The 70,814-nt window shown below is 47.8% G+C and overlaps 2 protein-coding genes and 1 pseudogene across 5 annotated transcripts; 2 read left to right on the top strand and 1 right to left on the bottom strand.

The window, feature by feature from the left end:
* Positions 1-22,149: 22,149 nt before the first annotated feature.
* On the top strand, positions 22,150-27,959 carry LOC308236175 (cytochrome P450 2A13-like; the record flags this gene model as incomplete). 2 transcript variants are annotated; one of them, XM_080645551.1, is made up of 9 exons in its annotated part: positions 22,150-22,329; positions 22,813-22,975; positions 23,781-23,930; positions 24,082-24,242; positions 24,702-24,878; positions 25,855-25,996; positions 26,436-26,623; positions 27,094-27,235; positions 27,778-27,959. In XM_080645551.1, the coding sequence occupies 9 exons, from the start codon at positions 22,150-22,152 to the stop codon at positions 27,957-27,959; spliced, it is 1,485 nt and encodes a 494-aa protein (XP_080501677.1). The 2 variants fall into 2 exon arrangements, with proteins under 2 accessions (XP_080501677.1, XP_080501678.1); XM_080645552.1 differs by lacking the exon at positions 22,813-22,975 and having other exon boundaries at positions 22,150-22,351.
* A 10,061-nt stretch (positions 27,960-38,020) lies between these two features.
* On the bottom strand, positions 38,021-38,364 carry LOC308236178 (cytochrome c oxidase subunit 7A2-like, mitochondrial; annotated as a pseudogene). The gene has a single exon. The product of its transcript is annotated as a cytochrome c oxidase subunit 7A2-like, mitochondrial (transcript).
* A 14,160-nt stretch (positions 38,365-52,524) lies between these two features.
* LOC308236173 (cytochrome P450 2A13) lies at positions 52,525-59,271 on the top strand. Of its 2 annotated transcripts, XR_013959245.1 has the most exons (10): positions 52,526-52,771; positions 53,255-53,417; positions 54,249-54,398; positions 54,549-54,709; positions 55,168-55,344; positions 56,325-56,466; positions 56,567-56,665; positions 56,901-57,088; positions 57,553-57,694; positions 58,237-58,945. XR_013959245.1 is itself a non-coding variant. In XM_080645547.1 (9 exons), exons 1-9 carry the CDS (start codon positions 52,592-52,594, stop codon positions 58,416-58,418), a joined length of 1,485 nt encoding a protein of 494 aa, XP_080501673.1. In that variant the 5' UTR covers positions 52,525-52,591; the 3' UTR covers positions 58,419-59,271. The 2 variants fall into 2 exon arrangements, 1 of the variants encoding a protein (XP_080501673.1); XM_080645547.1 differs by lacking the exon at positions 56,567-56,665 and having other exon boundaries at positions 52,525-52,771; positions 58,237-59,271.
* Positions 59,272-70,814: the final 11,543 nt, after the last annotated feature.

The following is a 70,814-nucleotide window of genomic DNA, read 5'->3' as shown; positions in this document are numbered from 1 at the left end:
GGTGAGATCCTTCTTCCAGGTCACAGACTTCTGTATCCTCAAAAGGTGGAGGGGCTAGGGATCTTTGTGGAGTCTCTTTTATTGGAGCATTAATCCCGTTCATGAGGGCTCCACCTTCATGATCTAATAACCCAGAGGCCCCACCTACTAACCTTTGGGGGCTAGAATTCATATGAATTTTGGGGGGACACATTCAGACCATAGCACCCCTCACATCAGTTAGGCTTCAATTCAGTAATACCTCTCCAGACAAATTTATCTAATCTACCAGCCCCCTCTTCCACTCTTACCCAACCTAATTTTTTCTTCATAGTAATTATTAATATCTGAAATTCTTTTTTTTATTTTTTAAAAAATACATTTTATTGATTTTTTACAGAGAGAAAGGGAGAGGGATAGAGAGTTAGAAACATCAATCAGCTGCCTCCTGCACACCTCCTACTGGGAATGTGCCCGCAACCAAGGTACATGCCCTTGACCAGAATCGAACCTGGGACCTTTCAGTCCACAGGCTGATGCTCTAGCCACTGAGCCAAACCTGTTAGGGCTGAAATTCTTATATTTGTTTATGTTTTTACACTCTGTTTGGTAAGTGTGGAAGTTTTTGTCAGTTTTGCTCACAACTATATCTCCAGTGCCTAGAACAGTGCCTGACACAATGTAGAGAATCAATAAATTCTCACTGAATAACTGGCTGGATGAGTGAATTGAATATGGTCAGAGACTGGTCTGCTTATACGTCTGGAGTCTCATATACGGTATACCCCCATGTTCATTGCAGCACTGCTTACAATACCAAGATATGGAAGCAACCTAACTGTCCATCAATAGATGACTAACTAACAAAGATGTGCTCCATATACCAGTATACAATGGAATATTACTCAGCCATAAAAAGGAATGAAAATTTGTCATTTACGACAAGATGGATAAACCTAGAGGGTATTGTGCTAAGTGAAAAGAGTCAGAGAAAGATAAATACCATGTATATTGAATCTAAAAAATAAAACGAATATAGAAAACAGAAACAAACTCATAGATACAGAGGATATTTTGAGGGTTGCCAGATGGGAGGGGATTTGGGGGGATGGGTGAAACAGGGTATGGGATTAAGCAGTACAAATTGGCAGGTATAAAAATAGTCACGGGGCTGTAAAGTACAGCACAGAGAATTATAGTCAATAATATTATAACAACAATGTATAGTGCCAGATGGGTACTAGACTTACTGAGGTGATCACTCACAAGTTATATAAATGTTTAATCATTATTTTTTTAAAAAAATATATTTTATTGATATTTTACAGAGAGGAAGGGAGAGGGATAGAGAGTTAGAAACATCGATGAGAGAGAAACATCGATCAGCTGCCTCCTGCACACCTCCCACTGGGGATGTGCCTGCAACCAAGGTACGTGCCCTTGACCGGAATCGAACCTGGGACCTTTCAGTCCACAGGCTGACGCTCTATCCACTGAGCCAAACCGGTTTCAGCTTAATCATTATATTGTACACCTGAAACTAATATAATATTGTATGTCAATTGTAATTTAAAAATAAAAAATATTTAAAAATAAACATAAAGAAGTCTGGAGTCTTATGGGGACTGGAATTTTAAGGACTTTCAAATGTCCTTGACCAGATTAAAAAGAAAACACACTGTTTAATTCCATTTACATGACGTTCAAGAACAAAGTGAATCTAAGGTGATTAAAGGTCAAATAGTAGTTACTTTGTGGGGGTTGACTGGGAAGGGCTATAAGGAAACTTTCTGGGGGTTGAAAATGTTTTATATCTTCATCTGGGTAATTGTTACAGGGGTGCATAGAGATGTAAAAATTCCTCAAGCTTTACAAGTCAAAGATACATTTTATTTCATGTGTGTTGTACTTTAATTTAAAGAGTGTAAAGTTCAGCTTTTGTCTGACTGGAGTCTGGCTTGCTGCAGTGAGACCCAAGGAAAAGCAATTGAAAAGAGGGACACTGGAAAAATTTACAACATACAAAAAATGCTTACACTGAAGGCTTGGTGTTTGTGGCAGATTTTAGAGGATTTCAGAAATCCTTATTATTGCCCATTATAGTTTCTTTTGCTGTAGGAGCCCAGGGCAAGATTATGGTAAAAGTGGAGATTCTGAAAAATTTCACACACATATTCACATGTGGAAAGGTGAAGTCTTGGCACGGGGGTGTCTTTGCCTTGCCCACCTGTCTCTGCGTGACCGCTCCCTAAGGCTGAAAACGAGATTAGAGGTGACCTAGTACAAGCTAGGGGTTCTAAGAGGGTTACAGAAGTCCCTCTTGCATCCTGTCTGTAGGCCATCGCCCATGAAGGGACTTCAGGGGAAAGCTATGAATGAGGAGTATAGTGAAGGATGGTCCATGGACACCACACAGAGGAGTTGTGGTTTGGGGTAATTAATGAAGGAGATGGTAAGGGGTTTTGGAAGTCCTTTTCGTTCTCTGATTAAAAGCTTTCATGCAATGGAAAGATACAGAGGAGGATGAGACATGGAAGATATTTGAAAAGTCTTTTCAAAAATTACACATTTGGAGCCTTGACTGGTGTTGCAGATAGCACAGAGAGAATTTGTTTACTCTTTGCTCAGCTTCCCTTGATGATAACAACTGGCGTAACCATGGTACAATGATCGAAACCAAGAACTTGACATTGGTACAACGTTATTAACAAACTGCAAACTTCATCCACATTTCACCAGTTCTTCTCTAGTGTCCTTTTCTATTCTAGGATGCCAGCCAGTCTCCCATATTGTATTTAGTTTTTGTTCTTTCTAAAGCTCCTCCAATTTGGGACAATGCATCCATTTTTCATGAATTTGACACACAAAAACATTTATTATTTTTCAATTACAGTTGACACTCAATATTATATCAGTTTCAGGTGTATAACATAGTGATTAGACATTCATGTAATTTAGAAAGAATCACCCTAATAAGTCTAGTACCCACCTGGCACCTACATAGTTGTTACAATATTATTGACTAGTGACCTTGACACTTTTTAAAAATATATATATTTTTAAAAAGTGTCGAGAGAGAGAGAGAGAGAGAGAGAGAGAGAGAGAGAGAGAGAAACATCAATGATTAGAGAGAATCGTTGATCAGCTGCCTCCTGCATGCTCCCTACTGGGGATTGAGCCCACAATCCAGGCATGTGCCCTCAACCAGAATCAAACCTGGGACCCCTCAGTCCGCAGGCCGACGCTCTATCCACTGAGCCAAATAGGCTAGGGCAGTGGTCAGCAAACCGCGGCTCGCGAGCCACATGCGGCTCTTTGGCCCCTTGAGTGTGGCTCTTCCACAAAATACCACGTGCGGGCGCGCATGTACAGTGCGATTGAAACTTCGTGGCCCATGCACAGAAGTCAGTTTTCGGCCTCGGCGAGTCTATTTTGAAGAAGTGGCTTTCAAAAGCAAGTTCAATCGTTGTACTGTTGATATTTGGCTCTGTTGACTAATGAGTTTGCTGACCTTGACACGTTTAAAAAGTACGGTCGGCTAATTAGTAGGCTATGATGTTTTCTCATGACTATATTGAGATCATGTAGTTTTGGCAAGAATTGCACAGGAATGCTGTGCCCTTTCCCAGTGCGTCCTGTCAAGGGCACATGATGTTACATGTTATTATTGACAGTGTCAACTTGGATTACTTGCGTAAGGTTTCTGGAGGAATCTATTCCAGATCACAAAATTCCGTTTTCCCTCACATTTCTGCCCACCAATGCGAGCAGCCATCCGTGGGCCTTGCCCACAGTGTTACTGTGCTGTCCTCAGAGTGATTTCCCATTTCCCTCATTCCCCCCACACTGATTAACTGCAATTCTTCCACAGCGTGGAATTGCCTCTTTCCCCCTGTCCCTTTATTTGTCCAATTATTTATTTACATTACTATGGTCTACTGGGTATTCATTTTACTCCACGGTTATAATCCAATACTTTATTTCTTTTTCAAGTTGTCTCAGCTTTGATCATTGGGCGCTCCTTCAGGTTGGCTTCTGTTTCTTGTTGACGTGCCCCAACTTTTTTTTTTTTAATTTTTTAAAAAATATATTTCTTTATTGATTTCAGAGAGGAAGGGAGAGGGATAGAGAGATAGAAACATCAATGATGAGAGAGAATAATCGATCGGCTGCCTCCTGCACGCCCCCTATTGGGGATCGAGCCCACAACCCGGGCATGTGCCCTTGGCCAGAATCGAACCTGGGAACTTTCAGTCCGCCGGCCGACGCTCTATCCACTGAGCCAAACCGGCTAGGGCGTGCCCCAACTTCTTTGACCACATCCTTACTTTCTGGCACCACGGGTGTGGTGATTATACAAGGGGAATTATATCAGGGCATGGGCCATGTGGGGTCATTTTTGGGATTCTGTTTACCACAAATGCTACAGGAAGTTAAAGTTATTTTTCCTTTTCTTATGCTTTCCCGCTCTAATCAAGCACTTCTCCAAAGAGTCCTGGCTCCTCTAAGCCAGTGGCAGATGAGGGAGAGGGGCACGGGTGGAGTGAAATGAACCCCAGTCCTACCAAGGGCCAGTCCAGCTCTGAGAGTGGCTTGCTATCCCACAAAAGGTTTATTTAAAAAATATTTTTATTGATTTCAAAGAGGAAGGGAGAGGGAGAGAGAGATAGAAACAACAATGCTGAGAGAGAATCACTGATCGGCTGCCTCCTGCACACTCCTCACTGGGGATTGCGCCCCAGGCATGTGCCCTGACTGGGAATCGAACTGTGACCTCCTGGTTCATAGGTCAACACTCAACCACCCGCCACACCAGCTGGGCACGAAAGGTTTAGAATCATTGCATTCTAGAACCCGAGAATCCCAAACCCACCCCATTAAGACTATAACCTGGATTTCTGCAGAACTGAGAGAGAAGAAATTACCCCACGTCCACCAAATCCTTTCCTGAGTCTACTTTCTATCTGGCTGCATGCTGGGATCCATAGCGGTCCTCCTCCTCCGTCCTGGACGTAAGGAGCTCCCTGCAGCAAAGGACACTCACCTTCCGTTCCCTTCTCCCTTCTCCCGGGGGACTCAGAGTGCTGGCTCTGACATGCAAAGGGTTGCGGGCATTGGGGATGTGGCTTCCTTACACAGTCACAGGCCTGGAGAGCTGACCTGGGGCTGGAAGGGAGACAGGGGAGCTGATGAAGTGAAGACAGTGAGACATAAGGAGCTGGGGATTTGAGTGGCGCAGGAGGAGAGGAACCTCCTCTTACAGGCCTATCCATGTGGGTGAAAACACCAGTAAGCAGTTTTCCTAGATTCAGCATAGTGGCTGCATTGGAGAAGAATGAGCGAAGGAGAAACTGGGAGGGGGGTACACTTGGAAGAAAGTCGCAGGGGAATCAAACCGTTTCAGATATTCCACCTCAGTGGCACAGGTGACAGACAGTCAGAGGTATTACTGAAGGACCTCAAGGAAAGGCAGCTTGTATAGGAGAACGTACCCGAGGCCCAGGTACAGGTATAGGAGCATCAGAGCACTGCCTGGGAGGGAGGGGCAGCAATGAGGGAGGCACAGCTCCCTTCCTGATGTCTTCCTTATGTGCAGTCCCACTGAGGACCAGAGCTTCCCACCTGGGACTGCACATAAGGAAGACATCAGGAAGGGAGTCATCACACGAGTGGAACAGTCAAACACGCAAGCTCCTGGAGGTGGAAGATTCCAGAGGCGGGAGTGAAAGACAGAGAAGGGGGCCTGGTGAACCACAAACGAGACAACAGCCAGGGTCAGGAGGACTGTCCAAGTCCGTGGCTAGTGTTTGCTGGACCTGATAGTGGCTGTCCATTTATTTTATTTTTTAAAAAATATATTTTATTGATTTTACAGAGAGGAAGGGAGGGGAATAGAGAGTTAGAAACATTGATGAGACAAACATCGATCAGCTGCCTGCTGTACAACCCCTACTGGGGATGTGCCAGCGGCCAAGGTACATGCCCTTGACCAGAATCGAACCCTGGGACCCTTCAGTCTGTGGTCCAGCTCTATCCACTGAGCAAAACTGGTTAGGGCATGGCTGTCCATTATAGAACGGGCATCGGCTCAGTCCCAGTCCCCCTCCCAGCCCAAATCACTTGCTGGGGACCTGTCAGGCCCCCAGGGGCACTTAAGTATGGGGGGAGGTGGGACTTGGGTATCAAAGGGCTGTGACTGCCAGTCTGAGGAGCGCAGATTTTGTTTCCTAGGTCCCTGAACAAGGTTGTTGAGCAATGGGTCTCAATGCACACAGTGGTTAACTCTCGGTTGGCGAGTAAAGGCGAGCTGAAGAAGCTCGTGGCTGAGAGCTGAGGCAGACACCTTCAGGTTGTCTGTGGACAGAGGAGACGAGTTTACTGGGAAATAAGTGAGAGGTGCAATAGAGGAGGGACGGCCACTCTGTCTGAACTGGGTTCTGTGATCAAGATGCTGTCACTCTCCACCAGAATCACTGCATAATTGCATACCTCCTCCATGGAGCCAGATGAATCTTTCTTAATATGACCATGCTTTTAATGCATTCGTTAATGAAGTCAATGAATGTCAATCGAGGGCCAACTAACTATAGGCACCGGAATACAGCAAAGAATGAAACAGAAAAATATTTCCTGCTCACATGGAGCTGACATTCTGGTGTGAGAATTTTTCTAGGGGCGATGCTAGAAGTGGAATTGCTGGGTCACAGGAATGTGCAGCTTCAACTCAACAGGTATTGCCAAATTGCTTGGCAACGTAGTTGAACTAATTTATGTTCCCACCAACAATGCACAAAGATTTCTCTGTTGTCCTCCAATACTTGATCCTATCAATTATAAAATTTTGCTAATCTGATGAGTGTGAAATTATATCTTATTTTTATTTACTTTTCTCCAAATGGCTACTGAGTTGAACATTTCCTGTGTATAGCAGCCATTTAATCTCCTCCTCTGCGAACTGCCTCTTAATATCTTTTCTTTCCTGTTGGTTTATTATTAAGTCTAATCTTTTGTTGGAAGGGCTCAGTCCCTTTTAAGGACTTACCTGATTGGTCAGTCCCTCCTAGGAAGACTTCACTTGGGATTAACTCAAAATTAATTGATTTGGGTCTCCAATTACATCTGCAAAATCCCTTTTGTCATGTCACACAGTCATGGGAGTATATCTTACTACATTCACATGTCCCACCCCCACTGAGGAGAAGGGGATTTTACAAGGCCATGGGTCCTGTGGGGTCATCTTTAGAATTCTGCTTATCACAAATATTATAGGAACTTAAAGTTATTTTTCCTTTTCAAAGAAGAAGTTTTTGTTTTCATAGTCTACCTACTGTGTTTGCTGTTTTGTGTTACATTCATTTGTACTATTATGTTTATTATTTCTTTAACTTTACCTTTTTTGGTTAATCCTCACGAGGATATTTTTCCATTGATTTTTAGAGAGAATGGAAGGGAGGAGGAGGAGAGAGTGAGAGAAACACCTGTTAGGACTATGCGGCAATACAATCCTTACAACATTTGTAAGCTTCCCGCCATAGGAGGACAAAGACCCGGAAAACTTGCTGGACACCAGGAATGAGACCATACAAGGAATTAAAGCTGTCCTAACAACACCTGATCGCACTTTCGCATTCCATCCGCCTTCCAAGCTCACCAACTCAATCCCCAGACCCACTGAGGACCAGAGCTTCCCACCTGGGACTGCACATAAGGATGAAACGCCAGCTCCTGGGTGCTGCCATCATCGACCCAGCTGGCCCAGTGCTGTGCGGCCCTTCCCTTTGGATATCTCACCCCCATCCCCTGTCCTTAAATAAATTTAATTTTCGTTAATCCACTGTCCAAGATGGCTATTTAGTCTGCCCGCACACGACCCATGTTAACCTTTCAAAACTGATGTGAGAGAGACACAAGGATTGGTTGCCTCTGGACTGAGCCTGCAACCTAGGTACATGCTCTTGGCCGGGAATTGAACCCAAGACCCTTAGGTCCGTGGACTGGTGCTCTAAGCACTGAACCACCAGTCAGGGCTACTTTTATCTTTTAATGACTAACTCTGTTTTTTGTTTTTTTTTACATAAACACTTTATTAGTGGTGGAACATCTTCCTGATGGGCCGTGTGGTCCACCCAGACAGCCAGGATCCAGGCACACATTCAGTGCAACCTCTGAGCTCCTCGCTCTGACTCCAATGGAGTGAACATGTTGCCCTCACACACGGGGCCTTTCACGTTTCAGATGATAGAACAATCGGTCCTGCCCAGCAGCTGGGTGACCCTGGATAGCTTGAAAGGCTGCACACAACTCATGTCCATGATGGCAGCAACTGTCCGGTGGAAAGGGCTCACTCTGTTTTGTTATTTTTGATTCTCCTATATTAGATGCTAGGCTCATTAATTTTCAGTTTCCTTAAAAAAATTTTTTTTTAGAGAGAGGAAGTGAGAAAGAGAAACATCAATTAGTTGCCTCCCACACATGCCCCGACTGGGGATCTAACCTGCAACCTGGGTAGGCACCTTAACCAAGAATAAAACAATGCTGTGATCAACTGAGCCACCCAACCAGGACATTTTTCAGTTTTCTTATTTTCACATTTAGGCATTTCACTCTATAGTCTGCTTTACCTGCATCCTCTAAATACTCAGCTTTAAACTTTTTTGTTAGCTTTCATTTTTCTACTAGAGCCCGGTGCACAAAATTCGTGCACTCAGGGGCTCCCTCAGCCTGGCCTGCACCCTCTCGCAGTTCAGGAGCCCTCAGGGGATGTCTGAATGATGGCTTAGGTCAGCTCCCTGTGGCAGTTGGACATCCTTAGCGCTGCTGTGGAGGTGGGAGAGGGTCCTGCCACCACTGCTGTGCTCACCAGCTATGAGCTCGATTTCTGGCACACTGACCACCAGGGGGCAGCTCCTGCATTGAGCGTCTGCCCCCCTGGTGGTCAGTGCACATCATAGCGACCTGTCGTTCCACTGTTTGGTCGATTTGCATATTAGCCTTTTATTATATAGGATTACAGTTGATATTTGATATTATTTATATTACTTTCAGGTGTATACATCCTCTATTGTACTGTTGATCCCCTGTAAATTATTCTTTATTTCAGTTAGTGTATGCTTCATTTCTGACTTATACTTTTATGTGTTGATGTTCTCACTAATTTTCTTTTCTTTTTTTAAAAAAATAAATCTTTATTGTTCAGATTATTACAATTGTTCCTCTTTTTTCCCCCCATAGCTCCCCTCCACCCGGTTCCCACCCCACCCTCTGCCCTTACTCCCCGGCACTGTCCTCATCCATAGGTGTACGATTTTTGTCCAGTCTCTTCCCGCACCCCCCACACCCTTTCCCCTCGAAAATTGTCAGTCCACTCCCTTACTATGCCCCTGATTCTATTATATTCACCAGTTTATCCTGTTTATCAGATTTTTTATTCACTTGATTTTTAGATTCACTTGTTGATAGATTTGTATTTGTTGTTCATAATTTTTATCTTTACCTTTTTCTTCTTCTTCCTCTTCTTAAAGAATATCTTTCAGCATTTCATATGATACTGGTTTGGTGGTGATGAACTCCTTTAGCTTTTTCTTATCTGTGAAGCTCTTTATCTGACCTTCAATTCTGAATGATAGCTTTGCTGGGTAGAGTAATCTTGGTTGTAGGTTCTTGCTATTCATCACTTTGAATATTTCTTGCCACTTCCTTCTGGCCTGCATAGTTTCTGTTGAGAAACCAGCTGACAGTTGTATGGGTGCCCTCTTGTAGGTAACTAACTGTTTTTCTCTTGCTGCTTTTAATATTCTCTCTTTGTCTTTTGCTCTTGGCATTTTACTTATGATGTGTCTTGGTGTGGTCCTCTTTGGATTCCTTTTGTTTGGGGTTCTGTGTGCTTCCTGGACTTGTAAGTTTATTTCTTTCATCAGGTGGGGGAAGTTTTCGGTCATTATTTCTTCAAATAGGTTTTCAATATCTTTCTCTCTCTCTTCTTCTGGTACCCCCATAATTCGGATGTTGGTATGCTTGAAGTTGTCCCAGAGGCTCCTTACACTATCTTCATATTTTTGGATTCTTTTTTCTTTTTGCTTTTCCAGTTGAGTGTTTTTTGCTTCTTTGTATTTCAAATCTTTGACTTGATTCTTGTGATCTTCTAGTCTGCTGTTGGATCTCTGTATATTATTCTTTATTTCAGTCAGTGTATGCTTAATTTCTAGTTGGTCCTTTTTCATGTCCTTGAGGGTTTCACTAAATTTATCGGTGGTTTCTAGAAGATTCTTGAGTAACCTTATAACCGTGGTTTTGAACTGTATATCCAGTAGTTTGCTTTCCTCCATTTCTTTCATTTGTGACCTGTTTCTTTGTCTCCGCATTTGGCTGCTTCCCTGTGTTGATAGAGTGGGTTTGTGTGCTAGGTGTCCTATAGGGCTCAGTGGCTCAGCCTCCCCTGTTACTTGAGGAGGACACTCTTGGTGCACCCCTTTGTGGGCTGTGTGCACAGTGTTGTTGTAGTTAAGCCTTGATTGTTGTTGGTATCCTGGGAGGAATTGACCTCAAGGCCAATTGGCTGTGAGGATCAGTTGTGTCTATGCTGGGAGAACTTCTGTGCTGGAGACACCCTATGGGGCAGGGCTTGTTTCACTGGGGCTTTAGTGCTCACTGAGTCTGCCCCCTGAGTGTGTCTCTTATGGATCTGAAGAGTTGTAGTCTGGATGGTCTCTCTCTGACCACTGGTTACATTGGCTCTTGGATCTCCCAGGAGAGAGGCCACCCAGCAGGAGCTACAGAGAGATCTGCAGATTCCTTCTCTTTTTTTGGGTTTTGGAGGTGCCCAGATGAGGCCCAGTTGTGAAGCAATGCAAGCTACTGTCTAGCCTTGGGCCTTCTTTTGGAAGTTCTGGGGCTCTTTGACCCAGCTGCAGTACATTACGTTTCAGATTGCAAAGGGCCAAGCCATTCACATGCAAAAGCCTCTGGGCGCAAATTGGGTGGGGTGGGTCTCAGGGAATCACCAGGGTGGAGCAAACAAACAGCAATGGCTGACTGTCAGCCCTGCCTGGAAGAGGTTCAGTGTCTCTGTGTCCCACAGCACCATGCAAGCACCTCTGAGAGAAAGCTGCCCTTGAGTTCCGCCCGATGCCAGACAGTCCAGTTTCTCCCTTTATGAGTCTAGGTCCCCAGAGTCCCGTCCGGAACTGGAGTTCAGAGCAGTAGGGAGCTTGTGTCTCCTTCCCAATTGAAAAAGACATCAGCGTGCCAAAACCGGTTTGGCTCAGTGGATAGAGCGTCAGCCTGCGGACTGAAAGGTCCCAGGTTCGATTCCGGTCAAGGGCATGTAACTTGGTTGCGGGCACATCCCCAGTAGGAGGTGTGCAAGAGGCAACTGATCGATGTTTCTCTCATCGATGTTTCTGACTATCTATCCCTCTCCCTTCCTCTCTGTAAAAAATCAATAAAATATATTTAAAAAAAAGAAAAAAAAAAAAAGACATCAGCATGCTAAGTTGCCAGCCCTTTTCCCGTGTGCTCCGTACCTCTGCACTTCACTTCTGCACCTCCGCTCCTCCTCTGAGTCTCAGTGTGCTTTTCTCTTCCCTTCTAGTTGTAGAATTTCCACTCAGTCAGCCTTCCCATGGTTCTGGATGATACCCGTTTTGTCTTTCAATTGTAGTTTTGAAGTGGTTGTGTGAGGCAGCAAGTTTAGGTGTTTACCTATGCGGCCATCTTGGTTTCTCAAGCCCGTGTCTTTTAAAAAAAATATATTTTTTTGATCTCAGAGAGGAAGGTTGAGGGAGAGAGATATAAGCATTGATGATGAGAATCATTTATTGGCTGCCTCCTGCACGTCCCTATGGGCAACCTGGGCATGTGCCCTGACTGGGAATTGAACCTCGACCTTCTGGTACACAGGTTGACATTCAACCATTGAGCCACACTGGCCAGGCAGGAAGCCCGTGTCGTGACATCAAGCATTAATCAATTAAGTAACTGGGAGAGTTACTTAGTTTCTCTCAGTTTACTCATCTGTATATTGAGGATAATAGCAGCATCTAACTCTTAGGGTTATTGTAAGGATTCAGTCAATTGAAAAATTAAAGGTGCTTAAACAGGACTTGTAGCCATTGGCAGTTTCCAAGCTTTGAAGCATCTGGTCACACTTTAGTTTTTACGGCAGACTTGCAAAGGAGGGAGCCGTGGCCATCATCACACCCACGATTACACAGGGACTGGTAACAAAGCCTGGGGAAGAACCCTGTGCCCTTGCCTTCCCTCACCCCTGCCTCTCCTAAACCCAGAGATGCCTGATCTCAGCTCAGAGCTGAGCTGCCCTTAGTTGTTAGTTGGGGAGTGGCCCTTCCAACGACTGGAGTCGGGTGAACAACACAGGTTTGGACAAGTGAGATCTGGGAATCGTCTTGGTGGATGAAAGGTGATTCGTCCCGTGGACTCTGGCACTGTTTGCAGCCACACCCATGTTCTCTGTTAGCTTTGGGATTATAGAAATTAATTTCACCCCCTCCTCTCTGTCATCTGTCTGTGTGCGTGGCAGTGAACCAACCTCAAATCTGGAGGAGCCAAGCTGGCCCCAGCTAGCCTCTTCCTCACAGGCTGTGAGTAAGAATGATTTGTGATGACTGGTGAAAAGAAACCTCAGCTTCGTACAATAGCGTTGTAGCCACAGAGAAGCTGTGATGTCATCTGTAAAGATAAATGCAGAAGAATCTCGGATTCTAAATTTTGGGGTGTCCCTGATTCTAAGATTTGGGGAGTCTGAGATTCTCAGATTATTATTCTAGTAATAAAATTTGTTTCTAAGTCTCATGGATGTCTCTTTATGAAGAATTACAAAATGATGCTGTGCATTGTTAAGGGATAAAGTGAACCTGATGTCTGCCACTTTTTTTGAAATACATAAAAAAAACAGATGCCCTAGCTGGTTTGGCTCAGTGGATAGAGCGTCGACCTGCAGACAGAAGGGTCCCAGGTTTGATTCCAGTCAAGGGCACATACCTGGTTGCAGGCTTATCCGCGGCTTAGGCCCTGGTTGGGGCTTGTGCAGGAGGCAACCAATCGATGTGTTTCTCTCACATTCATGTTTCTCTCTGTCTTTTCCTCTCTCTTCCACTCTCCCTAAAAATCAATGGGAAAATATCCTTGGGTGAGGATTAAAAAAAAACCACCCCAAACAAACAAACAAACAAAAACAGATTAGTTGATCGGTGGATGGAGGCATAGATTTGCGATAAAGCAAGTAGAATAACACTAATTGTAGAATCTAGGTGGTGTTTTATTGTACAGTTCTTTAAAGTATTCTGTATATTTCCAAACTGTCATACTAAAATGTTAAGAAAATATTATGCTATTGGCTTCTGTCTCTTAGTGAAGACAGTGGCTTCATTTGGGAGAGTTCATCAGTTGAGATTTTCAAATGTTGGTAGAGTCAGCACTCAAGACTGGTGGGAGAGTGTAACAGAGCTTGACAAAGGCTTTCCCGACAAAGATCCGGGATTAAGACTTTTGTTGCAGCCCAGCTGGTGTGGCTCAGTGGTTGAGTGTCGACCCAGGAACCAAGAGATTGCAGTACGATTCCCAGTCAGGGCACAGGCCCAGGTTGCAGGCTCAATTCCCAGGAGGGGGTGTGCAGGTAGCAGCCAATCCATAATGTTTCTCTCTCATTGATGTTTCTATCTCTTTCTCTCTAAAAATCAATAAAAACGTATTAAAAAAAAAGACTTTTGCTACAAGTGGTGGAAATCTAACTCAAACTAGTTTAAGCGAGAATGAGAATATATTTTTAGGAGCTTTGGGGCAGGTCAAGAGGCAGCTATGCTGGATTCAGGCTTTAAATAATATCTTTAGGATTTTGTTTTTCTCAATCTCTTTGCTCTTGTCTCTCAGTTTTATTGTCTAGCAGGCTTTATTCATGTGGGGGTAGGAGAGTTATTGGAAGTCTGAGGCTTATCTTGTCTGTAGGAGAATATATCAGTCATTCCTTGGTATCAGTCACAAGGAAAAGGGAAGGGGGAGAGGGGGAACCAGAGACCATTTGGGGTAGTGGAGTCAAGCAGACTCACATTCAAATGCTTCCTCTGCCACTTATTAGCTGTGTACCTTGAGCAGGTCACTTCCCCTCTCTGAGCCTCATTTCCACATCTGTAAAGTGGGTGTGTTGATAATACCTCACTCCATGAGGACTAACTTACATTATGCATATAGTGTTATATTGTAAATCAGAAGATGCCTTAATCAATAAGCCAAATTTATTTGGAGTCCTGTTCGCTAGCACTAGTGGGCCCAGAGGAAAATCTTGCTTCTCAAATTCTGGGACCAATATGGTGGAAGTCTTCCTTATTTATATGTTTTTCAGCTCTTTGTTTTCCAAATTTGGAATGAGACTTCCGGACCTTCTGAGAAAAAGTCCTGTGTGTTGGGACAGGCCATGAGACCATATCTCAAGGCCTGGCCTGGTGCCAGCACTGACAACTCTGTCTGGGGCATAGTTTATGACCTCTCTGGAATGGGGAGAGTAGTCTTATCTATACTAATAAAAGAGAAAGATGCAAATGACCGTCCCTCCATGATGCTCACAAGCCACACCCATCAGCCAATCAGGAGTGAATATGCAAATCAACCCAACAAAGATGGAGGGTCAATTTGCATATGCAGGTGTCAAGTGCTCCGGAAGGCAATGGTGGAAGTGGCCTGGGAACATCGCAGGCATTGGGTTGCTGAGACCCAGGCCGGGCCTCTGGCCACAGATCCACAGCTTCGTGGAGACCAACTCTACCAGGCCGCCTGGAGGCCAAGTGGCTGGGCCACAGGGTGCCCGTTCAAGATGTGACACAGAGAGGAGGTGTGGGAGGAAATCCAGAGAATGGGATGTGGGGATTCAAGACTCACTTCCTTTGGGCCTTGTCCTTCTTGGTCTTGGTCCTTTTCTTCTGGGCCTGGAGCTCAAGCACTGCAGGAGAGAGGGTGGATGAAGGCTGAATGTGGAAGAAAGGAGGTGACTCAGGTGAGGGTGGAGTCCTAGCAGAAGCGCAATGCCTGACTGCGGGGCTGCCTGAGGTGCGGCTCCAGAGCGAGTGCCTCAGCTTTGGCGAAGTGGCCGGCCAGGAGGCGGGCATTCCAAGGGGCACAGAGCAGTGCCTCACTGTCCCTCTATGAGGACACCCCACACAGGTGCTGCCTTCGCCAGCAGGCTCTGGGTGACATCTGCAAATGCTACTGCAGCCTCTAACAATCAGGGCAAAGAACTGACCCCTGTGCCCCTCTGGGCTTGCTAGGAGTGTGCTGTCACCAATGCCATAGATCAAAGGCAAAAACCTGGTGAGGCAGGGTGCACTGGAGGGGGCTCGGGCCGGGCCAGGGGACCTGCGAGCAGGGATCTGCCTCGCCTGTAGAGAGAGAGGTTCTGCAGTGGCCCAAGACTGGGTGGGCCCAGCCAGGGATCAAGGGGCATGGAAGGATGCCCGGGCAGAGGGGCAAAGACCCGCAGCCCTGAGGCGGGGGTTGAGGGGTGGCGCCACCTCAATGGAGGGGTGCCGCACTGGAGGGTACCTGGCTGACTGACTTGATTCAGAGAAGCTCCCAGTGCTAACCCACTATCCTTTGCACTTCAGAGGCGGCGAGCGACTCCTGCTCCCGTCTTGGTCCAAGAGCAAGCCCCCGCCCGCCCTGCCCCATGGCAGAGCATGCCTTTGCAGTGAGTGCGAAGCCTACCACCTGCTCCGGAGAAGGGGGGGCAGTAAGGAATGGGGGTGTGAGACCTGGGAGAGGAAAGAATGTGGAGCATCCGCGATGAAGAGGTGCTTGAGAAAGAGGCTCAGAAGCCTGATGGGAAGGTTTGTTCTGTTTGTCCGGTGGCCGCCCCTTAGGAAGGGCAGAGAGCATGGCTCTGAGGGTTCCCTGTGCACTGAGTCAAGTTCCAAAGCCAACTGGAACTGGCCTCAGTTTCCTGGTCTGTAAAATGGATTAAGCGTGTCCCAGTGCCTTCCCTGGGCTTTGATGGCCAATTGAGATACTATATAAGGAAAATGAGGGAAGACGTGAGAAAGGAAAGGAAAGGCGAACAACACAAAAGAAAGACTGGAAGGAACCTGTAAACCCATTGTCACTTAAATAGGGAATATAGTCAACAGTGTTGTAATGATGCCAGGTGGATACTGGAAATATCGGGGAACACTTTGTAAAGTATATGATTGCCTAACCACTATTCTGTAACTAATATAAAACCTGGAACCAATACAAAATAATATTGAATGTAAAGAAATGAAAATAGGAGTGAAATTTTTATAAATTTCAAAGTTTAAATACAGGCTGAAAAGGAAGGGGGAGAATAAAAATAGTGATTTTCATTTTGCCACTTTATTGTCTTTTCAGTACATGAAAAAGACAATTGTCTTTATATGGTGCTTTTATATTTTTCTAAGTCATTATCTCATTTGAATTTCAGGGCAACTTAAAGACAAGATAATTATTCCCTCCACTATTCAAAGAAAGGAAATCTTGGTGTCTGGCCCCAATGATTCAATCGTCAAGCCCTTATTGTAAAGCAGGGTTAGTAAAATTTTCTGTGAAGGGTTATATCTATACTAATAAAAGCCTTGGGGGTGATCAGGCCAGCAGGGGAGGGTAGTTGGGGCAATCAGGTCCGCAGAGGAGCAGTTAGGTGTCAAACAGGCCAACAAGGGAGCAGTTAGGGAGCAATTAGGCAGGCAGGTGAGCGGTTAGGAGCCAGTGGTCCAGGATTCTGAGAAGGATGTCCGAATGCCAGTTTAGGCCCGATCCCTAAACCTGCAGTCAGACATCCACCTATGGGTTCCAGATTGGAGAGGGTGTAGACCAGGCTGAGGGACACACCCCTTCTGTGCACGAATTTCATGCACCAGGACACTAGTTTTCCCCTATTATTTAAGCAAGAAAATGTTTACAGAAGCCAGAATAGCAGGGTTAAATTTTAAACAGCAGGTTTTACCCAAGATGGAGGTCACTGTGCTTCAATAGAACACCTAGCCCAGCTCTCATCTCACTGTAAACCAGGCTTTCTTGGCCTTGATGCTACGACACTTTGGGCCAGATTGTTCTTTGCTGTGGGGACTGTCCTATGCATTGTAGGGTGCTCAGCAGCATCCTTGGCCTCTGCCCACTGGATGCCAATGGTAGCTCATCTCCAAGTTGGGACAACAAAAGTGGTCAGACAAGGTCCCTGGGCACAGACCTGAAGGGACTGAGGGATCAAGGAGCCAGGGGGATCTGGGCAGGAGTGTCCCCGCAGAGTGCCTCATGGGGACACATTTGATGTGTTCAAACACAGAGGGAGGTCAGCGCAGGAGATGGTCTTTGCAGGCGCAGGGAGGACCTTCCGTTTTATTACTGCGAGGCGGTGCCTCTGGAAGGTGTGGGCAGAGGATGAGGTGGTCTCATACAACACCCCCCACCACCAGGTTGTCTGTGGAGTCTCATATTTATTCCTGAAAAGCGGGCTCCACTGTTCCTGGACTCAGGACTACAGTCAGCCCAGGCCCTGCACCCAAGGGTCCGAGGGGAGGGTCAGCTGAAGTCCCTGTGGGTGCCCGGCAGGAACCACAGGTGCCAAGCAAAGCCTGGTCACCCTCGCAATGAGATGCTGCTGCATGTGGTGACGGACGCTCTCACCACTGCTGGCGGGACAGTCCCCGCAGAGTGGGATCCACGATTGCAATCCCAGCTGTGTGCCGCCAGGAACCCCTGCACATGGAGTGCCGGGAGGCACGCACAGGCGCAGCCCTGCAGTTCACATCAGCAAAAACGGGGCCACCCACGTGTCTGCAGAGAGAAGAAGCCGGGCTCATTCCTCCAATGGCACACAACGCAGAAAACAAATCCGCTTCTGTGCTGTGGGCTTGGGGAGTCCCAAGCCCCAATGTGAGTAGGAGACGCGGGTCACATTGGTATGCCATAGAGTCGAAAGGAAAGCAAGGGAGGTGTTAACAGAACATTCAATAAGGCGCCATAGAATCTCTCTCTCTTTTTTTTTTTAAGTGAAAAGAGTTGATTCCTTTTGCTTCTAGACAGAATCCAAACTCCCCAACAAGTTGCATGAGGCTCCATATGGCCTGACTCCTGCTGAGGGCTCCAGTTTCATGGGTGAACACAGCCCCCGATCTCTACACGCTAGGAGCACTCAACCCTACTCTTTGGGGCTCTTACCTCTATACAAGCTTATTCCTCTGCCTGCAATTCTCCCTCACAACACTCCCTATCCCTCCATGAAAAGTCCTTCTTAGCCCTATGGGGGCTTACCCTGAACCTGCAAAGTGCCAGGTGCCATTTCTGGGCTCCTACAGCTCCCTAAGATCCCTGTTCTGGCTATGACCCCTCTGCCTGGGTCCCCTACCCAGGCCCTGGAGCCTGCTGGGATCCACCTCAGAGCCCACGTGGTGCCACCCTTATGCCCTCTGGAGGCCAGCCTCAATGGCCACTTGGGTCTACTCTCAGAGTCCTCTTGACACCAGCGGTGCTCTACTGCTGCTCTCCTGGTTTCAAGTTCAGTGTCAACTTATTTTCAATCCTAGTGTCTACCTGGAAACAAGCTCAGTGCCAACGTGATGGCCCTCTGTCTCAGGGCTACCTGATGCCAATAGCAGCACCTGCCAATGCCAATGCCAATCTCAGCACCCACCTGCTGCTAAACTTGGTCTCCACTTGGCCCCCAGGGTGGGCGAGGCCAGTCAATGGAGAAAGCAGGAGAGAGGATTCAAAGCCCAGCTTCATCACTTTTTACCTGTGACCTCTGGCAAGTGGCTTTATGGAGTCTTGGTTTTAACTGCAAAGTAAGAACGATAATGACCCAGCCCATTCTTATAAAGATTCCATAAGACCTGCATACAGACCCAATCTCCACAATTAGTGCTCACCAAGGGGAGACTGTCCTTATTATTAAGAAAGAATGCCAGTGAGGAAAGGACAGCAGAGTCACTCATGCTTTCTCTACTCCCCCCTCAGCATCTCAGGGCCCACCTCTGTTCCCAGCACTGAAGCTTGCCCAAATCTCTCCTGTTATGGTTCTCTCTGCCCTCAAATATAACCTTTCCACTGGTGGCAACCCAATCCCAGAAAGAGGGAATAAAAGTAGGGAGCAGGAGAGACATATGTGCCCTCTTCCCACTCTCTGTTCTCTGCCCTCATCTTACCCTCTATAAAATGGGAAGGATAAATAAATAATAATTATAATAATAATAACAATAGAAATGATACAACCAACTTGGTGGGTTTCCCTAAGGATCTGGGCAGGGAGTCACTGTGGCTCTCTGTAAATTATAACCCTTCAGACAGTTGGGATTTTTTTGTACCGTATTGCAGTGGTCATTAATATTTCCCAAGTCCTGGCCCATCCCTCTGCCAACTGAGACCACGAGTTACTCTTCTCCAGTTTTGTGGTTGTCTCTCCCTTTCCCAACTAGAGAAGGGCAGTTCTGTGGCATGCCATCTTGACTCCACTTTGAGGTTCCAATGAGGATTCTGGGCATCAAGAAGCATCAGAATTGAGAGAAACCAAGATGGCGGCATAGGTAAACACCTAAACTGCTCCCTTGCACAACAATTTCAAAACTACAACTAAAAGACAAAATGGACATCATCCAGAACCACAGGAAGGCTGGCGGAGTGGAAATTCTACAATTAGAAGGAAAGAGAAAAGCACACTGAGACTCACAGGAGCTGCGGAAGGCAGAGGTATGGAGGCGCACGCGCAGAGAGGGCTGGCAACTGAGTACGTGGCTGGTTTTCTCAATCCGGAAGGAGACACAAGCTCCCGAATGCTCTGAACTCCAGTTCCGGGAGAGACTCTGGGGACCCAGACTCATATGGGGACAAACTGGACTGTTTGGCAGCGAGAGAAACTCTAGCACCCTTCTCTCAGAAGTGCGTGCTGCAATTACCGCGGGACACTGAGACCCAGTGGCCTCTTAGAGCAGGGCTGAAGGGAAGCCATTGCTGTTTGTTCCACCCTGAGATCCCGCCCCACAAAGCCATTGCTGTTTGCTCCGCCCTGAGACTCCACCCCATCCAAGCTGAGCACAGAGGCTTTTGCAAGTCTTTTCTCATAAGGGTGTCTCCAGCACAGAAGTTCTCCCATCATATACACAACTGATCCTCACAGACAATTGGCCTGGAGGTCAATTCCTCCCAGTGATACCAACAACAATCAAGGCGTAACTACAACAACACTGTGCACACATCCCACAAAGGGGTGCACCAAGAGTGTCCACCTCAGGTAACTGGTGAAGCTGAGCCACTGGGCCCTATAGGACACCTAGCACACAAAGCCACTCTATCAACTCAGGGAAGCAACAAAAATGCGGAGACAAAGAAACAGGTCACAAATGAAAGAAATGGAGGAAAGCAAACTACTGGATATACAGTTCAAAACCACGGTTATAAGGTTACTCAAGAATCTTCTAGAAACCACCGATAAATTTAGTAAGACCCTCAAGGACATGAAAAAGGACCAACTAGAAATTAAGCATACACTGACTGAAATAAAAAATATTATACAGAGATCCAACAGCAGGCTAGAGGATCGCAAGAATCAAGTCAAAGATTTGAAATATGAAGAAGCAAAAACACCCAACTGGAAAAGAAAAAAGCAAAAATAATCCAAAAATATGAAGATAGTGTAAGGAGCCTCTGAGACAACTTCAAGCGTACCAACATCTGAATTATGGGGGTGCCAGAAGAAGAGAGAGAGGAAGATACTGAAAACCTATTTGAAGAAATAACCTATTTGACAGAAAACTTCCCCCACCTGATGAAAGAAATAGACTTACAAGTCCAGGAAGTGCACAGAACCCCAAACAAAAGGAATCCAAAGAGGACCACACCAAGACACATCATAAGTAAAATGCCAAGAGCAAAAGACAAAATATTAAAAGCAGCAAGAGAAAAACAGTTAGTTACCTACAAGGGAGCACCCATATGATTGTCAGCTGATTTCTCAACAGAAACTATGCAGGCCAGATGGGAGTGGCAAGGAATATTCAAAGTGATAAATAGCAAGAACCTACAACCAAGATTACTCTACCCAGGAAAGCTCTCATTTAGAATTGAAGGTCAGACAAAGAGCTTCACAGATAAGAAAAGCTAAAGGAGTTCATCACTGCCAAACCATTATTTTTTGAAATGCTGAAAGGTATTCTTTAAGAAGAGGAAGAAGTAGAAAAAGGTAAAGATAAAAATTATGAACAACAAATACATATCTATCAACAAGTGAATCTAAAAATCAAGTGAATAAAAAATCTGATGAACAAGATAAATTGGTGAGTATAATAGGAGCAGGGGTATAGAAAGGGAGTGGACTGACAATTCTCAGGGGGAAAGAGGTGTGGGGGGTGTGGGAAGAGACTGGACAAAAATCGTACACCTATGGATGAGGACAGTGCCGGGGAGTAAGGGCAGAGGGTGGGGTGGGAACCGGGTGGAGGGGAGCTATGGGGGGAAAAAAGAGGAACAATTGTAATAATCTGAACAATAAAGATTAATTTAAAAAATAAAAATAAATAAATTAAAAAAAGAAGAAGAAGAAGAAGAAGAATCAGCATCGGGGTCAGGAGCTGGGTCAGGAGCGGACTCCATGATCCAGCTGGACTCCTCATATATTTCTTCCCCTAGGAAGCCCACATCCACTGCTGGGGTGCTTCTCACCTCAAGACCTTCAAATCCATCCTCTGGAATCTCCAATCCTGAGACTGTTAAACCTACATCCCTCCTCAGCAAAAGATTCCCAAATCCACAGCCACGTATTCTGTCTCTCCTAAGACCCCAAACTCCACAACTTGGGTGTTCTTTCTCACTCTGAGGCCCCAAATCCCAAGCTCCGGGGCTCACACATGCAAATATTCCAGAATCTTCAGCTCTGAAATTTGTCTACTGTGCCCCCCCGACCTCTCCCTTGCCAAGTCCACAGTCCTGGGCTGGCCCCTCAGGAGAAGCCACAAATTGAGACTTGTTAATCTGCCCTAGAGTCCCTCCCTCCTCCATTGCTGGCTGCATCCCAAGCTAGGAGGGAACATGGCGGGGGGTGTAACTGGGAAGTGAAATGAGACAGTTATATAATCAGGACCAAAGGCCGCCCTTCTCTCCCAGGTAGTATAAAGACAAGCCATCCCAGCCATCACCATATGACTCTCACTCAGAGCCATCATGTTGGCCTCGGGGCTGCTTCTGGTGGCTTTGCTGTCCTGCCTGACAATAATGGTCTTGATGTCTGTCTGGCGGCAAAGGAAGCTCTTGGGAAAGCTGCCTCCTGGTCCCCGAGCACTGCCCTTCATCGGGAACTACTTGCAGCTGAACACAGAGCAGATGTACAACTCCCTCATGAAGGTGTCACGAGGCAGGGAAATGGGTGTTAGGGTGGGATTGGGGGCCTGCCCAGTCTGGCTGAGACTCTGTGGCAGGGGATTGGCAAGGTTGGACTGAAATCTTAGAACGGAGGAGGCTGTTTTTTAAAATATATGTTTTTATTGATTCCAGAGAGAGAGGAAGGGAGAGGGAGAAAGAGAGAGAAACATCATTGGAGTCCAAAACCTGGGCATGTGCCCTGACCTGGAATCAGGGAATCAAGCTGGTGACCCCTGGGTGCACAGGACGACGCTCAAGCAACCGAGCCACACCAGCCAGGGCGAGAAGGGGGAGTTCTGAAGGTTTAGTACTGGGGTTCTAGCCAGGAAAGACCAGGTCTTGGGATGTCCAGTTCCTTGAGTGTCAGAACTTGGGCAAAATGTATCTCAGTCTGTGAGGCCTGGGGACCCAGTCAGTTCAGAGTTGGGGCCGCTCCCTCTCACCACTCCCATGCCTCTCCATCAGATCAGCGAGCGCTATGGTCCAGTGTTCACCGTCCACCTGGGCACTCGGAGGATCGTGGTGCTGTGTGGCTATGAGGCTGTAAAGGAGGCTCTGGTGGACCAGGCTGAGGAGTTCAGTGGGCGAGGCGAGCAGGCCACCTTTGACTGGCTCTTCAAAGGCTATGGTGAGGGGGACTCTGGGTGGGGGGATGTGGTCCAGCAGACTCGATGGCCTGTTTCCCAGCATTCTTCTCCCAACTTACCTACCCACTCAAGGCTGTGGCAGAGCCCTTCCTCTGGTCCACTCTGTCCCCGTTCCTGTGTATCCCTGTGTCCTCTCTAACTGTCTTAGTGTTTCTGCGTCTCCCTGCTTCTCTCTGCCCTACCTCCCAGCTCTCTCTCACTAGGTATCTCTTCTTTCTCTGCATCTCTTAGAAGCTCTTGGGGTTTCTGCGTTGGAATCCTGGTCCTCTGTCTCCATGTGTCCTTTTGTCTTTTTCTCCTTCTCAGCTTCTGTGCCTCCCCGTGTTTCTCTCTCCCTCCCCTTGCCTCTCTTTTTCCTTTGTCTTAGAATCTCACATTATTTCTGCTTCAAAATCCCCATGCCTCTGCCACCTGGTAAAAAAGAGCCTCTTCTCTCTTCCAGACCCTCTCTGTTTCCCTGTATATATTTTTCTCTCTTCTCCAGCTCAGTCTTAGAATCCTTCTCAATTTTTACTCCCACCTCCCAGATCTCCACATATCTCACTTCCCCTCCTTCCCTCCTGCCTCTTTCTCTTCATGTGAGTGTCTCTGCATCTCTCTTTCTCCGTACATCCGTGTTGGCCCTTTCCTTCTGATTTTCTTCCAACTTGGTCTCTTTCTCTTTCTGAATTTCTCTGACTGAGTCTTCTCTCTCTCTCTCCCCCCACCCCCGCGCGGCCCCCTCGCCCCACTCCCTCTGACCCCGCCCCTCTCTGGCCACTCCCCACTCCTACATTCCCTCCCTAGGAGTGGCGCTCAGCAATGGGGAGCGCGCCAAGCAACTCCGGCGCTTCTCCATCAGCACGCTGCGGGACTTCGGCGTGGGCAAGCGGGGCATCGAGGAGCGCATCCAGGAGGAGGCGGGCTTCCTCCTCGAGGCCTTTCGGGGCACGCGCGGTGAGCCCGGGACCCCCCAGAGCAGGGGAGGAAAACGCGCGTCTGGCCTGGGAGGGGAACTAGGTTGGGGGAAGGCGTCACTGTAATTCTCAGACTGGCATCGGACCGCCAAGTTGACTCTCCCCCAAATCCCTTCTCTCCCCCCTCCCAGGTGCCTTCATCGATCCCACCTTCTTCCTGAGCCGAACTGTCTCCAATGTCATCAGCTCCGTTGTCTTCGGGGACCGCTTTGACTATGAGGACAAAGAGTTCCTTTCACTGCTGCGCATGATGCAGGGAAGCTTCCAGTTCACAGCCACATCTACCGGGCAGGTAACTGACCCCAACCTGGCTCTGCTGTGGCCCTTGCACAACCAGCCACCGTCTCTGTACACGGACACAGGTGCCCCAGCCCCCTCCTCCTCGGGACCTGGGTCCCCTCAAAACCAGCCTTCTCCCTTGGACAACTGAACAGGTGAACAGGAACTCAGGACAGGTGCCCAATACCCAGTCTCCAATACCTGGATATCTCAACTGGTATTCCCCTTCCAACAAAGAAAGGGAAGGAAGGAAATCTGGGTATGTGTCTCAATCCACCTCATCTACATCCTTGGACAGGAGCCCTCACACTGATCTCGCATGAAAACTTAGACATCAGTTTCCATCCAGCCCCATCTCAATACCTAAACACCCGGACAGGGGCCTTACCAGTGCCGTCCTTGCCCGAGACAGGCCCCACTCCCTTCAGGTGACGCCCACCGACAGCTGTCTTTCCCTTTCCTTCCCCCTCAGCTCTATGAGATGTTCGCCTCAGTGATGAAACACCTGCCGGGGCCACAGCAACAGGCCTTTAAGGAGCTCCAGGGACTGGAGGACTTTATAGCCAAGAAGGTGGAGCAGAACCAACGTACACTGGATCCCAACTCCCCGCGGGACTTTATCGACTCCTTCCTCATCCGCATGCAGGAGGTACCTGCCAGCAGCCAGTGCAAAGAAGACCAAAGCCTAGCAGAAGAAAATCAGGCAGGGGGCGGGGGGTGGGGGGGAGAACAGAGGGTCTTTCAGATGACTCCCCCCATCATAATCCTCAGGACCCCAATCATAATGCACTGTTCTCTCCACTGAGCCTTCACCCATGGGCAGGACTTGTGTGTGCAAATCATCATAATAAGCACATCTATGCTACCTCCGTGCACCAGGCACTATTTTAAGAACTTCGTGGCATTCACCTGTTTAACACTCACACCAGCTCTTGGAGAGGGTTCTGCTATGACTCCAATGTTACAAATGAGGACACTGAGGCCAGAGAGTGTAAGTGCCATGCCCGAGGCCCCGTAGTGCGGAAGCGGTGGAACCTAGCTCCACTCCGGTCTCTCAGACTCCAAGGCTGCTGCTTTAACCACCATGCTCTCACCTTCCATTCCTTGGTTGTCAGATACACCTGTGTGGACAGGTGACTTGGCTTTACTATGTAGCACTGGAGTGTCCCCCCTCCTAACTGGATGGGCTTTATGGAGTCTGAAATTCAAGGTGAAAGGATCCGGGAGTGGATTCTCCAGAGTAAGCTTCAAGATTTGCAGTGAAGGAATGGGATGCTTTGCTTAAAATCCGGTCTGTGTCTCAGAAAATGTCTCTCTTCAACTCTCTCTGATGCATTCTATCATGGTCTCTCTCACTCCCTGTCTCTATACCTTCATTTTTAAATATTTCTATAATTAAAAAGCAACAGCTAAGTGGGTAATTAAGGAACAGATAGTCAGCTGGGTAAGGAGTGTGCGAAGAACATTTGGGTAGAGCCACCAGCCTGGAAAGGGCCTGGCAGAACTAGGGTCCCTCTTCCCACCTCTGGTCCTGATCTATAAGAAGTGGGTCCAGAGGAAAAACCCCAGAAGGGTCCTGAGAGCATGGGGCAGTGGGCTTGGCCTGAAGCCCCCTCTCTCTGCAGGAGCAAAAGCACCCCAACACAGAGTTCCACTTGAAGAACCTGGTACTGACCACACTGAACCTTTTCTTTGCGGGAACCGAGACGGTCAGCACGACCCTGCGTTATGGTTTCCTGTTGCTCATGAAGCACCCAGATGTGGAGGGTAAGGCTGGAGGGGGCAGGGAAGTGAGGGCCACAGACCCTCAAAATTCCTCTGAGCCCGTGGCAAATACCTCTGAGCCCACCTCTCTCAAATTTCTGGACCCTCAGTCACACCCTGCTATCCAGAGACTGGGTGATGATACTTGCTAATAGGGACCAGGCACGTTTCATTCGCTGTTAACGTATTGAAAGTATCTGAACTGATTGGTAAATAGCTCCTCCAGTGCCCACTACCAGCCCCTCCAGACCCCCCAAGACTCCTCTCTCACAGCTCCCCCCATGAGTCTGGCCCAACCAGGCTAACAGGCCCCTGCGCCAACAATGCTTATGACCAACCTTTGTTTAGAATGATCATATATCCATCCAGTTGCACATATTTGGGCTATCATTTCTGCCCCAAGACCCCTAGATACCTAAACATATTCCCCCCTATCCCACAGCCAAGGTCCATGAGGAGATTGACCGGGTGGTTGGCAAAAACCGTCAGCCCAAGTTCGAAGACCGGGCCAAGATGCCCTACACAGAGGCGGTGATCCACGAGATCCAGAGATTTGGAGACATGATCCCCATGGGCCTGGCCCGCAGAGTCACCAAGGACACCAAGTTTCGGAACTTCTTCCTCCCTAAGGTGCTGCCCTTACCCGCCTAGAGGGACCTCCAACCTGCACCCTGTGACCCAGCACCCCATCCTCCTTAGAAGCTTCCCAGCCATTGTCCCCCTCCCTTAATCACAGATTTCCCCAATCACATGTCCCTTCAACCTTCCCACTCAGATATGGGTCCCTTTAACCCACTCATATCTCCCCAAGACCTCTTGCCTCAGGGAATATGAATCCCATGTCCCCCAAATGCCCTGCCTTGAGTGACATGAACTGCATGTACCCCAAAGCTTCTACTTCAGGAGACAGAGACTCCATACTCCCCAAAATTCCTGTCTCAGGGACATAAATGTCACATCCCTCAAAGCTCCTCCCTCAGAGAGGACCCTGGCTCCCATTTCTCCTCACCTAGAGCGCCCACGTTCCCCCTCTAACCCCATATGCTCTCAGCATACCTGTTTCCCCTTCACCCTGTCAAACCCTTCCTCCTCCCCACCAGGGCACTGAAGTGTTTCCTATGCTGGGCTCTGTGCTAAGAGACCCCAAGTTCTTCTCCAGCCCTGGAGATTTCAACCCGCAGCATTTCCTCGATGAGAAAGGGCAGTTCAAGAAGAATGATGCTTTTGTGCCATTCTCCATTGGTAAGAGACCGCTGTCTGTTGCCAAGCCACCCGTCACACCAACAGGGGCCTCCTTCATTACACCTCCCCTCTCTGAGATGTAGCCTAGGAGCTTTCTCCAGCTTGGAAGTCCCTCTTATTATCTACCCTACAGCCAACCAACTGTAACCCTCCTAACTAACACCTACCCAAACTCAGGCAAAAGGAAAGGGGTGATTGTACCTACTTCAGAGATGGGGAAGTCAAGGCCCAGAGTGAGTCAGAGATTTGACCAAGGTCACTTCAATTCTTCAGACTCCTAGGAGATGATAGCACAGCAGCCATATGTGTATGTTTAGGGGAGGGTCGTCTAAAATTCCCATTGCTACAGCCTACTATAGTTCACCCCCATCCCATGTACAAGGGAAACTGAGGCTGAGACTGGATTAGAGACTTCTCTGAAAGTCTTCAGGCCACAGATTCCGTCACCTTTTCCCCGAGGAGAATGCAGCTGGAGATCAGAGAGGGAAAAGGTGGCAGTGAGAGTATGCCTCACCTCCACCCTTCCCACCCTATCTTGTCAGGAAAGCGGTACTGCTTTGGAGAAGGCCTGGCTAGAATGGAGCTCTTTCTCTTGCTCTCCACCATCATGCAGAACTTCCGCTTCAAGTCCCCGCAGTCACCCAAGGATATCGACGTGTCCCCGAAACATGTGGGCTTTGCCACCATCCCACGAATTTATACCGTGAGCTTCCTGCCACGCTGAGCTAGAGCTGCCACAGGGCAGGACTAGTGGGAGGAGCAAATGGGAGGGCGGGGCCTGGAGAGGTGGTGTTAAGGATGGGGGGTGAGGTGGAGGAAAAGAAGGTGCAAGGTGGATAGGAGAGTAAGAAGAAACAGACGGGCTGTCTGTCCACCGTGTTAGAGAAAGAACCTTCAGAGTTGGAGTGAGATAAAGTGAAACCTTTCACTATACCGTGCACGATGATAATAATAATAATAGTAACAGCTATTATTTATTGAGCAACTACTCTGTGTCCGCTCTCTGCTAAAAGCCTTACACACTCACCTCCCTTAATGCTCACAAACCTATGGGATGGGAAATGTGTTCATTCCCATTTTACAGGTGACACAGCTGAGGCTTAGAAAGTTTAAGTCTCTGAATTCCCACAGAACACAGTAAGTGCTCAGCAAGTACTCAAGCACAGATCTGTGCAGGGATGGCTATATGTAGCCCATTGTCCTTTGGGTAGATTCTTAAAGAGCACCCCTTCCTTTCAAGTAAAAAAATGACAACTTAGTATATCATTATACAATACTAGACGCCCAGGGCACAAAATTCGTGTACAGGGGAGGGTCTCTTCAATCCAGCCTGCACCCTCTCCAATCTGGGACCCCTTGGGGGATGTCTGACTGCTGGTTTAGGCCCAATCCTTCTCACAATTCAGGACCACTGGCTCCTAACTGCTCACCTGCCTGCCTGCCTGATCACCCCTAACTGCCCCCCTGCCAGCCCAGTCCCCTCAACTGCCAGCCTGGTTGTCCCCAACTACCCCTCCTGCTGGCCTGGTTGCCCCTCACTGCCCCCCCCCCCCCGCTGTCCTCATCACCCCCATGTGCCCCCACTGTGAGCCTGGTTGCCCCACACAGCCTGCTGTTTGGTCGTTTGGTCATCTCTCACTGACCCCCCTGCCATCCTGGTCACCCCATGCAGCATGCTGCTCAGTCGTTTGGTCATCCCTCACTAACCCCCCTGCCGGACTGGTCGCCCTATGCAAGCCTGCTGCTCGGTTGTTTCGTCGAACCTCACTGACCCCCATGCCGGCCTAGTCACCCCACGCAGCCTGTTTGGTCGTCTGTTCGGTTGTGATGGTCGCTTAGGCATATATATATATATATATATATATATATATATATATATATACACACTAGTGGCCTGGTGCATGAAATTTGTGCACGGGAGTAGGGTTTCCTCAGCCAGCCTGCACCCTCTCCAAGTGGACATTCCTCTCACAATCTGGGACTGCCGACTCCTAACCATTCACATGCCTGCCTGCCTGATCGCCACTAACTGCTCTCCCCTGCCAGCCTGGTTGCCCCCAACTGCTCCCCCCTGCTGGCACGATCTTGCCCACAGCTGCCCTTCCCTGCAGGCCTGATCTCACCCCCAACTGCCCTCCTCTGCCAGCCAATTTGGTTCTGGTCAGTTTCTATGCCAGTCAGTGTCAAAAGCTCCTCCTTCTAGGCAGCCATTGGCTCTTCACAGTTGACCCAGATTTGGTTCTGATTGGTCAGTTTCTATGCAAGTCAGCGTCAAAAGCTCTGCCTCCTAGGCATCAATTGGCTCCTCACACTTCATCTAGATTTGGTTCTGATTGGTTAGTTTCTATGCCAGTCAGCGTCAAAAGCTTCACCTCCTAGGCAGTCATTGTTACCTCACATTTCACCCAGATTTAATTCTGATTGGTCAATTTCTATGCCAGTCAGTGTCTCTGGGCCTATCAATGGGGTCTGATCAGAAAGGTGGGGCTGATCAGCAGCTCTGGTCGAGGCCTGAAGAGAAATGGAGATGAGGCTGCTGGCAAGACTGGGAGAGAAAGAGAGGCAAGTTCTGATCAAAAGCTGCCACAAAGGCAACAGATCAGTCCATGATTCTCTCTTCAGGCCTCTCTCTGGCCCTGATTTTCAGCCCCCTCAACAGTCAGTGCTGGGGCACCGTGTCTGCAGAGAAAGCAGTCAGTGCTGGGTTGAACGCTGACTGCAGGACTGACTTCCAGTTGGTCAAGCCTCGGTCATTACTGAGGGTTTTTATATATTAGGATAGATGAACAGCTCTGTCCAGGATTTTTCCAGAGCCCTGGCAGGCAGCTGACCTGGCTTCACTACATACTCTTGTCCATTCATGCACACTACAAATGCTAGGGCATTGATCAGATCCCTAATAAGGTGGGATCTGATCAGAGTGAGACTGGGGAACAGGAATCAGGTCTCTCAGTGAACTGGGTGTGGGAGAAAAACACTTCAGTGAATGCTGGGAGAACTTTGGTCATGGCACAGCCATACACAAGTGTGTGTGCATATGTGTGCATGCAAGTATATGATTGCATCTTCTCCTGAGTGTATGCATGAACTCATTTGCTATGAATTTCTGAAGGTTTGGCTCTCTCTGATGGATCTACTGTAAGACCCAGCTAAGAGTCTCAGAATCACCTTACTCTCAAATACGTCAGTATGTGTTCCCTTAGAAGTGGCATCCTCAGTCAGTGCACAGTCTGAACTTTCATACACATTAGCCTTGGTTTTGTGTTTCTTACACTAAACGCTACACAGATCGTTCTCCCCCCAAGAAGAGGAAACTTGCCACACTTGAAGGACCAATGATTGAGAAAAAGAGAGGGGTACACTTGGTCCTCTGAACCTTGCAAATTTCACAGCAGGCTATGATTCTCAAGTTTCTCATTTTCCATTATCTAAGTTTTACAACTTGGGTTTTATGAATTGGCTGCTTCCTGCTCACTGGAGAAGGAGAAGGATGGATCCATAGGGTCACACCCTTTATTATTACAAACACACTTTTAAAAATTTATTATTATTTATTTATTTCAGAGAGAGAGAGGAAGGGAGAAAAAGAAAGAGTCAAGAGAGGAGATTAGGGGCTGGACGTAGCTGGGTGCTGCCAATGAGGCACTTCTCCAGGAGAAGAGAGAATAGCTATCAGGTCTTTGCCCTCCAAGGAGGGAGAGAAGAGGTAAGAGAGAACAACTGTTAATTTTCACAATCCTCCAGTATGATCGTTACCAGAGGGAAAGAGGTGGGAGGTAGTAAAAGGTCAAGGGGGTTAAATATATGGTGACAAAAGAAGATTTGACTTTGGGTGGTGGGTACACAATGCAATATACAGATGATGTATCATGGAATTGCACATTTGAAACCCATCTAATTTTATTAACCAATGTCTGTGGCTGGAAATTCCAATACTATGTTGAATAGAAGTGTTGAAAATGGACATCCCCGCAGGCCAGTGTGGCTAATTGGTTGAGTGTTGACCTATGAACCAGGAGGTCACCAGGAAAAGTAAAATGGAAAAAAATGTGAGAAAAGAGAAAAACTAAATAAAATAAGAAAAATGAATAAGAATAGTCAAAAGTAGAGTGGAATGAAAGGAAAGAGAGAAATTAGAGATATGCAAGATAAAAGAGAAGAAAGAACAAAAGGAGAAAACAAAAAACAAAGAAACCACACACACACACACACACACACACACACACACACACACACACACCAAAACCACACACACTCACACACTCTGAAACATTTGGGTGCACTATTTGTGGGTCTCGCTGGATTTTGCTCTGATGTTGTTGACTCTGGTCCTTGGTGTGACTGTCCTGGGCCTCATGGGAGCTTCTCTGGTGCAGGTCAATGTGTCACTGTCCCTTTCTGGTCTTGGGCAAGCTGACTGAGGTCCAAGTGGCTGAAGTCCCCAGTAGTCCAGCAGGTGGGGACTCCCTAGCCCAGAGGCTGGGTCTACCTTGAGTCTTACCACTTGATTGTCCTTGTTCTGAGCTGTACTCCATTCCCCCATGGGCTCTGCAGGGGTATCCTGGTCGGGGCCAGGATGGTTTGATCATACTCCTGTTGGGGATGGTGTCAGTAGCTTGTAGAAGGCGGGGCCTGGCCCTTTCTCCTTCTAATGCTTCAGCTCTGCCTGGTTTGCTGGCACCTCTTCTCTGTCACCTGCAGGGGCACAGATTTCCTGCCCTGGGCTGTTACCCTTTGCCTCAGGTTGCTGCAGGTCAGGTCTGAAGCAGCTGTTTTGCTGGTGGGAAAGAGGGCGCCTTCCCTGTGTTTCAGGTGGGCAGGGTTGATCCTCCTTCCTGGACCTACTGTCCAGCCCCCTTTCTCCTCACCAGCATGAGTTCTTCCAAGAAAAAAGGCCCCCAAGATTCAATGTTGGGTGTGTCCTTCAGACCCCTCCAATGTAGGCTGGCCCTGAGCTCTACTGCATGGTCCTTCCCCCTGGTCAGGAGGAGCTTCCCAGACTGCACCATGGTTGGGTGCTAGTGCTACTCTATGGAGGGACTTCAGCCCCAGGCTTCCACTGCTGCACCCACTCTACAGTGTCCACAGCCAGTGCCCTCAGGGCCTCCTCTCTCAGTCCCAGGCCCTCCTGTCTCACCTACAGATCTGCAGCTTCTTCAGTCTCCGCAGATCCTCATTTCTAATAGGTCCAGGGGAGGCTACATCCACCTCCCAGCCTTCAGAACAGTTTCCATCTCTGCACTTTTAATCTGTGTGAATCTTTTGTTCTGAGGTGGGTCTCTTGTAGACAGCATATATATATGGGTCCTGTTTTCTTATCCATTCAGCTATCTTATATGTTTTGATTAGAGCATTTAGTCCATTTACATTAAGGTTATTATTGATAGGTACTTATTTTTTACCATTTTTTCTTTATACCAGTTCCCTCCTCTCTCAATTTCTTCTTCTTCTTAAAGAAGTCCCTTTAACATTTATTGTAATGATGGTTAGGTGGTAATGTACTCCTTCAGCTCCCCTCTCCCTGGGACGTTCTTTATTTCACCTTCAATTTTAAATGGTAACCTTGCTAGATAGAGTAGTCTTGGATTCAGGTCTTTGCTTTTCATTACTTTGAATATTTCATGCCAATTCCTTCTGGCCTGAAGTGCTTCTATTGAGAAAGCTGACAATCTATGGTAACTCCCTTATAGGTAACTTTCTGTCTTTCTCTTGCTGCCTTTAAAGACTCTTTGTCTTTAATGTATGTTATTTTAATTATGATATATCTTGGTGTGGGTCTTTTTTGGTAAGCCATCGATTTTTGGGTGTTAATTTTGTATCCTGCTACATTGCCAAATTCATTTATTAAATCTAGTAGTTTTTTTGGTGGAGTCTTTAGGGTTTTCTATGTACAATAATCATGCCATCTGTGAATAATGAGAATTTTACTTCGTCCTTTCCAATTTGGACACCTTTTATTTCTTCTGCTTGTCTGATCTCTGTGGCTAGGACTTCCATTGCTACCTATATATATATATATAAGCCTAAGCAACTGTTACGGCAGAAGGACCCAACGGCAAGACAGGACCAGTCACTATGATGTGCACTGGCCACCCTGATTGCCTGATCAGGGCCTGCTGGTCAACCTCCAGGTCTCTCCCCCTGGCCGGCAGGTGCTGCCTGCCCGATGGGGAGTGGGGAACCAGGAATGGGGGGTGGGTGGTGGCAGACACTGGTGGTGCCAGGCCAAGGCTGGTGCAGGTCGGGGGAGGAACCTGCTGCCAGCAGCAGGGGGAAGGAAGGCCCTGTCTGGCCAACCTCCCAGTCCCTGAAGGCTTTTGGAAAAACCTCTTTCTGGGGAGGCTTTTCTTCTTCCCCCAATGGCATGCAATTCAAAGGCCCTAGCCATGAAGCTGACCCCCATGGAGCCGCCCAATCTCTCCCTGCACCTGGTCGGATTGAGTCTGGCATGTGGTGGGGTGGAACACCCAAGCTGCTGCCTGCAGGTGGGAAGCTGGTGGGGGTGGGGCGTGAATGCAGGGGCCTCGGAGGTGGACCACCCGCCCCAGCATGCTCTCCGCCTGGAGACGTCCAGCTGTAGACCTCTGAGCCCATTAACTGGATCAGTGGTGGGGTGGAAAGCAACCTGGGAGGGTGAGGAAATGAAACTTGGGGTGAGTACCACAGGTGCAGTCCCTGAGACCTTTCCCTCCCAGGATAATGCTGTGCTCCCTAACCTTCCACGTGCCAAGAGATAAATGTGGATACACAAAGAGGCAGGCCCCCAAGGAGCTTCAGCTGGGGGGACGAGAGGAGTTTCTCACTTCTGACACTCCCACCCTTTGCTTTAAGGCTGCATTCTCCTTCCCTAATACATGTTGCTTGAAGTACACAATGGTTTGTGTTTAGACATGTGATAAATGTGGGGAAAGCAAAGTTTTGTGTTTTAGAATAAAAGAGTGTGGAGTCTTTGGGGTCTCTCTCTCTCTCTTTTTCACACACACACACACACACACACACACACACACACACACACACACATTCTCCTTCCTCCCCTCTTCCCTGGTCTGGCGAATCTTCATGCAGAAAGTTAACCCTGGCTCCTCAGAACCCACCCTTGCTGGAGTGGCCTCTGTTTTGTTTTGTTTGTTTGTTTTTTTCTCTCACAAGGTTTCTTACTAACCTCTAAACAGGCAGTGGGACATCCCCCAGGGGTCCCGGATTGTGAGAGGGTGCAGGCTGGGCTGAGGGCCAACCCCCCCCCCCCCACACCCATACATGAATTTCTTGCACTGGGCCTCTAGTGTTGAATAAGAGTGGTGAAAGCAGACATCCCTGTCTTGTTCCTGTTCTTAGAGGAAATGGTTTTAGTTTTTGCCTATTGATTATGATGTTCATTGTAGGATTGTCATACATGGCTTTTATTATATTGAGACTAGAGGCCTGGTTTAGGAATTCGTGCATGGGTGGGGTCCCCAGGGGATCGGGGGGAGGCTGGGTGGTGATCGACCCTCTGGGTGGGCAGTGGGACACCCTTGCCAGCCCAGGATCTGGATCCATCCTGCTGAGTTTCGCACTGGTTGTTGGGAGCCACCTGGCAGCCGCTTTTATTTCCTTTCTTCCTTGTGCAGCATCTAGGGAAGGGAAGCGGTGTGGTGCCTGAGGCCAACTTCTGGGAGGCCAGCAGCACTGTTGGGATCGTGCTGGTGGCACTGGTCTGTCGGTACCTGGCCCGTTCTCTGGAGGTTGGACCTGCAGGGCTACTGAGGGAGTGAGTGGCTGTTTGACAAATTCTGTTGCCTCTTCAATTATGTTGTTGATTTTTGGGTTCTGCCTTATTTGCTCGTTTCTTAATCTGTCACTTGCTTTGTTTTCACTTTTTTTCCATTGATCTGCACATAGTCACTGTGACTAGCAATCGAAGGAGAAGACCGCCACCCCCTACTGCGGTTGCTGCACATTTTCCAATTTTCTGAAACAAAAATCCTGCACACCAGCCAGTCACTCTACCCATTACACTCTGAGCGGCTGCTGAGTATTTTTCTACCATCGGCCCAGACTGTGGCCCCAAACACGATTCCACCAGTCGTGTCTTCTTGAATACTCAGCTAAATCCAACACTTGGTTTTCATATTCTTGGTGAGGGGGTTCTGGTTCGCCATGACACGGTAGCCTGCAGTCTGTATTGAAAGTGGTCCGTGCCCACCCTCCTCTCTCTCCAGTACTTAAAAAACAACACCTCGCCGAAGCAGGTTTGGCTCAGTGGATAGAGCGTCGGCCTGCGGACTGGGGGGTCCCGGGTTCGATTCCGGTCAAGGGCATGTACATTGGTTGCGGGCACATCCCTGGTGGGGGGTGTGCAGGAGGCAGCTGATCGATGTTTCTCTCATCGATGTTTCCAGCTCTCTATCCCTCTCCCTTCCTCTCTGTAAAATATCAATAAAATATATTAAAAAAAAAACAAAAAAAAAACAACAACACCTCACCTGAGGATATGAGAGAGAGAGAGAGAGAGAGAGAGAGAGAGAGAGAGAGAGAGAGAGAGAGAAAGGTGTGAGAGAGACATCAGTGAGTTGCCTCCCATATACCCCCTGACCAAGGAACCAAACCTGGATCTCCAAAACCCAGGTAGGTGCCCAGACCAGGAATCAAACCTGAAACCTCTCAGTGCCCAGGACGATGCTCCAACCAACTGAGCAACCAGGCCAGGGCATCTCTCCCCACTACTTTAAGAGCCTTCATCTTTTTTGTTATTGATTTCTATTGGGGGGGATGTGGAAGACTGTATTATCTATGACATTATTTCTCCAGCATTTATTAAGGTTTGGATCTTGGCCTGGTATGTGGCTAATATTTGTAAAATTTCCATGTGTGCCTGAAATTAATGGCGATTCTTTAATTAAGAATTTAGAGTACTATAGTGGTTACTTGGATAAACCTAAATAAATATCTTTTTCAAATATTTCATACATTTACTATTTTTTTTGTCTGTTTGATTTATTGATTACTAATGGGCAAGTCAAGATCTTGTACTTTAGGGCTCTGTTTTATGTGTCAGGACTTTTATATTTTTCTGGCAACATGACTCGTTTCATCACAATGTTCCTGTTATTCCTAATCATCTCTTTTTGCTGTAATGTCAATTCTATCTCATAGAAGCACAGCCACACTGTCTTTCTTTCGGGAGACACTAGGCTGGTATATCTTCTCCCTTTCATTTCCTTTTTCCTTCCTGTGCTTGTGAAATCTATTTATTTATTTATTTATTTTATTTTTAAAACATTGATTTCAGAGAGGAAGGGAAAGGGAGAGAAACATCAATGATGAAGAGCATCATCAATCGGCTTCCCCCTGTACCCCCGACTGGGGACTGAGCCTGTAACCCAGGCATGTGCCCCGATTGGGAATCGAACCGTAACCTCCTGGATGCTCAACCACTGAGCCATGCTGGCCAGGCTATTTATTTATTTAAAAAATGTTTGATTGATTATTGATTTTAGAAAGAGAGGAAGAGAGAGGAAGTGATAGAAATATCAATGCATGCACATTAATTGGCTGCCTCCTGCACACCCCCTGTTGGGGATCAAGCCTGAAACCGGGGCATGTGCCCTGACCAGGAACCAAACCTGCGACTTCTTGGTACATGGGTCAGTGCTCAACCACTGAGCCATACTGGCCAGGTGATGTTCATTTTTTATTCAGTCTATGAGTGTGGATCATTGCAGGTTTATTAATTGGCAGGTATGGTCTGTTTTCACTTCTTGAAATATCGATGCATATGGATTTATTCCTACTGTGTATTTTATTTTCTATTTACCATGCTTTTTAAATTTTTATTTTTTTCATTCATGTATTTATTCCACAATCAAAATAAATCATAACTTAAAAATCATAACGTTTTTAAAAGGTAAAGGAGACTTGGTGTCACAGTTTCATTAATAAATCAGACATCGGTCTAAAATGCAACACTAAACAGGTGTTCTAGTCCCATGGTGGAATAAATACATAATAATTACACATAAAATTTCACTCAAGATCTGGGATGAGGCCAATAACCCTTTGCAGCAAACTGCCCCATGAAGATAGGCATGCTGCAAACAATTTCTATTAACATTTTACTGCAAGGTGGAAAATCCCCAAGGTAACTACAGACACAGTACTTCATTCCATGCACCTGGCCTTGGCTTTTGTCTTCCTTCCTCGACATATTCAAATCCAGAAAGGTTTCTGCACCCCACGCTCAAAAAGGCCACCATGAGTCCCCAAGGACCTGAGCACAGACCGCAGTTAATGAGTCTGTATGAAACCTTCATCCAGGACCTCCAGGGAAATCAAGAACCCAAACTGGTAGAGCAGCAGCATTTTTTTAAAAAAATATATTTTATTGATATTTTACAGTGAGGAAGGGAGAGGGATAGAGAGCTAGAAACATCGATGAGAGAGAAACATCGATCAGCTGCCTCCTGCACACCTCCCACTGGGGATGTGCCCGCAACCAAGGTACATGCCCTTGACCGGAATCGAACGCGGGACCCTTCAGTCCGCAGGCCAATGCTCTATCCACTGAGCCAAACCGGTTTTGGCGCAGCAGCATTTATTTGAGCAATAGTTTTAACTGACAAATGAGCTCTGACAGGCCATGTGCATTTCATAAACAAACCCAAATATTGTCTTATTAAGTTCTTTTTTTTTCTTGCAAAATGTTAAGTAGACCATTCAAGTTAAATTTTTTTTTTTTTTTTTTTTACAGAAACAAAAATTCAAAGGGTTTATACCAAAAAGCAAACCAGTGTTTTGCAGCCTAACTCATTTGCTTCTGGGCTGGGAAGCCATGCCAGGGCGATGAGGCAGTAGATGGTCCCTCCCAACGTTAGTGCCACGGTGGTCCGGTAAAGCGTTTGGTCAGGCCTTTGGTCGTCTCAGGTGGATGGCACACGATCAGATTTCTGGAGAAACTTCTGTAGCTCTGGAACTTTGTTTTTCCCACCATAATCTTATGTAGGATAATCGAAAGTCAGTTTAGTTGGTGTGGCAAATATGGCAGGCGGTGCCTCCGTGGAAACCACAGGCTTTAATCCCTGCGGGTTATAGCCATGGGAAGCCCATGCTTCCACCGAATTCTGCGTGAAGCCTCTAAACTTGTAGGACATGACGCCCAGTGTCCCGCTTCTCGCAGCCGCTGCCTGCGCGACCGCCGCAAGGAAGGCTTACCACGCTTTTTAAAAAGAGTCTTTCTCCACTTCCACTCCTCCTATTAGATTTAGTTTTCTTTAAAACGATAGACATTATAATTATTTTATTTTTGTAGTTACCTGTACATTTAAAGCATTTCTGAGAATATAATATGTAGTAGATAAAGACGCCTACATATACTGGAGCGGTGCAGCTCAATAAACTTTCACAAGTTGAGTCACCCCCTGAACCACAGATGAAGAAACACATTTTTATCAGCATTTCAGATGCCTCTCGTGCCCTGTTCAATCCCCCACACTGCAGGAAGCCCGTGTCTTTTAAAAATATATATTTTTTGATCTCAGAGAGGAAGGAAGAGGGAGAGAGATATAAGCATTGATGATGAGAATCATTTATTGGCTGCCTCCTGCACATCCCTATGGGCAACCTGGACGTGTGCCCTGACTGGGAATTGAACCTCGACCTTCTGGTACACAGGTTGACACTCAACCATTGAGCCACACTGGCCAGGCAGGAAGCCCGTGTCGTGACTTCAAGCATTAATCAATTAAGTAACTGGGAGAGTTACTTAGTTTCTCTCAGTTTACTCATCTGTACATTGAGGATAATAGCAGCATCTAACTCTTAGGGTTATTGTAAGGATTCAGTCAATTGAAAAATTAAAGGTGCTTAAACAGGACTTGTAGCCATTGGCAGTTTCCAAGCTTTGAGGCATCTGGTCACACTTTAGTTTTTACGGCAGACTTGCAAAGGAGGAAGCCGTGGCCATCATCACACCCATGATTACACAGGGACTGGTAACAAAGCCTGGGGAAGACCCTGTGCCCTTGCCTTCCCTCACCCTGCCTCTCCTAAACCCAGAGATGCCCGATCTCAGCTCAGAGCTGAGCTGCCCTTAGTTGTTAGTTGGGGAGTGGCCCTTCCAAAGTCTGGAGTCAGGTGAACAACACAGGTTTGGACAAGTGAGATCTGGGAATCGTCTTGGTGGATGAAAGGTGATTCGTCCCGTGGACTCTGGCACTGTTTGCAGCCACCCCCATGTTCTCTGTTAGCTTTGGGATTATAGAAATTAATTTCACCCCCTCCTCTCTGTCATCTGTCTGTGTGCGTGGCAGTGAACCAACCTCAAATCTGGAGGAGCCAAGCTGGCCCAGCTAGCCTCTTCCTCACAGGCTGTGAGTAAGAATGATTGTGATGACTGGTGAAAAGAAACCTCAGCTTCGTACAATAGCGTTGTAGCCACAGAAAAGCTGTGATGTCATCTGTAAAGATAAATGCAGAAGAATCTTGGATTCTAAATTTTGGGGTGTCCCTGATTCTAAGATTTGGGGAGTCTGAGATTCTCAGATTATTATTCTAGTAATAAAATTTGTTTCTAAGTCTCATGGATGACTCTTTATGAAGAATTACAAAATGATGCTGTGCATTGTTTCTGTTTTTTTAAAAAAATATATTTTATCGATTTTTACAGACAGGAAGGGAGAGGATAGAAAGTTAGAAACATCGATGAGAGAGAAACATCCGTCAGCTGCCTCCTGCACACCCCCTACTGGGGATGTGCCTGCAACCAAGGTACATGCCCTTGACTGGAATCGAACCTGGGACCCTTCAGTCCGCAGGCCGACGCGCTATCCACTGAGCCAAACCAGCTAGAGCGATGCTGTGCATTGTTAAGGGATAAAGTGCACCCGATGTCTGCCACTTTTTTTGAAATACATAAAAAAGCAGATGCCCTAGCTGGTTTGGCTCAGTGGATAGAGCGTCGACCTGCAGACAGAAGGGTCCCAGGTTTGATTCCAGTCAAGGGCACATACCTGGTTGCAGGCTTATCCGCGGCCTAGGCCCTGGTTGGGGCTTGTGCAAGAGGCAACCAATCGATGTGTTTCTCTCACATTCATGTTTCTCTCTGTCTTTTCCTCTCCCTTCCACTCTCCCTAAAAATCAATGGAAAAATATCCTCAGGTGAGGATTAAAAAAACAACCCCAAACAAACAAACAAACAAACAAACAAAAACAGATGACTTGATGGATGGATGGAAGAATAAATTTGAGATAAAGCTAGTAGAATAACACTAATTGTAGAATCTAGGTGGTGTCTTATTGTACAATTCTTTAAACTATTCTGTATATTTCCAAACTGTCATACTAAAATGTTAAGAAAATATGAAGCTATTGGCTTCTGTCTCTTAGTGAAGACAGTGGCTTCATTTGGGAGAGTTCATCAGTTGAGATTTTCAAATGTTGGTAGAGTCAGCACTCAAGACTGGTGGGAGAGTGTAACAGAGCTTGACAAAGGCTTTCCCGACAAAGATCCGGGATTAAGACTTTTGTTGCAGCCCAGCTGGTGTGGCTCAGTGGTTGAGCGTTGATCCAGGAACCAAGAGATTGTAGTTCGATTCCCAGTCAGGGCACAGTCCCAGGTTGCAGGCTCAATTCCCAGGAGGGGGTGTGCAGGAGGCAGCCAATCCATAATGTTTCTCTCTTATCAATGTTTCTATCTCTTTCTCTCTAAAAATCAATAAAAACGTATTAAAAAAAAAAGACTTTTGTTACAAGTGGTGGAAATCTAACTCAAACTAGTTTAAGCGAGAACGAGGATATATTTTTAGGAGCTCTGGGGCAGATCAAGAGGCAGCTATGCTGGATTCAGGCTTTAAATAATATCTTTAGGATTTTGTTTTTCTCAGTCTCTTTGCTCTTGTCTCTCCTTGATTTTGTTGTCTAACAGGCTTTATTCAAGTGGGGATAGGAGAGTTGTTTGAAGTCTGAGGCTTATCTTGTCTGTAGGAGAATATATCAGTCATTCCTTGGTATCCATGAGGAATTGGTTCCAGACCCCTTGCAGTTACTGAAATCTGAGGGGGCTCAAGTCCTTTAGTTGGCCCTCTGTATCCCCAGGTTCCACAACCAATGGTAGTTGGTGGAATCCATGGATACAGAACTATGGATATGGAGGGACGACTGTACTTTCAAAATATGTTCTCCCCTCCCACGGTCCTTCTCTTAGGACAAGCTTACACTTCCCTTTCCCCCATGGTTTGCTTGGTCATGTAACTTGCTTTGGCCATGACTACTGTTGTATGTACGGGGGTCAGCATTCCAGGCATTGCTCCTTCCTTCAGGGACAGGGATCCAGGGGAGCCTTACTGTGGCTAGTTGACAGGTGTTTCCCAGTCCTCATTGGATTTCCCTCCCTCAACTTAGTAAGTGGTCCTTTCATTAACTTCTCAATTATCCTATTTGTGTGTGACTCACCTTTCCTGCTGGGATCCTGACTGGCACAGCATTCCATTGTATGGATGTACCACATTTTGTTAGTCAGTCATCTAATGATGAACATTTGGGTTATTTCCGATCTTTCACTATTAAACAAAGCTGCAGCAAAAAAGCTTGCCCATAGGTCATTTTGCGCACAGTTGAGTCCATGTGTAGGCTAAATTATTAGCTGTGAAATCGCTGAGTCAAATGATACATTCCCTTATCCCTTTGGCTGATATTGTCAAACACACTCAGAGGTTGTACCAATTCATAGTCCCCCAGCAGTGGATGAGAGTGAGGATTGTTTTTTATTGATTTTAGAGAGGGAGAGAGAAACATTGATGTGAGAGAGCAACATTGATCGGTTGCCTCCTGCATGCTGGGGACCGAAGCAGAAACCTGGGTATGTGCCCTGAATGGGAACTGAACTGGCGACCTTTTGGTGCATAGGAACGATGCTCAACCAGCTGAGCCACACCAGCCAAAGTAGAACATTTTTCACTTTAAAGACATATTTATTTTAAGACATTTTAAAATTCAATGTATAATGACTGCAGTATTTCAAGTCTTTGGTACTGAGACTGTGGTTCCAAAGTTTTGTTTTTGTTATGTCATACATGGAAGATTGTCAAAGGTTTCCAGCCTCCTCCCAAAAGACGGTGCACGTGGATGGTTTCAGTCTGAATGGGCACTTGGTAGTAATGTGTTTGTTATGAAACAAGGCATGTGGTTTTGGGGTTTCCAGGAACCCTCCCACTCCTACCCCTGGCTTGTGGGAAGCAACCAGAACTGGAACCCAAGGTGTCAACACAAATCTGATGAATGTTTGAAACATGATAACTGTGGTGTCTTATGAAACACACAGGGTTCTGGAGGTTTAATTACTTCACCCTTGATGTTTTTGTGTGTGTGCCTGTTTGTAGAATAGGCAGGAAAGAGTCCAATAGAAAGTCTGGGCACTGCTACTTTTTAGTTGTGTAATTTGTGAGTATGTCACCCAATGACTTTGGGACTGAATGTCCTCACCGACAAAATGAGAATAATAATAGTAATCCAGTCATACACCATTTAATGATGAGATATGTTCTGAGAAATGCATCATTAGACAATTTTGTTGTGCAAATATCATAGAGGGCACTTACGCAAACCTAGATGGTCTAGCCCAATGTTCAGCAAACTCATTAGTCAACAGTACAACGATTGAAATTTCTTTTGAGAGCCAAAATTTTTAAACTTAAACTACATAGGTAGGTACATTGTTATTAACTTAATTAGGGTAATCCTAATTTTGTGGAAGAGCCACACTCAAGGGGCCAAAGAGCTGCATGTGGCTCGTGAGCTGCCGTTTGCCTACCAGGGCTCTAGCCCAGTGATTTTCAACCAGTGTGCCGCAAGAATTTTTAAAACATGCAGTACCTGACTATTTAGTTAGGGGCACTGACCTCTTTTCCCTTAGATTGTAAAAAAAAAAAAAAAAAAAAAAAAAAATGACAACAGCCAACACAGCAATAGCTATCCAGTGTGAATGAATCAGAATTATATCTATTTTTGTCAGATTAGCAAAAAATATAACATGTTTTTTGGTGTGCCAGAGAATTTTAGTAATTAGTTTATGTGTGCCATGAAATAAAAAAGTTGAATATTTCTGGTCTAGCCTACTGCACTCCTAGGCTCTATGGTACAGCCTACTACTCCTAGGCTACAACCATGCACAGCATGTTACCGTACAAAACAACACAAAATTAAATCAAGCACAAAGGAAATTGATGTGATCAAGAGATGAAGTAAACACCAGATGTATGAGGCTTCTGCCAGCATAACACAACATACTATGCAACATCAAAAATGTGAAACATCTTCATGTAGTCCCATTTGTTTATTTTCTCGTTAGTTTCCATTGCCCTAGGACAGCGGTTCTCAAACTGTGGGTCATGACCCCTTTGGGGGTCGAACGACCCTTTCACAGGGGTCGCCTAAGACATCCTGCATATCAGATATTTACAGTTATAATTCATAACAGTAGCAAAATTACAGTTATGAAGTAGCAACGAAAATAATTTTATGGTTGGGGGTCACCACAACATGAGGAACTGTATTAAAGGGTTGTGGCATTAGGAAGGTTGAGAACCACTGCCCATGGAGCTATATTGGTAAATGTCTGAGATTTTGCTGCCTGTGGATTCCTCTAAGATTTTTATGGTTTCCTGTCTTACGTTTAAGTCCTTTATCCATTTTGAGGTGCTTTTTTTGGGGGGTGGGTGTGTGTGTGTGTGTGTATGGTGTAAGTTGGTGGTCTAGTTTCATTTTTTTGCATATATTTGTCCAATTTTCCCAACACCATTTATTGCAGAGACTGTCTTGATTCCATTGTATGCTCTTGCCTCCTTTGTCAAATATTAACTGAGTGTAATGGCTTGGGTCAATTTCTGGGTTCTATTCCATTGGTCTATATGTCTGTTCTTGTGCTAGGACCAGGCAGTTTTGAGAACAGTGGCTTTGTAATATAGCTTGATATCTGCTATTGTAATCCCTCCTACTTTGTTCTTCTTTCTCAGGAATATATCCCAAGAAACTAGAAAGGATATATGCACCCCTATGTTCATAGCAGCACAATTTACAATAGCTAAGATTTGGAAACAGCCTAAGTGCCCATCAGCAGATGAGTGGATTAAAAAACTGTGGTACATCTACATTATGGAATACTATGCTGCTATAAAAAAAGAAGGAACGTTTACCATTTGCAACAGCATTGATGGAACTGGAGAGCATTATGCAAAGCGAAATAAGCCAGTTGGAGAAAGATATAATGATCAACATAAACTGATGAACAAAAATAGATCCAGAGACAAGGTAGCACTGAACAGACCGTCCAATCTCAGAGAGAAGGCAGGAGGTGGGGGGTTAGAGATCAACCAGAGGTCTTGTATGCATGCATATTAGCACAACCAATGGACACAGACACTGGGGTGGTGGGGGCTTGCCCTCTGGGGTGGGAGTGGCAGGGGGGTGTCAATCGGGGAAAGAGGAGACTTATGTAATACTTTAAAAATATATTAAAAAACAAAACAAACCAGAACAAAACCCTTCTGTGGCTTGAATTTATAACCCGCTTGGAAAGAAGATGAAATGTGTGAGTGCCTCTGTCTGATTTGCTGTTAAAGTCGAGGAGGCTGGTAAAATAGTCAGGAGGCTAAATGAACCCCTTCGTCTCCCTGCTTTTCCGCGAGATTGGAAGTTTCCAGCTAAAAGGTGCTCCCTGAAAATCAGCCGGGAGATGATACCGCTCAGAGGCCGCGGAGTGGGGCTTAGAGGTGCAGGTCACCCAGGATTCAGGTCAGGGCTGTGTGACTTCAGAGCCAGCGGGACTCCAGGCATTTGAAGGAAAGGAGCCCGGCCAGGTGACAGGGGCAGAGAGGGCGAGCCCCATGACTCCATGTGCAGGTTACGGACAGCAGCGTGGGTTTATTCGCGGTGCCCTCAGGAGGTTTAACCATTTTTTTAAGTAACAACCAATAGGTTTTTAAGCAGAGGAGTGATGAGGCCAGGGCTGCACTGGATAAACATTCCCACAGGCGCTGTGAGAAGTAGACTGGAAGGAGGAAGAGGCGGGAGGCCTCTGGGAGGCGGGCGGTGCAGGCACAGGGAAGCTGGCGTGGTCCTGAGCTTGGCAGGGGGCTGTGGAATTTGGCGCAGGGTGGCATTTAGGGCTTGAAGAAGAAGAGGTAAAGGAGAGCCCTAGTTTCCAACTTCATCACTTGGATAGAAAGTGGTGAAATGTGAAGTAACTGAAGACAATACAACGGGCGTGGGGGTGGGGTGGGGGAGCATTTCCATGAGCTGGGCCTAGCTGTGCCTGTCCCATGGCCTGGGCAGCACTGAGAGTCACCCTGCCCCCTACCAGGGCCATGCCCTGGGCATGCTCACACACCTAATGCCCACTTCCCTGCAGGGGAGTGCTTTCCCAGGGGCTCCCTCTGCCCGTCCCAGCCAGGCCCAGTGGGTGAGCCCAGGTGAAGCTGCCAAGCTGACACCCCCCACCCCCACCCCCAAGCCCCCCAGAGCATTCTTTCCTTGCCTTTTGTTAAGTCCCTGCCTTGTGCAAGGTTGGAATCAATCCTCCAAAACCTGTACTGGCCCAGAGCTACCAAAACTTGCTGTCTGGGTTTCCTAGACGTTGGAGAGCAGCATTAAAAGCACGGACACCTTGCCGAAACCGGTTTGGCTCAGTGGATAGAGCGTCGGCCTGCGGACTGAAAGGTCCTGGGTTCGATTCCGGTCAAGGGCATGTACCTTGGTTGCGGGCACATCCCCAGTGGGGGGTGTGCAGGAGGCAGCTGATCGATGTTTCTCTCTCATCTATGTTTCTAGCTCTCTATCCCTCTCCCTTCCTCTCTGTGAAATATCAATAAAATATATTTAAAAAAAATAAAAAAAATAAAAGCATGGACACCTTGCCTTCCCCTGAGCATGACCCGAGTTTTTAATGATTGGCTTTCACTGGACACAGGAGAACAAGGCACCTAAGCCCATGGTCTTGGCGTCAGACAGGTCTGGGTGTATGAATAGTTGTGTGATCTTGGGGGAAGCAGCCCAGGGCCTGGCACATAGTAGGGCCCTACTCAATGGAAGGTAGCAGTGATCTGGGGAAGTTGAGAAAGGAGAATAAATTCTGGCTGGAAGGGGCCCTTAGAGATCATCTGCCATTATACAGGTGGGGTAAACCGAGGCCTGTAGAGACTGAAGGGCTTGCCCAAGGACCCACTTAGCGGTAGAACCTGGGGGTAAATGCCACACCCGGACACCAATGGAGGCAGCACAACGTGCCTTTCCAGTTGCGGGCAAGGTTGGCCTGGAGCAGAGGGGCCCAGGGGTGTCCCCCTGGCCAGATGGGGTTTGCTTGCTTGTACAGAGTAGGCAGCATGAACTACTCACTACAGTTTACAGACGTGTCATATAAAAATCCACATTTTTTAATTTGTTTGAAAAAAATCAGAAACGGTGCTCACTCCAGACCTGTATTCCTCCATGGCAGCAGCAGCTGGAGCTGGCCTGGGCTGCTCCCTCCGGCTGTTCTCTGCTTTGCCACAGTCCCCAGCCCTCTCCATTGTCTCCCGGACCCCACAGCCCTGTGTCCCCTGCACGTGACCATCCTACATGAGCTATGGTGGTTAGAACACGTGGCTCGCTCCCTCATTTTCATGACCTGCCCTGTCTGCTTTAGGAAATAAAGCTCTCCACATGTTGCAACCCACATATTACCTGCTGTTGTGCAATCCTGAGTCATTTCTCTGGAGCCCTCTTGGCAAATGTTTTCCCCTGAATCTTCCTGCCCACATCCCTCTGGAGACAGAAGGTCCTGCCTGTGGTCCTACGTGGGCCCTGCCTCCACATTCCCCACTTACCTCTGCTTTGTGGGATTATGCCAAGGGTTAGTGTTCATTTTCCCTATCGTCTTTCTTTTCCCCACTCCAAGCCCCTGCCTGCCCATCAAGTGCCTCTCCTCCCCTCCTCCCTGCAGAGGCCCAGTGCCCTGTGGGGCTGGCCTTTCTTCTCTGCATCTGGTGGCCAGAGGACCCAAGGGCAGGCAGCATTGCCAAGGGCGCTATTTACCAGGGTGGGGGGTGCGGGGGGTGGAGGGCTGGCAGATTTCTTGAGTTCCTTGGAGCAGGAAAGATAATCATGACCTGCTCCCCCGCCGCCCCCCCCCCCCCCCCCCGCCACACACACACACACACACACACACACACACACACACACTCCCCTGGGCTGCTCTGGGGGTGGGATAATAAATCTTCCCCTGCTTCCCTTCAGCTGCTGGAGATGAATAAATGAGATGTCCTGGTGGAGATATTTGGGGCCTCCATGCTTTACCTTCTTTTCTATGGCCTCTAGTTAGACCTGCACCACTTTCAAACCTGCTGTGGTAGCCTCTCCCCGCAACCAGGCTCCCCACCCCAACCCCATCCCTCCTGCCCCTTTTCCACGCTGCCTCAACCTTGAGCAGGCCTCGCCCTGCTTAAATGCCATCCAGAGCTCCCCATCGCCTCAGGATAAAGCCGAAGGGCCCGGCCAGCCAGGCGGGGCCACTGAACTTCCCAGACGCATCTCTACCTTCCCCACAGGCACAGGCAGGCACTAGGGCCAGGAAGCCACAGCTCTCACCTGCCCTCTGTTTTGCCCGTGTATCTTTCTCGGTCAGGACAACCTCCTGCCCAATCAGTTTTGTTACAAACAGAAACAACAGGCCAAAATGGAGTTACTGCTGCCACCTCACCTGCTCTCGGCCTGCAGGGGAGACCACTGGACAGAGGCGGTGTGTGTGCAGTGACCCCAAGGCTTAAGCAAACATGGCCTGGTGCTTCGGTAAATGTAGCCTCAGAGGGTGACTGGCTGGCAGAGGGGCGAGGCCCGAGGACCTGTGTCCCTGACAGGTGACACCATGGGGAGCGGCTGGGGCAATGGGGACACGGAGGGGGAGCCTGGCCTGTGCCCTGTGGTGACCTCTTCTGCTCTAAGGAGAGGTAAGGTGCTGAGCTCAGAGGCTGCAGGGAACAAATAAACAGCAGTGTTTGCAGCTTCGTCCTCGTTAGTAATGTCCTGGCATCATACACACACACACACACTCACACACACACACACATTCACACTCACACACACTCACACACACACTCACATACACACTCACACTCATGCGATGCAAATATATACCCTCAACTATGGCACACACAGCCCACCTCTGGCTTAGGAACATCACATCAGACATAACAGGGTCCTTCTCCCACGTGTCCCCTCTGCTGTCAGCTTCCAGCTCACAGAGGAGGCCCAGGAGCTGGGCCTGAGTCAGTGTCTGCAGGGAGGACAACACCCTGGCCTCTGTCAGCTCTCTGCTGCCCCACCCACAAGGAACTCAGGGGCTGGGGAGTCAGAGGGAGACCCCCACTGTCCCAGAGGCTTGTGGGCAGGACCAAGATCACATCAGGCCCTCCCCACACCACAGGTCTTCGGCATGTGGTTTGTATGAGGTACCCAGTCTGCTGCAGCACGAAGCTAGCTGACCCGTTGGCAGTCAGTCACAAGGAAAAGGGAGAGAAAGGGGAACCAGAGACCATTTGGGGTAGTGGAGTCAAGCAGACTCACATTCAAATGCTTCCTCTGCCACTTGATAGCTGTGCACCTTGAGCAGGTCACTTCCCCTCTCTGAGCCTCAGTTTCTGCATCTGTAAAGTGGGCATGATGATAATACCTTACTCTATGAGGACTAACTTACATTATGCATATAGTGTTATATTGTGAATCAGAAGATGCCTTAATCAATAAGCCAAATTTATTTGGAGTCCTGTTCGCTAGCGCTAGTGGGCCCAGAGGAAAATCTTGCTTCTCAAATTCTAGGGCCAATATGGTGGAAGTCTCCCTTATTTATATGTTTTTCAGCTCTATGTTTTCCAAATTTGGAATGAGACTTCTGGACTTTCTGAGAAAAAGTGCTGTGTGCTGGGACAGGCCATGAGACCATATCTCAAGGCCTGGCCTGGCGCCAGCACTGACAACTCTGTCTGGGGCATAGTTTATGACCTCTCTGGAATGGGGAATAGTCTTATTTTTCCCTATTATTTAAGCAAGAAAATGTTTACAGAAGCCAGAATAGCAGGGTTAAATTTTAAACAGCAGGTTTTACCCAAGATGGAGGTCACTGTGCTTCAATAGAACACCTAGCCCAGCTCTCATCTCACTGTAAACCAGGCTTTCTCGGCCTTGATGCTACGACACTTTGGGCCAGATTGTTCTTTGCTGTGGGGACTGTCCTATGCATTGTAGGGTGCTCAGCAGCATCCTTGGCCTCTGCCCACTGGATGCCAATGGTAGCTCATCTCCAAGTTGGGACAACAAAAGTGGTCAGAGAAGGTCCCTGGGCACAGACCTGAAGGGACTGAGGGATCAAGGAGCCAGGGGGATCTGGGCAGGAGTGTCCCCGCAGAGTGCCTCATGGGGACACATTTGATGTGTTCAAACACAGAGGGAGGTCAGCGCAGGAGATGGTCTTTGCAGGCGCAGGGAGGACCTTCCGTTTTATTACTGCGAGGCGGTGCCTCTGGAAGGTGTGGGCAGAGGACGAGGTGGTCTCACACAACACCCCCCACCACCAGGTTGTCTGTGGAGTCTCATATTTGTTCCAGAAAAGCGGGCTCCACTGTTCCTGGACTCAGGACTACAGTCAGCCCAGGCCCTGCACCCGAGGGTCCGAGGGGAGGGTCAGCTGAGGTCCCTGTGGGTGCCCGGCAGGAACCACAGGTGCCAAGCAAAGCCTGGTCACCCTCGCAATGAGATGCTGCTGCATGTGGCGACGGGTGCTCTCACCACTGCTGGCGGGACAGTCCCCGCAGGGTGGGATCCACGATTGCAATCCCAGCTGTGTGCTGCCAGGAACCCCTGCACATGGAGTGCCGGGAGGCACGCACAGGCGCAGCCCTGCAGTTCACATCAGCAAAAATGGGGCCACCCACGAGTCTGCAGAGAGAAGAAGCCGGGCTCATTCCTCCAACGGCACACAACGCAAAAAACAAGTCCGCTTCTGTGCTGTGGGCTTGGGGAGTCCCAAGCCCCGATGTGAGTAGGAGATGCGGGTCACCGGGCACATACAAATGATGCCATTGAACAGCTGCCCAAACCGGGCAAAGCCAGCTCTAGCTACATGAGCACAGGCCATAGAGTCGAAAGGAAAGCAAGGGAGGTGTTAACAGAACATTCAATAAGGCGCCATAGAATCTCTTTTTTTTTTTTTAAGTGAAAAGAGTTGATTCCTTTTGCTTCTAGACAGAATCCAAACTCCCCAACAAGTTGCATGAGGCTCCATATGGCCTGACTCCTGCTGAGGGCTCCAGGTTCAAGGGTGAACACAGCCCCCGATCTCTAGGAGCACTTAACCCTACTCTTTGGACCTCTCACCTCTATACAAGCTTATTCCTCTGCCTGCAATTCTCCCTCACAACACTCCCTATCCCTCCATGGAAAGTCCTTCTTAACCTTATAGGGGCTTACCCTGAACCTGCAAAGTGCCAGGTGCCATTTCTGGGCTCCTACAGCTCCCTAAGATCCCTGTTCTGGCTATGACCTCTCTGCCTGGGTCCCCTACCCAGGCCCTGGAGCCTGCTGGGATCCACCTCAGAGCCCACGTGGTGCCACCCTTATGCCCTCTGGAAGCCAGCCCCAATGGCCACTTGGGTCTACTCTCAGAGCCCTCTTGACACCAGCGGTGCTCTACTACTGCTCTCCTGGTTTCAAGTTCAGTGTCAACTTATTTTCAATCCTAGTGTCTACCTGGAAACAAGCTCAGTGCCAACGTGATGGCCCTCTGTCTCAGGGCTACCTGATGCCAATAGCAGCACCTGCCAATGCCAATGCCAATCTCAGCACCCACCTGCTGCTAAACTTGGTCTCCACTTGGCCCTCAGGGTGGGCGAGGCCAGTCAATGGAGAAAGCAGGAGAGAGGATTCAAAGCCCAGCTTCATCACTTTTTACCTGTGACCTCTGGCAAGTGGCTTTTTGGAGTCTTGGTTTTAACTGCAAAGTAAGAACGATAATGACCCAGCCCATTCTTATAAAGATTCCATAAGACCTGCATACAGACCCAATCTCCACAATTAGTGCTCACCAAGGGGAGACTGTCCTTATTATTAAGAAAGAATGCCAGTGAGGAAAGGACAGCAGAGTCACTCATGCTTTCTCTACTCCCCCCTCAGCATCTCAGGGCCCACCTCTGTTCCCAGCACTGAAGCTTACCCAAATCTCTCCTGCTATGGTTCTCTCTGCCCTCAAATATAACCTTTCCACTGGTGGCAACCCAATCCCAGAAAGAGGGAATAAAAGTAGAGAGCAGGAGAGACATATGTGCCCTCTTCCCACTCTCTGTTCTCTGCCCTCATCTTACCCTCTATAAAATGGGAAGGATTAATAAATAATAATAATAATAATAATAATAATAACAATAGATACAATCAACTTGGTGGGTTTCCCTAAGGATCTGGGCAGGGAGTCACTGTGGCTCTCTGTAAATTATAACCCTTCAGACAGTTGGGATTTTTTTGTACCATATTGCAGTTGTCATTAATATTTCCCAAGTCCTGGCCCATCCCTCTGCCAACTGAGACCATGAGTTACTCTTCTCCAGTTCTGTGGAAATTTCCATTGAAATATGGCTCTGGTTGTCTCTCCCTTTCCAACTAGAGAAGGGCAGTTCTGTGGCATGCCATCTTGACTCTGCTTTGAGGTTCCAATGAGGATTCTGGGCATCAAGAAACGGTATTATGTCCAAAACAAAAGCAGGTCAGCATCTGGGTCAGGAGCTGGGTCAGGAGCTGACTCCATGATCCAGCTGGTCTCCTCTTATATTTCTCCCCCCAGGAAGCCCACACCCACTGCTGGAGTGCTTCTCACCTCAAGATCTTCAAATCCATTCTCTGGAATCTCCAATCCTGAGACCGTTAAACCTACATCCCTCCTCAGCAAAAGATTCCCAAATCCACAGCCACGTATTCTGTCTCTCCCAAGACCCCAAACTCCACAACTTTGGTGTTCTTTCTCACTCTGAGGCCCCAAATCCCAAGCTCCAGGGCTCACATATGCAAATATTCCAGAATCTTCAGCTTTGAAATTTGTCAACTATCCCCGCCCCCCAGCCCCCTCAAGTCCACAGTCCTGGACTGACCCCTCAGGAGAAGCCACAAACTGAGACTTGTTAATCTGCCCTGGAGTCCCTCCCTCCTCCATTGCTGGCTGCATCCCAAGCTAGGCGGGAACATTTCGGGGGTGTAACTGGGAAGTGAAATGAGACAGTTATATAATCAGGACCAAAGGCCGCCCTTCTCTCCCAGGTAGTATAAAGACAAGCCATCCCAGCCATCACCATATGACTCTCACTCAGAGCCATCATGCTGGCCTCGGGGCTGCTTCTGGTGGCTTTGCTGTCCTGCCTGACAATAATGGTCTTGATGTCTGTCTGGCAGCAAAGGAAGCTCTTGGGAAAGCTGCCTCCTGGTCCCCGAGCACTGCCCTTCATCGGGAACTACTTGCAGCTGAACACAGAACAGATGTACAACTCCCTCATGAAGGTGTCACGAGGCAGGGAAATGGGTGTTAGGGTGGGGTTGAGGGCCTGCCCACTCTGGCTGAGACTCTGTGGCAGGGGATTGGCAAGGTTGGACTGAAATCTTAGGAAGGAGGAGGCTGTTTTTAAAAATATATGTTTTTATTGATTCCAGAGAGAGAGGAAGGGAGAGGGAGAAAGAGAGAGAAACATCATTGGAGTCCAAAACCTGGGCATGTGCCCTGACCTGGAATCAGGGAATCAAGCTGGTGACCCCTGGGTGCACAGGACGACGCTCAAGCAACCGAGCCACACCAGCCAGGGCGAGAAGGGGGAGTTCTGAAGGTTTAGTACTGGGGTTCTAGCCAGGAAAGACCAGGTCTTGGGATGTCCAGTTCCTTGAGTGTCAGAACTTGGGCAAAATGTATCTCAGTCTGTGAGGTCTGGGGACCCAGTCAGTTCAGAGTTGGGGCCGCTCCCTCTCACCACTCCCACGCCTCTCCATCAGATCAGCGAGCGCTATGGTCCAGTGTTCACCGTCCACCTGGGCACTCGGAGGATCGTGGTGCTGTGTGGCTATGAGGCTGTAAAGGAGGCTCTGGTGGACCAGGCTGAGGAGTTCAGTGGGCGAGGCGAGCAGGCCACCTTTGACTGGCTCTTCAAAGGCTATGGTGAGGGGGACTCTGGGTGGGGGGATGTGGTCCAGCAGACTCGATGGCCTGTTTCCCAGCATTCTTCTCCCAACTTACCTACCCACTCAAGGCTGTGGCAGAGCCCTTCCTCTGGTCCCCTCTGTCCCCGTTCCTGTGTATCCCTGTGTCCTCTCTAACTGTCTTAGTGTTTCTGCGTCTCCCTGCTTCTCTCTGCCCTACCTCCCAGCTCTCTCTCACTGGGTATCTCTTCTTTCTCTGCATCTCTTAGCAGCTCTTGGGGTTTCTGCGTTGGAACCCTGGTCCTCTGTCTCCATGTGTCCTTTTGTCTTTTTCTCCTTCCCAGCTTCTGTGCCTCCCCGTGTTTCTCTCTCCCTCCCCTTGCCTCTCTTTCTCCTTTGTCTTAGAATCTCACATTATTTCTGCTGCAAAATCCCCATGCCTCTGCCTCCTGGTAAAAAAGAGTCTCTTCTCTCTTCCAGACCCTCTGTTTCCCTGTCTCTCTTCCAGACCCTCTGTTTCCCTGTATATATTTTTCTCTCTTCTCCAGCTCAGTCTTAGAATCCTTCTCAATTTTTACTCCCACCTCCCAGATCTCCACATATCTCACTTCCCCTCCTTCCCTCCTGCCTCTTTCTCTTCATGTGAGTGTCTCTGCATCTCTCTTTCTCCGTACATCCGTGTTGGCCCTTTCCTTCTGATTTTCTTCCAACTTGGTCTCTTTCTCTTTCTGAATTTCTCTGACTGAGTCTTCTCTCTCTCTCTCCCCCCACCCCCGCGCGGCCCCCTCGCCCCACTCCCTCTGACCCCGCCCCTCTCTGGCCACTCCCCACTCCTACATTCCCTCCCTAGGCGTGGCGTTCAGCAACGGGGAGCGCGCCAAGCAACTCCGGCGCTTCTCCATCAGCACGCTGCGGGACTTCGGCCTGGGCAAGCGCAGCATCGAGGAGCGCATCCAGGAGGAGGCGGGCTTCCTCCTTGAGGCCTTTCGGGGCACGCGCGGTGAGCCTGGGACCCCCCAGAGCAGGGGAGGAAAACACGCATCTGGCCTGGGAGGGGAACTAGGTTGGGGGAAGGCGTTCCTCGAATCTCAGACTGGCATCCGACCTCCAAGTTGACTCTCCCCCAAATCCCTTCTCTCCCCCCTCCCAGGTGCCTTCATCGATCCCACCTTCTTCCTGAGCCGAACTGTCTCCAATGTCATCAGCTCCATTGTCTTCGGGGACCGCTTTGACTATGAGGACAAAGAGTTCCTTTCACTGCTGCGCATGATGCAGGGAAGCTTCCAGTTCACAGCCACATCTACGGGGCAGGTAACTGACCCCAACCTGGCTCTGCTGTGGCCCTTGCACAACCAGCCACCGTCTCTGTACACGGACACAGGTGCCCCAGCCCCCTCCTCCTCCGGACCTGGGTCCCCTCAAAACCAGCCTTCTCCCTTGGACAACTGAACAGGTGAACAGGAACTCAGGACAGGTGCCCAATACCCAGTCTCCAATACCTGGCTATCTCAACTGGTATTCCCCTTCCAACAAAGAAAGGGAAGGAAGGAAATCTGGGTATGTGTCTCAATCCACCTCATCTACATCCTTGGACAGGAGCCCTCACGCTGATCTCGCATGAAAACTTAGACATCAGTTTCCATCCAGCCCCATCTCAATACCTAAACACCCGACAGGGGCCTTACCAGTGCCGCCCTTGCCCGAGACAGGCCCCACTCCCTTCAGGTGACGCCCACCGACAGCTGTCCTTCCCTTTCCTTCCCCCTCAGCTCTATGAGATGTTCGCCTCGGTGATGAAACACCTGCCGGGGCCACAGCAACAGGCCTTTAAGGAGCTCCAGGGCCTGGAGGACTTTATAGCCAAGAAGGTGGAGCAGAACCAACGTACACTGGATCCCAACTCCCCGCGGGACTTTATCGACTCCTTCCTCATCCGCATGCAGGAGGTACCTGCCAGCAGCCAGTGCAAAGAAGACCAAAGCCTAGCAGAGGAAAATCAGGCGGGGGGGGGGGGAGGGGAGCGGGGGAGAACAGAGGCTCATTCAGATGACCCCCCCCAATCATAAACCTCAGGACCCCAATCATAATGCACTGTTCTCTCCACTGAGCCTTCACCCATGGGCAGGACTTGTGTGTGCAAATCATCATAATAAGCACATCTATGCTACCTCCGTGCACCAGGCACTATTTTAAGAACTTCGTGGCATTCACCTGTTTAACACTCACACCAGCTCTTGGAGAGGGTTCTGCTATGACTCCAATGTTACAAATGAGGACACTGAGGCCAGAGAGTGTAAGTGCCTTCCTGAGTCCCCGCAGTGCGGAAGCGGTGGAACCTAGCTCCACTCTGGTCTCTCAGACTCCAAGGCTGCTGCTTTAACCACCATGCTCCCACCTTCCATTCCTTGGTTGTCAGATACACCTGTGTGGACAGGTGACTTGGCTTTACTACGTGGCATTGGAGGGTCCCCCCTCCTAACTGGATGGGCTTTATGGAGTCTGAAATTCAAGGTGAAAGGATCAGGGAGTGGATTCTCCAGAGTAAGCTTCAAGATTTGCGGTGAAGGAATGGGATACTTTGCTTAAAATCCGGTCTGTGTCTCAGAAAATGTCTCTCTTCAACTCTCTCTGATGCATTCTATCATGGTCTCTCTTGCTCCCTGTCTCTATTCCTTCATTTCTAAATATTTCTATAATTAAAAAGCAACAGCTAAGTGGGTAATTAAGGAACAGATAGTCAGCTGGGTAAGGAGTGTGTGAAGAACATTTGGGTAGAACCACCAGCCTGGAAAGGATCTTGCAGAACTAGGGTCCCTCTTCCCACTTCTGGTCCTGATCTATAAGAAGTGGGTCCAGAGGAAAAACCCCAGAAGGGTCCTGAGAGCATGGGGCAGTGGGCTTGGCCTGAAGCCCCCTCTCTCTGCAGGAGCAAAAGCACCCCAACACAGAGTTCCACTTGAAGAACCTGGTACTGACCACGCTGAACCTTTTCTTTGCGGGAACCGAGACGGTCAGCACGACCCTGCGTTATGGTTTCCTGTTGCTCATGAAGCACCCAGATGTGGAGGGTAAGGCTGGAGGGGGCAGGGAAGTGAGGGCCACAGACCCTCAAAATTCATCTGAGCCCACTGCAATGTCCCCATCTCTCTCAAATTTCTGGACCCTCAGACACATCCTGCTATCCAGACACTGGCGGATGATACTCGCTAATAGGGACCAGGCACGTTTCATTCGCTGTTAACAAATTGAAAATATCTGAACTGATTGGTAAATAGCTCCTCCAGTGCCCACCACTTGCCCCTCCAGACCACCCCCCAAGACTCCACCCTCGCAGCTCCCCCCATGAGTCTGGCCCAACCAGGCTAACAGGCCCCTGCACAAACAATGCTTATGATCAACGTCTGTTTAGAATGATCATATATCCATTCAGTTGCACATATCTGGGCTATCATTCCTGCCCCCGACCCCTAGATACCTAAACATATTCCCCCCTATTCCTCAGCCAAGGTCCATGAGGAGATTGACCGGGTGGTTGGCAAAAACCGTCAGCCCAAGTTTGAAGACCGGGCCAAGATGCCCTACACAGAGGCGGTGATCCACGAGATCCAGAGATTTGGAGACATGATCCCCATGGGCGTGGCCCGCAGAGTCACCAAGGACACCAAGTTTCGGAACTTCCTCCTCCCTAAGGTGCTGCCCTTACCCGCCTAGAGGGACCTCTAACCTGCACCCTGTGACCCAGCACCCCATCCTCCTTAGAAGCTTCCCAGCCATTGTCCCCCTCCCTTAATCACAGACTTCCCCAATCACATGTCCCTTCAACCTTCCCACTCAGATATGGGTCCCTTTAACCCACCCATATCTCCCCAAGACCTGTTGCCTCAGGGAATATGAATCCCATGTCCCCCAAATGTCCTGCCTTGAGAGACATGAACTGCATGTACCCCAAAGGTTCTACTTCAGGAGACACAGACCCCATACTCCCCAAAATTCCTGTCTCAGGGACATAAATGTCACATCCCTCAAATCTCCTCCCTCAGAGAGGACCCTGGCTCCCATTTCTCCTCACCTAGAGCACCCACGTTCCCCCTCTAACCCCAAATGCTCTCAGCATTTCCCCTTCACCTTGTCAAACCCTTCCTCCTCCCCACCAGGGCACTGAAGTGTTTCCTATGCTGGGCTCCGTGCTAAGAGACCCCAAGTTCTTCTCCAGCCCTGGAGATTTCAACCCGCAGCATTTCCTAGATGAGAAAGGGCAGTTCAAGAAGAATGATGCTTTTGTGCCATTCTCCATTGGTAAGAGACCGCTGTCTGTTGCCAAGCCACCCGTCACACCAACAGGGGCCTCCTTCATTCCACCTTCCCTCTCTGAGATGTAGCCTAGTAGCTTTCTCCAGCTTGGAAGTCCCTCTTATTATCTACCCTACAGCCAACCAACTGTAACCCTCCTAACTAACACCTACCCAAACTCAGGCAAAAAGAAAGGGGTGATTGTACCTACTTCAGAGATGGGGAAGTCAAGGCCCAGAGTGAGTCAGAGATTTGACCAAGGTCACTTCAATTCTTCAGACTCCTAGGAGATGATAGCACAGCAGCCATATGTGTATGTTTAGGGGAGGGTCGTCTAAAATTCCCATTGCTACAGCCTACTATAGCTCACCCCCATCCATGTACAAGGGAAACTGAGGCTGAGACTGGATTAGAGACTTCTCTGAAAGTCTTCAGGCCACGGATTCCGTCCCCTCTTCCCCGGGGAGAATGCAGCTGGAGATCCAGAGAGGGAAGAGGTGGCAGTGAGAGTAGGCCTCACCTCCACCCTTCCCACCCTATCTTGTCAGGAAAGCGGTACTGCTTTGGAGAAGGCCTGGCTAGAATGGAGCTCTTTCTCTTGCTCACCACCATCATGCAGAACTTCCGCTTCAAGTCCCCGCAGTCACCCAAGGATATCGACGTGTCCCCGAAACATGTGGGCTTTGCCACCATCCCACGAAATTATACCATGAGCTTCCTGCCACGCTGAGCTAGAGCTGCCACAGGGCAGGACTAGTGGGAGGAGCAAATGGGAGGGCCGGGCCTGGAGAGGTGGTGCTAAGGATGGGGGGTGAGGTGGAGGAAAAGAAGGTGCAAGGTGGATAGGAGAGTAAGAAGCAACAGACGGGCTGTCTGTCCACTGTGTTAGAGATAGAACCTTCAGAGTTGGGGTGAGATAAAGCACAACCTTACACTATACCGTGCACGATGATAATAATAATAGTAACAGCTTTTATTTATTGAGCAAGTATTCTGTGTCAGCTCTTTGCTAAAAGCCTTACACACTCACCTCCCTTAATGCTCACAAACCTATGGGATGGGAACTGTGTTCATTCCCATTTTACAGGTGACACAGCTGAGGCTCAGAAAGTTTAAGTCTCTGAGTTCCCACAGAACACAGTAAGTGCTCAGCAAGTACTCAAGCACAGATCTGTGCAGGGATGGCTATATGTAGCCCATTGTCCTTTGGGTAGATTCTTAAAGAGCACCCCTTCCTTTCAAGTAAAAAAATGACAACTTAGTATATCATTGTACAATACTAGAGGCCTGGTGCACGAAACTCGTGCACGGGGGGAGGGTCTGCTCAGCCCAGCCTGCACCCTCTCCAATCTGGGACCCCTCGGGGGATTTCCAACTGTTGGTTTAGGCTTGATCCTGGGGATTGGGCCTAAACCGGCAGTCGGACATCCTTCTCATAATCCGGGACTGCTGGCTCCTAACTGCTCACCTGCCTGCCTGCCTGATCGCCCCTAACTGCCCCCTCTGCTGGCCTGGTCATGCCCAACTGCCCCCCTCCCGGCCTAGTCGCCCCAACTGCCGCCCCTGCCAGTCTGGTTGCCCCCAACTACCACTCCCTGCTGGCCTGGTAGCCCCTAACTGCCACCCACCCACTGACCTCGTCACCCCTTACTGCCCCACAGCCTCCAGCCTGGTATCCCCAACTGCCCCCCCCCCCCCGCTGGCCTGGTTGCCCCTCACTGCCCCCCACCCCACGTACCTGGTCGCCCCCAAGTGCCCCCACTGTGAGCTTGGTCGCTCCACACAGCCTGCTGTTCGGTCGTTTGGTCGTGCCTCACTAACCTCCCTGCCGGACTGGTTGCCCCATCCAAGCCTCCTGCTCGGTCATTTAGTCAACCCTCACTGACACCCCCTGCCAACCTGGTTGCCCCACATAGCCTGCTGCTCGATTGTTTGTCACCCCTCACTGACCCCTCTGCTGGCCTGGTTGCCCCACGTAGCCTGCTGCTCGGTCATTTGGTCACCCCTCACTGACCCCCCTGCCGGCCTGGTTGCCCCACACAGCCTGCTGCTCCGTTGTTTGGTCATCCCTCAATAACCCCCCTGCTGGCCTAGTCGCCCCATGCAGCCTGTTTAGTCATCTGTTTGGTTGCGATGGTCACTTAGGCTTTTATATATATACTAGTGGCCCCATGCATGAAATTTGTGCATGGGGGTGGTTCCCTCAGCCAGCCTGCACCCTCTCCAATTGGACATCCCTCTCACAATCTGGGACCACTGACTCCTGACCGTTCACCTGCCTGCCTGCCTGCCTGCCTGCTTGCCCCTAACTGCCTTTGCTTGCCTGCCTGATCGCCCCTAACTGCCCTCCCCTGCTGGCCTGATCTCGTCCCTAACTGCCCTCCTTTTGCCGGCATGGTTGCCTTCAACTGCCCTCCCCTGCCAGCCTGATCTCGCCCCTGAAGGCCCTGCTCTATCAGCCTGATCTTGCCCCCAACTGCCCTCCCCTGCTGGCCGGATCTCGTCCCTAACTGCCCTCCTTTTGCCGGCATGGTTGCCTTCAACTGCCCTCCCCTGCAAGCCTGATCTCGCCCCCAACTGCCCTCCTCGGCCAGCCAGTTTGGTTCTGATTGGTCAGTTTTTATGCCAGTCAGTGTCAAAAGCTCCGCCTCCTAGACAGCCATTGTTACCTCACATTTCACCCAGATTTGGTTCTGATTAGTTGGTTTCTATGCCAGTCAGCATCTCTGGGCCTATCAACGGGGCCTGATTAGAAAGGTGGGGCTGATCAGCAGCCCTGGTGGAGGCCTGGAGAGAAATGGAGATGCAGCTGCTGGCAAGACTGGGAGAGAAAGAGAGGAAAGTTCTGATCAAAAACTGCCACAGAGGCAACAGATCAGTCCCTGCTTCTCTCTTCAGGCCTCTCTCTGGCCCTGATTCACAGCCCCTTAGCAGTCAGTGCTGGGGCACCGTCTCTGCAGAGGAAGCAGTCAATGCTGGGTTGTCACGAACCCAGCACTGACTGCAGGACTGACTTCCGGTTGGTCAAGCCTCGGTTGTTACCGGTCATTACGACCCAGGGTTTTTATATATTAGGATAGATGAACAGTTCTGTCCAAGGATTTTTCCAGAGCCCTGGCAGGCAGCTGACCTGGCTTCACTACATACTCTTGTCCATTCATGCACACTACAAATGCTAGGTCATTGCCAAAACCGGTTTGGCTCAGTGGATAGAGCGTCAGCCTGCGGACTGAAAGGTCCCAGGTTCGATTCCGGTCAAGGGCATGTAACTTGGTTGCGGGCACATCCCCAGTGGGAGGTGTGCAGGAGGCAGCTGGTCGATGTTTCTCTCTCATTGATGTTTCTGACTATCTATCACTCTTCCTTCCTCTCTGTAAAAAATCAATAAAATATATTTAAAAAAACAAACAAACAAACAAACAAACAAAAAAAACAAATGCTAGGGCATTGATCAGATCCCTAATAAGGTGGGATCTGATCAGAGTGAGACTGAGGAATAGGAATCAGGTCTCTCAGTGAACTGGGTGTGGCAGAAAAACACTTCAGTGAATGCTGGGAGAACTTTGGTCATGGCACAGTCATACACAAGTATGTGTGCATATGTGTGCATACAAGTATATGATTGCATCTTCTCCTGAGTGTATGCATGAACTCATTTGCTATGAATTTCTGAAGGTTTGGCTCTCTCTGATGGATCTACTGTAAGACCCAGCTAAGAGTCTCAGAATCACCTTCTTACTCTCAAATACGTCAGTATGTGTTCCCTTAGAAGTGGCATCCTCAGTCAGTGCACAGTCTGAACTTTCATACACATTAGCCTTGGTTTTGTGTTTCTTACACTAAACGCTACACAGATTGTTCTCCCCCCAAGAAGAGGAAACTTGCCACACTTGAAGGACCAATGATTGAGAAAAAGAGAGGGGTACATTTGGTCCTCTGAACCTTGCAAATTTCACAGCAGGCTATGATTCTCAAGTTTCTCATTTTCCATTATCTAAGTTTTACAACTTAGGTTTTATGAATTGGCTGCTTCCTGCTCACTGGAGAAGGAGAATGGATCCATAGGGTCACACCCTTTATTATTACAAACGCACTTCAAAAAATTTATTATTACATATTTATTTCAGAGAGAGAGAGGAAGGGAGAAAAAGAAAGAGTCAAGAGAGGAGATTAGGGGCTGGACGTAGCTGGGTGCTGCCAATGAGGCACTTCTCCAGGAGAAGAGAGAATAGCTATCAGGTCTTTGCCCTCCAAGGAGGGAGAGAAGAGGTAAGAGAGAACAACTGTTAATTTTCACAATCCTCCAGTATGATCGTTACCAGAGGGAAAGAGGTGGGAGGTAGTGAAAGGTCAAGGGGGTTAAATATATGGTGACAAAAGAAGATTTGACTTTGGGTGGTGGGTACACAATGTAACATGATGTATCATGGAATTGCACATTTGAAACCCATCTAATTTTATTAACCAATGTCTGTGGCTGGAAATTCCAATACTGTGTTGAATAGAAGTGTTGAAAATGGACATCCCTGCTGGCCAGTGTGGCTCATTGGTTGAGTGTTGACCTATGAACCAGGAGGTCACCAGGAAAAGTAAAATGGAAAAAAAATGCGAGAAAAGAGAAAAACTAAATAAAATAAGAAAAATGAATAAGAATAGTCAAAATTAGACCAGAATGAAAGGAAAGAGAGAAATTAGAGATATGCAAGATAAAAGAGAAGAAAGAACAAAGGGAGAAAACAAAAAACAAAGAAACCACACACACACACACACACCAAAACCACACACACACACACACTCTGAAACGTTTGGGTGCACTATTTGTGGGTCTCGCTGGATTTTGCTCTGATGTTGTTGACTCTGGTCCTTGGTATGACTATCCTGGGCCTCATGGGAGCTTCTCTGGTGCAGGTCAATGTGTCACTGTCCCTTTCTGGTCTTGGGCAAGCTGACTGAGGTCCGAGTGGCTGAAGCCCCCAGTAGTCCAGCAGGTGGGGACTCCCTAGCCCAGAGGCTGGGTCTACCTTGAGTCTTACCACTTGATTGTCCCTGTTCTGAGCTGTACTCCATTCCCCCATGGGCTCTGCAGGGGTATCCTGGTCGGGGCCAGGATGGTTTGATCATACTCCTGTTGGGGATGGTGTCAGTAGCTTGTGGAAGGCAGGGCCCGGCCCTTCTCCTTCTAATGCTTCAGCTCTGCCTGGTTTGCTGGCACCTCTTCTCTGTCACCCGCAGGGGCACAGATTTCCTGCCCTGGGCTGTTACCCTTTGCCTCAGGTTGCTGCAGGTCAGGTCTGAAGCATCTGTTTTGCTGGTGGGAAAGATGGCACCTTCCCTGTGTTTCAGGTGGGCAGGGTTGATCCTCCTTCCTGGACCTACTGTCCAGCCCCCTTTCTGCTCACCAGCATGAGTTCCTCCAAGAAATAGAGGGCCCCCAAGATTCAGTGTTGGGTGTGTCCTTCAGACCCCTCCAATGTAGGCTGGCCCTGAGCTCCACTGCATGGTCCTTCCCCCTGGTCAGGAGGAGCTTCCCAGACTGCACCATGGTTGGGTGCTAGTGCTACTCTATGGAGGGACTTCAGCCCCAGGTTTCCACTGCGGCACCCACTCTACAGTGTCCACAGCCAGTGCCCTCAGGGCCTCCTCTCTCAGTCCCAGGCCCTCCTGTCTCACCTACAGATCTGCAGCTACTCCAGTCTCCGCAGATCCTCATTTCTAATAGGTCCAGGGGAGGCTACATCCACCTCCCAGCCTTCAGAACAGTTTCCACCTCTGCACTTTTAATCTGTGTGAATCTTTTGTTCTGAGGTGGGTCTCTTGTAGACAGCATATATATGGGTCCTGTTTTCTTATCCATTCAGCTATCTTATATGTTTTGATTATAGCATTTAGTCCATTTACATTAAGGTTATTATTGATAGGTACTTATTTATTGCCATTTTTTCTTTATACCAGTTCCCTCCTCTCTCAATTTCTTCTTCTTCTTAAAGAAGTCCCTTTAACATTTATTGTAATGCTGATTTGATGGTAATGTACTCCTTCTGCTCCCCCTCCCCCCTACACACACACACACACGCACACACACACACACACACACACACACACACGCACACTGGGAAGTTCTTTATTTCACCTTCAATTTTAAATGGTAACCTTGCTAGATAGAATAGTCTTGGATTCAGGCCTTTGCTTTTCATTACTTTGAATATTTCATGCCAATTCCTTCTGGCCTGAAGTGCTTCTACTGAGAAAGCTGACAATCTATGGCAACTCCCTTATAGGTAACTTTCTGTCTTTCTCTTGCTGCCTTTAAAGATTTTTTGTCCTTAATGTATGTCATTTTAATTATGATGTGTCTTGGTGTGGGTCTTTTTTGGTAAGCCATTGATTTTGGGTGTTAATTTTGTATCCAGCTACTTTGCCAAATTCATTTATTAAATCTAGTAGTTTTTTTGGTGGAGTCTTTAGGGTTTTCTATGTACAATAATCATGCCATCTGTGAATAATGAGAGTTTTACTTCCTCCTTTCCAATTTGGACACCTTTTATTTTTTCTGCTTGTCTGATCTCTGTGGCTAGGACTTCCATTGCTATCTATATATATACATAAGCCTAAGCGACTGTTACGGCAGAACGACCAAACGGCAAGACAGGACTAGTCACTATGATGTGCACTGATCACCCCGATTGCCTGAACGGGACCTGCTGGCCAACCTCCTGGTCTCTCCCCCTGGCCGGGAGGTGCTGCCTGCCCGATGGGGAGCGGGGAACCAGGAATGGGTTGTGGGTGGTGGGTGGTGGCAGACACTGGTGGTGCCAGGCCAAGGCTGGTGCAGGTCGGGGGAGGAACCTGCTGCCAGCAGCAGGGGGAAGGAAGGCCCTGTCTGGCCAACCTCCCAGTCCCTGAGGGTTTTAGGAAAACTTTCTGGGGAGGCTTTTCTTTTTACCCCAATGGCATGCAATTCAAAGGCCCTAGCCATGGAGCCGACCCCATGGAGCTGCCCAATCTCTCCCTGCACGTGGTCGCATTGAGTCTGGCGTGTGGCGGGGTGGAACACCCAAGCCGCTGCCTGCAGGTGGGAAGCTGGTGGGGCTGGGGCGTGAACGCTGGGGCCTCAGAGCTCACCCGCCCCAGCATGCTCTCCACCTGGAGATGTCCAGCTGTAGACCTCTGAGCCCATTAACTGGATCAGTGGTGGGGTGGAAAGCAACCTGGGAGGGTGAGGAAATGAAACTTGGTGTGAGTACCACAGGTGCAGTCCCTGAGACCTTTCCCTCCCAGGATAATGCTGTGCTCCCTAACCTTCCACGTGCCAAGAGATAAATGTGGATTCACAAAGAGGCAGGACCCCAAGGAGCTTCAGCTGGGGGGACGAGAGGAGTTTCTCGCTTCTAACACCCCCACCCTTTTCTTTAAGGCTGCATTCACCTTCCCTAATACATGTTGCTTGAAGTACATGATGGTTTGTGTTTAGACATGTGATAAATGTGGGGAAAGCAAAGTTTTGTGTTTTAGAACAAAAGAGTGTGGAGTCTTTGGGGTCTCTCTCTCTCTCTCTCTCTCTCTCACTCTCTCTCTCTCTCTCTCTCTCTCTCTCACACACACACACACACACACACACACACACACACACACACACACACACACATTCTCCTTCCTCCCCTTTTCCCTGGCCTGGCGAATCTTCATGCAGAAAGTTAACCCTGGCTCCTCAGAACCCACCCTTGCTGGAGTGGCCTCTGTTTTGTTTTGTGTTTTTTTTTTTTTTTTTTTTTCTCTCACAAGGTTTCTTTCTAACCTCTAAACTGGCAGTGGGACAGCCCCCAAGGGGTCCCGGATTGCAAGAGGGCGCAGGCCGGGCTGAGGGCCAACCCCCCCACCCCCATACATGAATTTCGGGCACTGGGCCTCTAGTGTTGAATAAGAGTGCTGAAAGCAGACATCCCTGTCTTGTTTCTGTTCTTAGGGGAAATGCTTTTAGTTTTTGCCTATTGAGTATGATGTTCATTGTAGGTTTGTCATACATGGCCTTTATTATGTTGAGACCAGAGGCCCGGTGCATGAATTCATGCATGGGTGGGGTCCCCTAGGGGATCGGGGTGCCGGGGGGGAGGCTGGGTGATGATCAACCCTCGGGGTGGGCAGTGGGACGCCCTTGCCAACCCGGGATCCAGATCCATCCTGCTGAGTTTTGCACTGGTTGTTGGGAACTACCTGGCAGCCGCTTTTATATCCTTTCTTCCTTGTGCAGCATCTAGGGAAGGGAAGCGGCCATGGTGCCTGAGGCCAACTTCTAAGAGGCCAGCAGCACTGTTGGGATCGTGCTGGTGGCACTGGGCTGTCGGTACCTGGCCTATTCTCTGGAGATTGGACCTGCAGGGCTACTGAGGGAGTGAGTGGCTGCTGCTGGGCTGGTGGGCCGCCAGGACAGGTTGGTCAGCTGAGTGGCACTTCTGCTGTGGGAGTGCACTGACCGCCAGGGGGCAGCTCCTGTGTTGAGCGTCTGCCCCGTGGTGATCACTGCATGTCATAGCGACTGGTCAACCAGCTGTTCTGCTTGTCCCAGTGGTTCTGGTCGTTTGGTCGCTTAGGCTTTTATATATATAGATATGACCCCTCTAGTCCCACTCTGCTGAGAGTTTTTATCAAAAATGGGTGTAGGTGGAGCTCCAGTGGCGCAATTGGTTAGTGCACGGTATTTACAAAAATGGGTGTAGGATTTTGTCAAATGCCTTTTCTGCAGTTATTGATATGATCATGTGATTTTTATCTTTCAAATTGTTTATGTGCTGTATCACATTTATTGATTTGTGAATATTGTACCAGCATTGCACCCCTAGAATAAATCCCACTTGGTCATGATGTATGATCTTTTTAATATATTGCTGGATCCAATTTGCTAATATTTTGTTGGAGATTTTAGCATCTATGTTCATCAGGGATATTGGCCTGTAATTCTCTTTCTTTGTAGTGTCTTTATCTGGTTTTGGAATTAGGATAATGTTGGTCTCATAAAAAGAGCTTGGAAGTATTCCTTCCTCTTGTTTTTTTTTTTGGACTTGTTTGAGGAGCATAGGTGTTAGTTCTTCTTTGAATGTTTGATAAAACTCCCCTGTGAAGCCATCTGGACCTGGGCTTTTGTTTGCTAGAAGTTTTATGATTACTGCTTCAATTTCATTAGTTGTTATTGGCCTAATTAGTTTTTCTGATTCTTCTTGATTCAGTTTTGGGAGATTGTATTTTTCTAGGAATTTGTCCATTTTATCCACATTGTCCAGCTTGTTGGTATATACTTGTTTGTAGTATTTTCTTACAATCCTTTGTATTTCTGTGGTGTCAGTTGTTACTTTACTGCTTTCATTTCTGATTTTACTTATTTGGGTCCTTTCTCTTTGTTTCTTGATTAATCTGGCTAAAGACTCATCAATCTTGTTTATCTTTTCAAAGAACCTGCTCTTAGTTTCATTGATTTTTTTGGTATTATTTTTAGTCTTTATGTCATTTATTTCTGCCCTAATATTCATTATTTCCTTCTTTCTACTTACTCTGGGCTTTTCTTGTTGTTCTTTTTCTAATTCTTTAAGTTGGATGGTTAAGGTGTTTATTATTAATTTTTGGTTTTGTTTTTTTGAGGTAGGCCTGTAGTGCTACGAACTTCCCTCTCAAGATTGCTTTTGCTGTGTTCCATAGATTTTGGGTTGTTCTGTGTTCATTTTCATTTGTTTCCAGGAAGTTTTTGTTTTCTTTCTGGATCTCATTGATAACCTATTCAGTGTTTAATAACATGCTCTTTAGTGTCCATGTGCTTGAATGTTTTTGAGTGTTTTTATGGTAGTTGATTTCTAATTTCATTCCACTGTGATATGAGAAGATGCTTGATATGATTTCAATCTTCTTTAACTTGTAGTGACTTCTTTTGTATCCTAACATGTGGTCTATTTTTGAGAATGACCCATGTACACTTGAGAAGAATGTATATTTTGCAGTTTTGAGTGAAATGTTCTATAAATATCAGTTAAATCCATCTGAAGCAGTGTGTCATCTAGAGTCACTGTTTCCTTGTTAATTTTTTGTCTGGAAGATCTATCCAGTAAAGTCAGCGGGTTGTTAAATTCCTTTACTATGATTGTATTATTGTTGATCTCTCCCCTAAAGGCTTGGATAAAAATTTTTTTTTTAAATTTAGGTGCTCCTATATTGGGTGCATATATGTTTACCAGGTCATATCCTCTTGTTGGATCGATTCCCTTAGTATTATGTAGTGACCTTTGTTGTCTCTTGTTATTGCCTTCATTTTGAAGTCTATTTTGTCAGGTATGAGTATTGCTACCCCAGCTTTTTGTTTTAGTTTCTATTTACATGGAAAATTGTTTCCCATCCCTTCACTCTCATCCTGTGTGAGTCATCCTGAGGTGGGTCTGTTGTAGACAGTATATAATTGGGTCATGTTTTCATATCCATTCAGCTTCCCTATGTCTTTTGATTGTAGTATTTAATCCATTTACATTTATAGTTATTAAACTCCTTTAACCATTTTTTTGTTTTGGTCTGGGAAGCTCTTTATTTCACCATCTATTTTGAAAGATAGCCTTGCTGGATATCGTTGTCTTGGTTTCAGATGCTTGATTTTCATTACCTTGAATATTTCATGCCATTCCCTTCTGTCCTGTAGAGTTTCTGATGAGAAATCAGCTGACAGCCTTAGGGGAACTCCATTGTAGTTAACAAATTGTTTTTATCTTACTGCCTTTAAGATTCTCTCTTTGTTTTTAATTTTTGGCATTTTAATTATGATGTGTCTGGGCATGGGCCTGTTTGGGTTATTCTTACTTGGGACTGACTATCTGTGCCTCCTGTATTTGTGAGACTTTTTCTTTCACCAGGTTAGGGAAGTTTTCTGCCATTATTTCTTCAAACACGTTCTCTATCCCTTGATCAGTTTCTTCCCCATCTGCCACACCTATTATAGAAATATTGTTATGTTTCATGTTGTCCCATAGCTTCCTTTAGCTGTTGTACTTTTTAAAAATTGCTTTTTCTTTTTGGATCTCTGATTCAGTGATTTTTTCCCCCTGTTTTCTAATTCACTGATACGATCCTTGGCTTCCCCTAATCTGCTGTGTATTCCTTCCACTGTGTTCTTTCTTAGTATTTTTTTCTCATTCTGTTGAGCATCTTTGCCATCATTATTTTGAACTCTATGTCTGATAAATTTCTTATCTCCATTTTATTTAGTTCTTCTTCTGGAGAATTATCTTGTTCTTTCATTTAGAGGTGTTTTTTTTTTGTGTCCCCATTTTGCCTGCCTTTATGTGTTTGTGACTATGTATTAGGTAGATCTGCTAGCTTCCCAATTTCTAGTGCAGGACAATGTCAAACGCTGTTTCTGGTTAATTAGATCAGGCAAAGACTCAAAGCCTCCAGAGACCTGCCTCTGTCTGCAGACTGATTGTATTCATTTTTGAGTAGCCTCAGGCAAACATCCACTGGTGGAGTGAGAGGTTTTCTTACAGGATTGGGCAATTGCTTCTCTTTGGAGGCAAATTGTTATTCTCAGTTTCTTAATAGGTCTCAGAAACTCCACAGTGTGGGATAAATGATTTTCCAATAGGGTGGGGCAACTAACCTCCCTCCAGGCAAAAGCTGACTGAATAGCAAAGGTCTGCCTAAGAAAGATTTCCTCAGCAGTGCCAGGGAATGACTCAGCACAGGAAACCTGGTGTGTCTGCCTTCTTAGCTTTAACCCCTGATCTCCCAACCCTGGCTTTTGCTCACAGAGCTTGTGTCCACTCTGTCCTCCCCTGGCCAGAAACAAAGGTGAGTGAGCTGCATATAAAATTTTGTGGGTTGGTCCTTTAAGAGGGTGCCTGTATTTCCAGCCATCTCTCACTGTCAGACAGCAGCCCTGCTGCTTTTCACAACTAGGTGTTGTGTGGGCACCTTTCTCAGTTCTGATGCTTTCGGTTGGGGAGCCCAGCGTGGCATTTAGACCCCAGACTTCTCAGTGGCAGTCCCCCACAGCTGAGATATCACTCCATAACTTCAGCTGCTATTTGTGGGAGTCCAGCCAGCCCTCTCATGTATCTGCCCTTTCTACCAGTCTCTATGCAGTCTCCTCTTTCTGTCATGGGTTATCGGGGTTCTCTCCAGCTAGTCTTTAGTTGATTAATCAAGATGTTTTTTCTGTACTTTAGTTGTAATTCCAGTTTGGTCCTGGGAGCATGTCAGTATAGCATCCACTTCCTCCACCGCCTTTTTTTACTTTACCCATTTAAAAAAATATTTTTATTGATTGCAGAGGTAGGGAGAGGGAGAGAGAGAAACATTAATAATGAGAATCATTGATTGGCTGCCTCTTGCATGCCTTCCCCTGGGAATCGAACCCACAACATGGGCATGTGTACTGACCTGGAATAGAACCGTGACCTCTTGGTTTATAAATCTATGCTCAACCAATGAGCCACACTGGCTGGGCCCCATTTTGTTTTTGATGTTAGAATTTACCTCATTCATATTATGTATTCATTAACAAATTATTCTAACTATATTACTGTAATACATTTGTCCTTTATTTTTTTATACTAGAGTTAAATGATTAACTCAATACTGTATTATAGTATTAGAGTAGTCTGAAATTGACCATAAAATTACCTTTTTCAGTGTTTTATAATTTTATATATTTTTCTGTCTGTATTTTCTTGCATCTGGTTGAGTATATTCAGAACAGCAATCTTTAATTTTCTGTCATTTATTTCACATCTTTCCAAGTGTTCCACCTTTCTTTTTTAAAAATATATATTTTTATTGATTTCAGAGAGGAAGGGAGAGGGAGAGATAGTAACATTAATGAGGAGAGAGAATCACAGACTGACTGCCTTCTGCACGCCCCTCACTGGGGATTGAGCCTGCAACCCAGGCATGTGCCCTGACTGGGAATTGAACTGCGACCTCCTGGTTCATAGGTTGATGCTCAACCACCGAGCCACGCCGGCCAGGCCCACCTTGCTTTCTTGAGATTTTTTGTTTTATTTCTGAGCTTCCTCATTTCTGTGCTTATTCATGGTATTTGCTGGGTTCCTTTGTCTAGCCATATATTGTATTACTGACCTTTCTCTAGCAGCTTTCTCTT

The sequence above is a fragment of the Plecotus auritus genome (assembly GCF_963455305.1).
Source record: "Plecotus auritus genome assembly, chromosome: 10".
Classification (NCBI taxonomy): domain Eukaryota; kingdom Metazoa; phylum Chordata; class Mammalia; order Chiroptera; family Vespertilionidae; genus Plecotus; species Plecotus auritus.
Note: the sequence above shows the minus strand (reverse complement) of the source record. Positions and strands in the feature narration are given on the sequence as shown.

Excerpts from the sequence above, each read along its gene's own strand:
- LOC308236173 (XM_080645547.1), top strand. The coding sequence starts at position 52,592 with ATGCTGGCCTCGGGGCTGCTTCTGGTGGCTTTGCTGTCCTGCCTGACA. Across the intron at positions 53,418-54,248 it reads CTGGCTCTTCAAAGGCTATG|GCGTGGCGTTCAGCAACGGG; the intron begins GTGAGGGGGACT and ends TTCCCTCCCTAG. Across the intron at positions 54,710-55,167 it reads CAGCCACATCTACGGGGCAG|CTCTATGAGATGTTCGCCTC; the intron begins GTAACTGACCCC and ends CTTCCCCCTCAG.